Source organism: Arvicanthis niloticus, chromosome 3 (genome assembly GCF_011762505.2).
Source record: "Arvicanthis niloticus isolate mArvNil1 chromosome 3, mArvNil1.pat.X, whole genome shotgun sequence".
Taxonomy (NCBI): Eukaryota; Metazoa; Chordata; class Mammalia; order Rodentia; family Muridae; genus Arvicanthis; species Arvicanthis niloticus.
Window position 1 is genome coordinate 44,533,825 of NC_047660.1, and position 60,948 is coordinate 44,594,772.

General features: G+C 44.7%; 1 protein-coding gene across 3 annotated transcripts; it reads left to right on the top strand.

Annotated features, from left to right (window-relative positions):
• The first annotated feature begins 26,702 nt into the window (after positions 1 to 26,702).
• On the top strand, positions 26,703 to 37,461 carry Cby2 (chibby family member 2). Of its 3 annotated transcripts, XM_034498826.2 has the most exons (3): positions 26,728 to 26,880; positions 27,182 to 27,262; positions 34,176 to 37,461. In XM_034498826.2, exons 1-3 carry the CDS (start codon positions 26,806 to 26,808, stop codon positions 35,361 to 35,363), a joined length of 1,344 nt encoding a protein of 447 aa, XP_034354717.1. In that variant the 5' UTR covers positions 26,728 to 26,805; the 3' UTR covers positions 35,364 to 37,461. The 3 variants fall into 3 exon arrangements, with proteins under 3 accessions (XP_034354718.1, XP_034354717.1, XP_034354719.1); XM_034498827.2 differs by lacking the exon at positions 27,182 to 27,262 and having other exon boundaries at positions 26,703 to 26,880; positions 34,176 to 35,518; XM_034498828.2 differs by lacking the exons at positions 26,728 to 26,880; positions 27,182 to 27,262 and adding an exon at positions 27,919 to 27,999 and having other exon boundaries at positions 34,176 to 35,523.
• The last annotated feature ends 23,487 nt before the right edge of the window (positions 37,462 to 60,948 follow it).

The following is a 60,948-nucleotide window of genomic DNA, read 5'->3' on the forward strand; positions in this document are numbered from 1 at the left end:
AGGAGAAGGAGGAGGAGGAAGAAAAGGAGGAGGAAGAAGAGGCACTTGCTAGCACTCATTCCCGGTGAGGACCATTTTTCCCCACTGTGTTTCTGGCCTTTCTTTGGTTGAGCAGGCTGACTGATGATTCATGGTGACACTGCCATGCTGCCATGCTGCCATGGGGCCGGGAACTGAGCAAGGCACAAACTGCTACACTCGGTCTCCCTGGCAGGGCAGTTCCCACTCCTCCTGCCTCTTTGGAGAAAAATGCAAAGCTGCCTTTCTCTAGCCTTGTCATTTTCCGTCTAGGCAAGTCTCTTATTTATTGCCAGAACAAGCTTTTTGGGGCAACTGATCTTGTATTTAACATCAGCCAGAGACATATTGACACTTAGCAAGTTCCGACAAATCTTGTAGATAAATACCCAGCTCTTGTAGCCCCATCAGGGCATTTGAGCAACACAGCACTCTTCCAGGTATTAAATTAGCACCAGCTTTTAGGAATCGAAGGGAGACATATACAGGAGATTACCAGGCCATCAGTCTAATTTCCCTACCTGGTAAATGGCTAAAACAATCAATAGCACCGACAGTCTGGAAGCCACCTTGGGAAGATGTATGTGCTGAGGTCCTAAGTCCGAGGGTACGGGCAAATGGAGGCCCTTCTCAAGGGGGACATTGGGGGCTGCCATGGTAACCATAGCAATATACCTCTCCACCCCCACCTCATCCACATCCCTGTCTCTAGCCAGCATGTTTGGAATGTATTGGTCTGGTTGGAACCAGCGAAGGGCAGTATTCATAGAGGGGTTGTATAAGGTTTCTCTGTGGTGGATCACATGATCACAAATGCATATGTGTTCAGGCACATGAATTTTTCAATGATAACAGTGGCCAGTTGACAGAGTCTCTGCTGGGCAAACAAGCATTACACTTGATTCAAGAATGAATCGGGTTCACTAATTACCTTATTCTCAGTTCCTCTCTGATCACTCATTTTTTTCTTTGTCCCAAGTTTATAACATGCTGTTAGTATTGTTAACCATGAAAGGCTCACGTTTATGTAATTAATTACACTGCACTTGTTTTACACTACACGATCCGTAACGGCTGGCACGGCACCTGGCAGTGGTCAGTTATACTAGGATAGTGGTGGGCAGATGGTCATACCCCATGGCCTATGCATCCATGTAGATCAAACATTTGGAGAGATCTTTCCTTCTCCTGCCCTTTAAAAGTTCTCAGAATCCCATGTAGGTTGCCCTTTATGGGCAGGTGGGCTGCACATGGTCACATTCATATCCTGTGTCAAATGCCTGTGGTTAAGGATGACAGCTGAACGACAGTTGGAGATTCCTTTGGGCGCGTTGTCCAGAAGGATCTGTGGAATAATGTCACCATCACTGCTGCCCAAGCCAACTCAACTTCTGAGTCTGTTTGACCTTGGATAAATCACATCTCTTTGATTCCAATTTCTTAGTCTGCTGAGTAGAGATGATACTTCCTTTCATTGTGTGGGGCTGGAGCTGTATCTCAGTCGGTAGAGTTCCTGCCCAGCATTCTCAGGGCCCTGGATTTGGTCATCTGCATTGAAAATAAAAGATTTTGTCATATGAAGGATGTTGGCATGTTATAGGAGCTCAATAGATACCAAGTGTTTTGGTTTAAATTTCATCTTTTGAGCATGTGTTCCCTATCTAGGTAATGTTATTTTAGGGGACGCTGGGACCTGTAAGAAGCGGGACCAACTGGTGGAAGTAGGGTGTGAACCTCTAAAGATTCTCCTCAGCCCTTGCTTTCTGCCTCCCTCCCTGCTTCCTGATCTGCTACGGTGTGAGCCACCACCACCCCACACTCCTGCAACCATCAGTTGAGCAGCTCCATCATGCCTTGATGATGGACTGAGATCCCCTCAAGTTATGAGCCCAAATGAATTTTTCCTCCCTTAGTTGTTTCTGTCAGGTATTGTGGCGAGGCTAAGGCAAAAGTAACAAATCCATGCCATCTGGTTTCCAGGGGGACCTACTGCAGGCTGAGGCCAGGGAGGCAGCTGCACCAAGTCTTCAAAGTGTGCGATGCTCAAGGATTCATGGGAGGGAGAGGTGTAGGTCCTGTCTCAAGTGGACTGCAGGGTTCCTCTGCTGAGAGGAGCACTATTGTCAGTGCTTCATTTCTCTCTGTAGAGGTGACGCTGGGGTGGCATGTGCCATCTCTATGGACATGTGTTGGCTGGAACTCAGTCTCATGGCCTCAGCCTAGTTCACATACACTGGAGAATGTAGTCCTTGGCCAGTCAGTTACTACCCGGCAGTGTACTCAAGCTACGGAGGAACAATAATGCATATTCATGCTGATGGCCTTTGTTCGCTAGTCTTATGTCAACTCGACACAAGCTGCAGTTATCTGAAAGTAGGAAACTTCAATTGAGAAAACGACTCCATAAGGTCCAGCTGAAAGGTATTTTCTTAATTAGTGATAAAGGGGGAGGGCCCCACCCATTGTGGGTGGGACAACTTCAGGGCTGATGGTCTTGGATTCTACAAGAAAGCAGGCTGAGCAAGCCATGTGGTATAAGATAGTAAGCAACACTCTTCCCTGGCCTCTGCATCAGCTCTGGCCTCCAGGTTCTTACCCTGATTGTGTTCCTGTCCTGACTTCCTTCAATAGTGGACTGTTACCTGGAAGTGTAAGCCAAATAAACCCTTTCCTCCCAAGGCTGCTTTGGTCATGGTGTTTCATCACAGCAATAGTTATACTAATTGGGACAATACCTTTGACATAGAGGCAAATGCAGAAGACCCTGGCAGAAGAAAAGGGCCATGGACAGATAATAGAAATTAAGGGAAAAGAATGGTTAACAGACCCAATTTTCTTGTTATTAATACAAAAAGGAGAACTGTCCTTCAGCACCTGACCCCTTAGCCCCTGGTGTGTGAGTGCTTTTAAAGTCCACTCTCTGGAAGAAACTTAAGTGCCTCTTGACAGCCACTTGATTTCTCATTTGTTGTAGGCGACATTCCATCACAAGAAGGACACAAATATTGGCTACCGTGGGGTATATCAATAGAAGGGAGTTTTTGCTGATAGGATTTGTAAGGTAGGCATATTTTCATTTCCATTCATCATGCTAAGAAATTGATAAGAGACATTTAAAAGCTCTGGCTCAAGGCCACAGGGAAGATTAATAGTCTAGCAGTGAACAGGACCCAGGAGTTCAGCTACACCAATTTACCGTATAGATCAGCACACGCTTCTCAGTTTCAGTGTCTGCAGTCAAATGCAGTCTTTCTGGTACCCTGCCCACATTTATCAGTTGGCTTTTCTGTTGCTATGATAAAGCAGTGACCAAAAGCAACTTGAGAAAGAAAAGTCTTATTTCAGCTTACAGCTCACACTCTGACGCTAAGGGAAGCTGAGGGCAAGAACTCAGGCAGGAATCTGGAGGCAGAAGCAGAAGCAGAAGCAGAAGCAGAAGCAGAAGCAGAAGCAGAAGCAGAAGCAGAAGCAGAAGCAGAAGCAGAGACCATGGAGGAATGCTGGGTACTGGGTTGCTCAGCCTCTTCTACTCCTTAGGCCCACTTGCCTAGAGATGGCACTGCCCATGGTGGGCTGGGTCCTCCTACATGAATCAGCAACAAGAAAATGTACCACAGACATGCCCACAGAGCAGGCTGATGGAGGCAATTCTCAGTTAAGGTTCTCCCTTCCAAGGTGACTAGTTTTTGTCATTAACAAAAATCTAACCAGCTCACTGTACAAGCAAATAAGGAAATACCTACTATATCACCACCTACTCTCTTTCAAAAATTGTGTGTGTGTGTGTTTGAGAGAGAGAGAGAGAGAGAGAGAGAGAGAGAGAGAGAGAGAGAGAGAGAGAGAACACATGTGCACATGCACGTGGAGGCCAGTGTACAACCTTGGGTGTCACTCTCCAGGAATGCTCTTCACCTTATTTTGAAACAGGTTCTCTCCTTGGCCTGGAATTCCTCCCAGAAGCCCACCCAGTATCTATCTCCCCAACAGTGGGGTTCTAAGTGCAAACCATCACGCCCTGCTTTTTCATATGGGTTCTGGGAATCAGATTAAGATCCTTGTGCCTACAAAGCAAGTACTTTGCTGACTGAGCCATCTTCTCATTCACTTCCTCTCAAAGTTTTTGTTAGCCCTGAGTGCATTAACTATGAAAGTACTTTTTGCAGAAAGCATTGTGGCTTTTAGACGTGTGGTGTAATTGGACATTGTGAGATCTTCCTATTTTATTACTTAAGAAATTCCACAGCTGCTAGACCCAGAGCCTGCAGTCATAGGTAAATGTCAGGCGTGGACTGCACATTTCTTGTGCTGCTTCTTGGTGTCCCAGTGTGTGTAAAAATATGCATCTCTAGACCCAATGCTTCTCTTCCTGTCCTCTCTGTGGCAAGCTGAGTTAAAAATGAAATTTTCCTTAATGATGTAGGTGAAAGTAGTTTCACGGAATCAATTTCAATTTTAAGAGTACTTCGAGGATTCCTGGAAGTTTGTGAGTTTTACTATATTGGATTAATAGCATGTCTGATACTACAATTCTGGAGCACAGACTGTCAGGGGTATCCCCCCTTCTCGGTTTCACTTCAAGGGTCACAATGGGAAGAATGATCTTTAAATGAAGCCTCCAAATGACATGATTACCTCTGAACATTCCTCTTGCTAATAGAGTCTGGCTTGGCCACTGGAGCTGTGACAGGGCACGGGTTGAGAGTCTGGCTGTGTGTGAAGGGTTTTCAAGGAATTAGGCCTTTCTCTAGGAGTGATTATTGCATTTTTGCAAGGACAATAATGATCAATGTTTAAATCTTGTTCTGAGGCTCAGCTGTCCTCAGGATTAATCCTCAAGAACACAGTTCTTTCTTTGATAAATGTCTTCTCAGTGAGGATACTGTAATTGTCCCAAATGCAATCACTTTATACAGGACTCTTAAGTGATTGGGTCTCATTGGGCTTGATTCTGTGCCGAGAATGATTCTGTGACCTCCTTTGAAGTCTTCAAGGTCATCTGTAAGTCTTATAAAATTGAGTGATCCTGTATTTGTTGTTCACGGGAAGTATTTAAGGTAATTTTTTTTTTAAAAATCTTTTTAGTTTTAGCTTTTTATTGACTCTTTCTGGGTTTTAAATCATGCAGCTCAGACCCAGTCATCTTCCTGTCCCCTCATATCCTCCCCTCACTCTTGAAACCTCCCCCCAAAGTAAGACACACAAACAAACAACAACAACAAAACACAAAGCATAGAAAACATTTCATCGTGGATGCTGTAGTGTGTCAGTGTGTCCCACAGTAGATCCCTCTGTCCACACATCTTCACTTACAGTTCATTGCAATGAGTCTGGTTCAAGATCTCTGGCTTCTGTGACACCATCAATAATGGATCCTCATCGGGCCTTCTCCCAGTTATCCCATTGTTGCCCTGTATCATAGAGATCCTGCAGCTTTGAAACAGTAGGACTGGCCCTTCCACAGATTTTGGGATAGGCCAATTCAGAGCCCTGGATCTGGGTCTGGGTGGTAGCTGAGCTGGTCAGCCATAGGTTCTCTCTTATCTGCACCACCAGGACAAGTTCTCAAGCACTGCTCTGGCTCAGCTACCCAATGCCACTATCTGTAGGAGGCAGGATCAGCCCTCTTGCTCTCATGCCCTCAGGGCTGGCTCACCCTCATCCATACCTCCAGAGCCAGCTCCACTGTGCTGCCCAGTCAAGGTTTGGGCCCACTTTCCCGAATGCTGCAGCCTATGAGAGACTGGGACAGCTCTCCTGCTTCCACACCCTTGGGGCTGGTTCATCTGTGCCTTTCCCATCAGCCACAGTTCTACTGAGCTGTCCAGGCAAGGTGCTGGGTCCTCTCTCCCAAGTGCTACAGCCAGTAAATTGACAGGACCAGCTTACCTGCTCTCATGACCTTAGGGCCAATTCTTCCAAATGCCACTGGTGGTGAGGGCGGGGTGGGGGGGGCATCACCCCACACCCAAGCTGCTTCACTGCAGACATGGGCCAGCTCTCACCCTTGGAGCTGGCTCATCTGCAACCCCTTGACCAGGGCCAGTCAGTCTTACTGTGCTGCCCAGGTGAGGTTCAGGGCCAGCTCTCTGGAGTGCTGCAACCAGGAAGCAGAAGGACCAGCTCTCCTGCTTTTATGACCCCAGGGCCAGCTCTTATGACTGCCTCGGGCCCAATTATGCATAGCCCCTGAATATCCACATGGTCATCAGTGGCTCCTCTGAGCAGGGACATCCCCTTGTTCTCTAGTGGAACCATGAACATTAACACTAGCCCCTGCCGCTGCATAGTCATGGACTCAGACATGGCTCTCGGTAGCAGTTCAGCCTGGTATCTCACCATGGCCCCAGGTGGCCAGGGTGGTCACTCACAGCAGGCTACTCCTCTCCACCCTGCAGTCTCCAGTTCCATCTCTCTTCATGGTGCTCAAGCTGCTCCACTTCTCTTTCCCTCCCATCTGTCCACCATGAATTATGGTGGCTCCCACTGTAGGCTGGTCACGAAGCTGTTGGGGCCCTGGGTGACATCTTCCATCCATGCTGTGAAGCGTGGTGGCAAGTGGGTGTCTATGACCCACCTGTATCATGTGCACTTGAGGGCAGGTCTGCGGGTGACATGGTGTCCACAGGTCACTGTCTTTCTCCTCCTGTGCTGCAACTGCCTGGATTTGGTTTTTTTTGAATCCTAGGCATAAGACCACTTTGGCCACTAGGCCAGGAATCAAGCTAGGATGAACAAAGGCTCTTTCCTAGGGTATGGAAGAGAGTCTCCTTTTCTCTGCCATCAGATCAAGATGTATGTCTGCTTGGGTGCTGGCATGCTTCCTCTGTGATAATAGTGGACTGAACCTCTGAAACTGTAAGCCAGCCCAAATTAAATTGCTTCTACTTGCTTGCTCTTTGGTTTCTTGAGTTTGATCAGAGGGAATCATGGACAGGCAATCAGAGAGCAAGAAGAGAGTGCAGATAGACATACTGTTGCCTCCTTCCCTGCTGTGGCTTCTCTGCAGGCTGGCTGTGCCTCAGAGATGGCAGTCTTTCTTACTCTCTTCCTCCAGGTTCTAAGAACCATTTCTTTCTTCCATTTTTGGCCTGTTAATAACTGAGCAGGGCTGCTCCATACTTTCCCTGCACGCTTCCTACTCTTTTGTCAGGATTTACTAATTCTAAACTTATATTAAATTGGGGGTAGCCATTCGTTTTTGTCTCAGACTCTCAAAAGATCTAGGAAATATGAAAAAAATTTGACCTTCTAAGTCAGCCTTAGGGCTTTACTTCCTGCTTCTATAAAGTCATGTCACAGGGTCCAGATGACTGACTGCAGCATCCTCTTGGGATCATCAGGAAGTATTTCACAGACCTGAAATAGGTTCTGTGAGGAGGGTACACACCATGCGACTTTCCAAAACAGTGGCTGTAGAAACCCAAAGCCAGCACAGCCACCTAGAGCATATGGCACCATGATGCTTGCCCCTTAGAATCAGGAAGGAGGCAGCTACTGAAGCCAGGAGAAGAGTTTGATAGTCATCTACCCGTCTACCTCTAGAGGAGAAGCAACCAAACGAAGACACTTCCAGGTCAAAGTGACCCCACGGGGAGAAAGCAAAGAAGTTGTAGCCTTGCTTTACTCTGTGTCCCGCCCTTCTTGACTCTTTCCAAGGCTTCCATTGGATGAACTGATTCGGAAGCTACCTCTAGTCAGGCAGCCTACTGTGTACAGTCAGTTCTGTGGCACAGGGAGTGGTGGAGAGCTGATCTGGTTGTACTAGTGAAAGAGATATGGTCCAGAGTCAAAAGCCATCTTAGTTTCCTTTTGGAATGTATGCAAAATCCACAGCTAAGGGGCTAGACAGCTGGCTCAGTGGTTAAGAGCACTGACTGCTCTTGTTTCAGATCCAGACTTGAGTCCTAGCACCCACATGGTGTTTCACAAACATAACTCTAGTTTTAGGGGAGCTGACACTCTTCTGGCCTCCATGGGCACCCAATACCATATAGTATACATGCAGGTGAAACACCCATATACATTAAATGAACACACACTGTCTTAGGGTTTTACTGCTGTGAAGAGACACCATGACCAAGACAACTCTTATAAGGACAGCATTTAATTGGGGTTGGCTTACAGTTTCAGAGGTTTAGTTCAATATCATCATGGCAGGAAGCATGGAAGCATCCAGGCAGACATGCATCTTGATCTGACAGCAGTGAAAAGGAGACTCTCTTTCACACTCCTGAGCATAGGACCTCAAAGTCCACCCCACAGTGACAACCTTTCTCCAACAAGGCCACACTTCCTAATAGTGCTACATTCCATGGGCCAAGCATATTCAAACCACCACACCACCACCACCACCACCACCACCACCACCACCACCACCACCACCATCACCACCACCACCACCACCACCACCACCACCACCACCACCATCACCACCATCACCACCACCACCACCCCACCACCACCACCACCACCACCACCACCACCACCATCACCACCACCACCACCACCACCACCACCACCACCACCACCACCACCATTACCACCACCACCACCACCACCACCACCACCACCACCACCACCCACACACCAGATTAGGGTTGAATGGTCTCTCATTCTCTTCAAGGTGACTTACCAAGTCTGCTGAGTCTTCCAGTTCTCCCAGGCCCAAATGACAGGATCAGGAAGATCTTTTAAGAAGGTGATCAATGTCATACAATGGGTTCTGGATGTTTCCCTCTCCCCTCAGGGAGACCTCTGTGTGAATTATATCTTTGATACTTGGAAAATATGCAGATTATATCTTTTTCTTTTTACATCACATTTTCAAGCCCTTTACATTTCACATGTAGGCTTATTGCAAGTTGCCCCATAATTCCATGGAGGCTTGAGAAAACAAACAAACAAACAAACAAAAAAAAACAAACAAACAAACAAAAAAACAAAAACAGCCTTGGCATGATTAGCAGTTGTCCCTAAGCCATTTAATGCAGTGTTGTTAATATGAGTCCAAAAGTCCCATTTCACAGGAAAACATCACCCAGATACAAAGGACTAGAGTTAATTTTATTTGAGTTGAGTTGTTGGGCAATGTGTTTCAAGAAATTGTGTGTTGGCTGCTCCATTCAAGGGGTCATCAAGTGTGTATGTATGTGAACACATAGTTGATATTGAGAGTCTTCCATGATTGCTTTACACCTATATTGAGAGAGGGTCTCTCTGCCTAACCCAGAGATTATTCTCTAGGTTGTGGTTCTTCTAGGTAGCCAGCTCACCCTGGGATTCTCTGTCTCCTAAGTGCTGGGGTTACAGGGCCCAACAAGCCGACTCAGCTTTTATGTGGGTTTGGGGATTTGAACTCTGGACCTTGCATGGCAAGCATTTTATCCACTGAACCAGCTTCCAAGTCCTTGGTCAACATAAAAACTTCCCACAAAACTCAATACCAATTGCTTTAGAGAAGAAAATCAGCATAGTGTTAATTTTTAAATAGCCTCCAGGCAAGTCTTCATTTGTAACAACTTTGGCTTTTGAATGTTTCATCTTTAAGCTTAGGATGCTGAATCGATCTTTCCTTGTTCTGTATGTCTCTGTGTATGTGGGAACTGAGGTGTTGGAGGGCATTATGTTGGTTCAGGAGCTGGGACCCATTCCTATTCTGCCCTATGGCAACCGTATAGATTGCTTCCTTTAGCAGTGAAAGGGGCTCCATCAAAGCAATTTTTAAGCAGAGTCTCTCGGAGAATGTGTAAAACACCCCACTGAGTGTGGGAAAAGAACAGCATAGAAAATTCCTACTGATAACTTTGGTTTTTTTATTTTTAAAAATGTGTATGGGTATTCTGTCCACATGTATGTCTGTGTACCATGTATGAACCTAGTGCCATCCAAAGCCAGAAGAAGGCATCAGATCCTCTGGAACGGAAGTTGCAGATGGTTGTGAGCCATCATCTGGGTGCTGGGAACCAAACTCAGGTCCTCTGAAAAAGTAGCCAGTGCTCTTATGCAGTGAGGCCTCTCTCCAGTCCTATTTCCCATGGTTTAAAAAAAAATTAGAATGAAACTCAGCTGTGTGAACCCTAAACTCAAGGACAGACACTGGCATCTTTGATTGGTCTGAGGGGTGTTCCTGTTTGAAGCAGAGTGTCCTCATGAAAAGTAGATTCTGCAAGGATCGAGCAGGATTTCTTTCCCTTTGCATGTGTCGTGTTGATGGGTGGCAGTTTATCTCTCCTAGATACAGTAGATTTAGGAATGATGCTATCTGGTCATAACTAAACTACTTATTCCAAAATGGACACGTGGTTTAAGATCTCTGAGAGGCAATGGGTGGGTAGGAGAGAAGGCCACATAGGCAGTGTCTCTTCTAGAACATTCTCCTTTACAATGAAGTTATTAGGAATTGTACAAAAACAGATTTATCCTCACATTTTCATCACATAATGGTGCTGTCTTAGGATACTGGCTAATAACAATTTGAACACATCATAATTTTGAAAGATACTATAAAGATGTAGACTATACTCTTCAACCATCTAAATTATGTCCAATGCTGTATTTTAAATGTTAATAGGTGTGATGGGAAGTGGTGTGTAAATGTCTCTTTTGAGTTTCTTACTTAGCAAGGTGGAAGAGTGACATTTGTCCAGAAAAATATCTGCTCTTGCCAAGATAATAAATACATGTGAAATGATGAATGGAAAAAAAAATCTAGTGGCAAGGCTTCTAATCCATTTATACACTAACAAGTCCTAAATTGATATTTCTATTCCATACACATTTCTGTAATTCCAGACTCTTACAAGGGACTTTTCTCTGGGCCCTTTTTCTTACTCCTATCTACAGTCTTTTGATGTCCAAACTGAATTCTGCATCTTCGTCCCTGGCCCACTTTCAACTCCCTCCCTGCCCTCACGCCACTCCGAGAATGTGACCTTTCTCAAGTGCTTACATTAGAGCTGTGTGGCATCCCTTCTCTCATCTATCCTACCCTATAGCTAAACTCCCAGTAAGTCCCATTGGTTCTGCATCAAAATGTATCTAGTCTGATTATCAGGTCCTTTTACCTTCACTATGTGCATCCATCTCTGGTCTAGACTATTGACATCAGTCCTTTGCTCTTGCCTTACCATTTGGCTGTCTATTCTCCCTGGGGCCAGAGAAATCTTTTCCTGTCTATGTTAAGTCATGCATGTCTAATGCACATCTTCTAAGGACTTCCCATTGTCACTCAGAATAAAAGCCACATCCTCAAAGTCCTCTGTCATCTCCCTAGACTGCCTTTTACCTTCTGTCCTCTGCCCTCTGTCCTCTGCCCTCTTACTTTTCCACATCCCTAGCCCTCCCTCAGGTATGCTAGCTTCTGTGGTCTAGTCAATTCTTTAAGGCTTCTATTTCAGAACCTTAGCCCTGCTGCCCTTTCTGCTGGCATTCTCTTCTCAAAGGTCCAGACGGTCTTACCCACATCCTCACAGGGGCCTCTTCACTGCCTATAACAGCTGGCCCATCACTACCTCAGCAAACAGCTGAATCTGCCTGTGAGTATTCATTCCTGGCATATACAAGTTGGTTGCCCATTTATACTGAATTGATATTTGTAGATTCAAGAGAGATACAGAGCAAAATATTTGGAAAAATTTGAGTCAGTGCTGAACTTGTACAGAACATTTTTTTTGTCATCCCTTAAACAATATAATCTAATCACTATTTTTCTTGTTTGGGAGATATTATAAACAACTCAAAGATGATTAAACCATAAAAGATGTGGGTAGGTTAACGCAAACACTGTGTCGTTTTGTGTTCTTTTTTTTTTATTTCATAAGCTCCTATTTTATATGAAAGACTTGATTAAGCATGCAGGTATTTGTATCCTGGAAGCGATCCCCAGTAGATTTGGCAGGATAATTTGTATTTGAATTCTAAAACTTGTTTATCATTGGCCTTTCCTTATAGGAGTGTAGCTTTATAAAATTTTAATTTTGTTCATTACTTCCTCAGGCAGTGAGCGGTTGGCTCATTCACAGTACTCAATAAGTCGTTCCTGAATGATTAAATGAAGTGAATTCTTATCCTTAGCTGCAAAGGTTGCTGATGGATGCCAAGAAACCTTGGAAGAAACACGTGATAAAGATGAGCCAGGAAGTGGTTGGTGTACAGCTGTTTGAAATGCAGATATAGCTTCCGCTTTGATGCTGAAACCTGCAAAGCGCTGCTCTTTTGAGAATGAGCCGCAGAAAGCTTGCCAGGAGAGATATGTTCTCAACTAAAAACCGCCTCTCCTGGAGATGATCTTCGGAGGGAGCAGCAGTTGAAGATAACGTTTGATTGAGTGGCTGCTTTGGCTGCAATGAAAACAGGATGTTGGAGGTCTATTGTCTTAGGGTTTTGCTGCTGTGAACAGACACCGTGACCAAGGCAACTCGTATGAGGACATCTAATTGGGGCTGGCTTACAGGTTCAGAGATTCAGTCCATTATCATCAAGGTGGGAATGTGGCAGCATCCAGGCAGGCATGGTGCAGGGGAAGCTGAGAGGTCTACATCTCCATCCAAAGGCAGACAGAAGACTGGCTTAAAGCCCATGCCCACAGTGACACACTTCCTCCAACAAGGCCACGCCTAGTCTAACAAGGCCATACCTCCTAATATTGCCACTCCCTAAGCCAAGAATATTCAAACCACTACACCTACAGGGTAGTGTCACTTGGGAAGTTTATTTGTTTAATTCAAAGTCATAGAGATTTATCTCTGGCCAAACTGTTGCCACAGAGCAGTTGAGGCAGAAATGTGAACATGCCATAGCATCGTGGTGTGAATGGACCTGACCTGCTTTTAAAAAGTGACAGGATTGCATGAAATTTTAATATCTCTTTTGTATCATTACAGAATATGATCTGGAAGTCTCTGGTGCCAATGAAGGTTTTGTAGCCTTCTCTTTTTGCTACAGACCAAGCATCAAATTGTCTGGCCTTTGTGGTGACAAGTAGTTATGTATAAGATATTATCCTGGAGCCATTTGTAAAGAAAGAAAATGCAGTGTGTCTCCCCACCCCCCACCCCCCACCCCCCACACCTGCTTTTTGGTAAATATGTCAGTTCAACAATGAGTAGTGAGCTAAGAGTTTTTGTTTTGTTTTTCTTTTTTTTGTTTTTTAAATGTGTTTTTGAAAGAAACATATCCAATGAAGAGGGCAATCTGAGATTGTACTGAAATATATCTCCATCAATCTATGCATTCATTGCACTAGATAAATATGGAACAGCTATGTCTGGCAGGGAAGAACATGTCATGACACTCTGTCTAAAAAAATTTTTTAGAACAGTGTTAGATGGGTTTTGATTTGGGTCAAAAAACCTTCTAATGAACATTTTTTAAATTGAGATTTTTTTTAATATGTAAGCTTCCTCCTTTAAAATCATATAACAGTACTTTTTACATTCATAGAGTTGCAATCCACTACCATTATTTAATTTCAGCAGTTTTACCTTTATAACTGGTAAAAATAACCAACCTACAAAATGAGAAGTAGAAATTCCATGGGGGAAAGTTTGCTAGAATTTTTGCATCCTTTAAGCATACGATTGAATATTGAATATTACAATTTAGAAGTTGCAATCAATAATATGCTTTTCCATTTAGATATCCTTTTCAGAAATGGCAGATACTTAACTCAAAATACCAACTAAACTGAACTTAGAATCTGATGCTTGACTCATTAAGAATAACAAGAAGCACATTTAACTACACTGTGGTCCCAAATGATAAATCTCTATGGGTAATTTACCTTTTTAATGAAAACATAAGATTCTTTGGCATTATTGATGATTAAGATAAAATGGTATTATTTAAAATTGTATTTTACATTTATGCATTTATTTGTTTGGAGTGGGTTTATGTCATGACATATTAAATGTATATGTGTGTGGAGGTCAGAGGACAGCTTACAGGAGTCCTGTTTCTCTCTCATTCCACCATGTGGTTAAACTTAGGAACCCAGACTTGGCTGCACAGCAGGCACCTTTACCCACTGAACTGTCTTAATCACCCAAAATCATATTACTTTAAATACAGTTATTTCAGGGATGGGTGTGATGACATATGCCTGTGGTCTTAGTACTTCAGAGGCTGAGACAAGATGACAGTAACTTCAAGGCTGGCTGGAGTTACATACGGAAATAAGATCATAGTGAAACCCTATTTCCAAAATATTTTTCAAAAACTGAAGGAAAACATCTCCAAAAAACCCCATTCTTCCTCTAGTCTAGTTAATGCCGTTCTTGTTTATGTAATGGGCCATCAAGACCTTGGCATAACTGATGCCATGTTAGAGGCACCATTCTGACCTTAAAACACAACTCATAGGCCCTGACACCTGCCAAAACAGAAACAAAAAAGCAATCTAACAAAGACCTGGTTAATATTTCCAGGATTCAGGAAAGTCCCTGTGGTGGTTTGAATAAGAATTGCTCTCATAGGCTCATATATTTGAATGCATAGTCACTAGGGAGTGGGACTATTTGAATGGATTAGAAGGATTAAGAGATGTGACCTTGTTGGAAAAAGTGTGTTACTGGGGATGGGCATTTCAAAGCCTAGTGTCTCTCTCTTGGTCTGTGGATCAACAATAGAACACTGACTAGAACAGTCCCTAAATGTGTTAACTTTGTGGTTTTGTCTTTTGTAATTTTGATTTTTGTTGTTTTTGTTACTGGAAGTATATCAACTACTGCTCCATCACCATGTCTGCCATGCCTTCAGCCATGATGATAATGGACTAAACTTCTGAAACTGAAAGAAGATCCCAATTAATTGCTTCCTTTTATGAGTTGCTTTGGTCATGGTGTCTTTTCTTTTTTTTTTTCTTTTTTTTATTAGATATTTTATTTACACTTCAGATGCCATCCCCCTTTCCCCATTCCCCCCCCCTTAGAAAACCCCTATCCCATGCCCCCTTTTCCTTTTTGCATTTATACATTTTTTAAAAATAATGTTAATCATAAGCGTTATAAGTTTGGAATTATTCAATCAGAGGTGTAACCCACTGACCGACCTAGATATAACAACTATCTTTGACTGGTGGAGATACATGAATATCTGCCTCCCTGTCTCCCCCCTCTTTCTCTCTTTCATCACCTAGCTTCTCCTATCCTTCTTCTCCTCCTCTTCTTACTCCTTTTCTTCCTCTCAGTACTCCTCCTACCTTAGCTCCTCCTACACATCACCCTTCCTGTTAAAATGAAACTTTTCTCTCAAAATACAATTAGAGCATAATTATGCCAATTTGTACCAGTGAGGTACAAGATAGTCCTAATACCCAGTCCATCATTTTGTTGACTAACCAGCACCTTTGTCATCTATCCTAACTAAAACATTTAGTTCTGAACCTGGCTTTAGGATGAATGTCAGCTGATGACCATCCACTCAAATCTTTTCTCTTATGGTAAATAGCTATAAGTTTTCAACCCCGTCAGAAATCCAGAATGACTGAGTTAACTATAATTGTGGGAAGCACAAAGCATAGCTTCTAAAACTTAGCCAATTTATAGAGACCTCTGAACACCTGAAAAGCCCCTATACTACCGAACGTTGGAGCATCAAATCTTCAGCCTTCTGGCCCAGAATCATCTGACAAACCTTGGTGATGCAGGATTATTAAGGACTGATTACTCTGTCTAGGCAGATATAATCAGTCGACTATTCTGCATGTGTGTCCTTTTCTGGACAGTAATTTGTCTGTAGATGGAGAGAGGCAATTCTTGCCTAGTGGCTGTTACCACACAACTGGAGTAACTCCAAGGATGCTCATTTCTTCTTAGAATCCACGACAGGAAGCTGTCAGGAGCAGACAGGTCTCTAATCAATATGAACATTAATATATAAATATTTGTAGCATCAGTTCTATGGACTTCTGATGTTTTGAAAACCAACTATCCATGTAAGGTAACCTGGACTGTTTTCTGTTAACTCCTCTCAGCTATTTCTAAGTAAAATATGGAAAGCACCCTAACAATAAACTCAAAAATATGAATTTGCTATAGTCCCTTAACTCATAGGTTAACCGTCCCAAATCAGTTAAAAAAAAGTTAAAAAAGGGCTGGGTCTAGGCATTGTATTCCTAAATGTGTTATACAGGCACAATGCCCATGAGTGTATCAATATTCATCTCATTTTTATATTAATAAGAGGCTCGTACCAATGAAAACCTTAAATTTGAGATCAAAGTAAATTTTGTACCATTTAAGAATTTATAACTTCATCTTGATAATAATTATACAGATTTCTACCAGTAGGTTATGGCTATGCAGTAAGTCCTAGCTAATCCCCCCTGTTCCAACAAAACCACTACTTGTCCCTAGAAAGACAGACCATTATTAACCACATTAGTCCCCAAGCTCAGGGAATAGGGGCGCTGACTCTTCTTTAACTTCTTCAAGCTGATTAAGGGCGTTGAGATTTTAGAAGAGGGGTGGGGGGGAGAGTAAGTTGATAAGCCTCTGATGCTGTGTCTTCACTGAATCCAGATGGAATTCCAGGACATCAGAGGTTTGGGCAGGTCTGCTCAGTATGCTTGATGAGTAGATACACCAAGGCTGTGTATTCTGCAATATACAATTCTCAGAACAAGTTTTAGTATCAAGAAAAAAAAAATTCCCACCCCCAGGGGGCTGACATTTTTTTTTTTTAAGATGTTGGTTCTGGAGACTTTTTTCCCCCCCGCTTCTTAAAATTGGTTGTAGTATTTACGTTTCAGATTTTATCCCCTTAGCCTACTTCCTCCCACCACCCAGAAACCTATCCCATCCCCCTCCTCATGCTTCTATGAGGCAGTGACCACACCTACCCCCCTCACTATCCCCTCCCCGCCCTCACATCCCCCCCCCCGTGTGTTCATTCATTCATTTTTCATTAATTTTTTTTATGGGACCAAGAAACTCCTCTCCCACCTATGTCTGACAGGGCCATCCTCCCCTACATATACCTCTGGAGTCTTGGGTCCCTCCCTATGTGTTCCCAGGCTGGTGGTTTAGACCCTGGGGGGCTCTGGTTGTTTGGTATTGTTGCTTTCCACCTGGGGTCAATAACCCTTTCTGCTCCTTCAGTCCTCTCACTAAGTTCTCCATTGGGAAACCCCTGATCATATCAGTGGTTAATTGTGAACTTTTTCCTCTGAGTGTTTTAGTCTTTGGCTGACCTCTAAGGAGACAGCTATATCATGTTCCTCACATTATGCACTTCCAGCCATCCACAACAGTGTTTAGATTAGGTGGCTGTACATGGGGTGAATACCCAGGTGGAAAGGTCTCCTGATGGCCCCTCCTTCAGCTTCTGTTCCATGTTTTGTTTCCCTATTTGCTCCCTTGAGCATTTTTATTTCTCGTTCTAAGTAGAACTGAGGCATCCCCTCTTGGTCTTCCTTCTTCATGAGCTTCATGTGGTCTGTGGGTTGAGTCTTCGCTAATCCAAGCTTTTGGGCTAACATCCGTGGAGATATGTTTGTGTAACTATCTTCTTTTGGGGTTTTTGGAAGATTACTTTCTTGCTTTTTCTAGGTTGTAGTTTCCCTCCTTGTGTTGGAGTTTTCCACCAATTATTCTTTGAAGTGCTGGATTTGTGTTGAGATACTGTGTAAATTTGGATTTGTCATGGAATATTTTGGTTTCTCCATCAATAATGATTGACAGTTTTGCTGGGTATAGTACTCTGGGCTGGCATTTGTGTTCTCTTAGGGTCTGTATGATATCGGTCCAGGATCTTCTGGCTTTTATGGTCTCTGGTGAGAAGTCTGGTGTAATTCTTATAGGTCTGCCTTTATACGTTACTTTGCCTTTTTCCCTTACTGCTTTTAGTATTTTTTCTTTGTTTTGTACATTTGATGTTTTGACTATTATATGGCGGGAAGTATTTCTTTTCTGGTCTAAACTATTTGGAGTTCTGTAAGCTTCTTGTATATTTATGGACATCTCTTTCTTTAGGTTAGGGAAGTTTTCCTCTATAATTTTGTTGAGGATATTTACTGGTCCTTTTAGTTGGGAGTCTTCCCCCTCATCTATACCTATTATCCTTAGGTTTGGCCTTCTCATTGTGTCTTGGATTTCTTGTATATTTTGGGTTAGTAGCTTTTTGTATTTTGCATTTTCTTTGACAGTTGTGTCAATGTTTTCCATGGTATCTTCTGCACATGAGATTCTCTCTTCCATCTCTTGTATTCTGTTGGTGATACTTGTGTCTATGACTCCTGATCTTTTTTTTTAGGTTTTCTATCTCCAGGGTATTGTCCCTTTGTGATTTCTTTATTGTTTCTACTTCCATTTTTAGATCCTGCATGGTTCTGTTTAATTCCTTTTCCCGTTTGGTTGCATTTTCTTGCAATTCCTTAAGGGATTTTTGTGTTTCCTCTTTAAGGGTTTCTATCTGTCTACCAGTGCTCTCCTTAAGTTCTTTGAGAGTGTTATTTATGTCTTTCTTAAAGCCCTCTATCATCATCATGAGAAGTGATTTTAATTCTGAATCCTGCTTTTCTGGTGTGATGGGGTGTTCAGGGCTTGCTCTGATGGGGGAACTGGGTTCTGATGATGCCATGTAACTTTGGTTTCTGTTGCTTACATTCTTGCTCTTGCCTTTTGCCATCTGGTTAACTCTAGTGCTGCCTGTACTTGCTGTCTCTGACTGAAGCCTGTCTTTCTAGTTATCTAGCTTGTGTCTGATCTCCTAGGGGTCCAGATGTCTCTGTGATCTTTTCCAGCTGCACTGATTACAGTGGTACCTCTAGGATGCCTCAGGATATGGTGCCTCCAAGGTAGTAGTCCAGCTAGGTGTCTGCTGTTCTGGGTGCAGTGTCTCCTCTAGAATATCTCAGGATATGTTGTCTGAAGCTCTGAGTTCATTTGTTCCTCTGTGGATCTGGATTGAGTGGACCTTCCAGTATGTCTCAGGTGGAATCCGGGGTCCACACAACAGCAGACCTGGCAGAGATCTGATCTAGGCCTCAGATCTGAGAACTAGTTTCTAAGACACTGTCCAAGTTAGAGCGCTTGGGATCCCTGCTTCCTCTGGGTTCTTGGAGGTTGGGGACAGAGCTGCCACCCAAGATCTGCTCAGTGCTCTGGCCCAGACCGGAAAGAACCAATGTTCCGGGCCAGGAGTAACTTCCTGGGTCCTTTTGGTTCCCAGTTACTCCCTGTTTAGGGCGGGCCCTGCTGTCTGCTTACCTAGGATACTGCCTGAGTTCGAGTGCCTGGGATCCCTGCTTCCTCTGGGTTCTTGGATGTTGGGGGCAGAGCTGCCACCCAAGATCTGCTCAGTGTTCTGGCCCAGACCTGAAGGAACCAGTGTTCCGGGCCGGGAGTGACTTCCTGGGTCCTTTTGGTTCCCAGTTACTCCCTGTTTAGGGCAGGCCCTGCTGTCTGCTTACCTAAGATACTGCCTGAGTTCGAGCACCTGGGATCCCTGCTTCCTCTGGGTTCTTGGATGTTGGGGGCAGAGCTGCCACCCAAGATCTGCTCAGTGTTCTGGCCTCATGGTGTCTTTTCACAACTATAGAATACTGACTAGAACAGTCCCTAAATGCATTAACTTTGTGGTTTTGGCTTTTGTAATTTTGTGTTTTGTTGTTTTTGTTACCTGAAGTATATCAACCAGAATGTATTTTTGTGCAGAAATGATCACAAACAAAACAAAATAACAACAACAACAACACCCCCCTGAGGATTTGGGCTGCATGATTTGGAGTTCTCTGTGCAGTTGCTAGCCATCAATAAAGGCTTTCTTTTTTGGCGTTAAGAGTGTCAGTGTGTGTTCTCTGATAGACTAAACTTGTAATATTCTAGAGGCACCAGTAGATTCCCAAAGACTGAGACACCAGTGTTCATGAACTAACTCTGGGGCAAAGACAGTTTTTAGTGGGCATGCACCCTGAGATGTTCCAGGGCTACCTCAGAGGCTCCTGACACCTTTGCCCTGAATAGAAGATGACAGAAAGTCACCTGCATATGTTTCTTCTGGAAGTGAGTGTTTATGGCACCTTCTAGGTAGGACACTTAGAAAAGGCTGGGTGCAGCCCAGATCTTGGTGTCTAGGATTCAGTTGAAATATCACCAGATCCTCTGGTTTAAGTCTGTGTGATGGCCAACCCTGGTTGTCTTTATTGTTGCCTGTCTCTGTGTCTCTCTGTCTGTTTTTGTCAGTTTTTTATTTTTTGGCTGAGGAAAAGAGGGCCTATGATGGAACAGGAATGGATAGTTCTAAGACACCACTACGTGTATGTATGGAACTGGAGTCAGAGATAATTTTGAGCTGCCATATGCATTGTTAGAAATCAATCCTGGATCCTTTGAAAGAGCAGCCCATGTGTTTAACCACTGGAGCCATCTCTCTATCCCCACCTTTTGGATCCTCCGTCTTGGATCGGTGAAGAGATTAACCAGTTTTAGGAAAGAGTTGGAGCTTCTGGCATCTTGGGGAAATTTATGTGACATCATCAAGTTTGGATGTCACATGTGGTAATAACTTCTGGGATGTAAGAGTGCCCCTTACTTCACAGTGCTCCCTATTTCTCTCCCTTTGGGACCTCAGTTTCCTACCAGCCTTGGCTGTACCACTTTGGACAGGAGCATGGAGGATCAGTCAAAGAGAGTGTCAAAGGCCTGCAGGAGGAGCAGAAAGGGAGCATAAGCCAAAAAGAAGAGAAAGAGGAAGGGGAGGAAGAGGAGGAAGAACTAGGAGCAGGAGGGAGGAGCTGGTGAGAATGAAGGAAGGGGATGGAATGGGTAAAGAAAAAGAAGAAAGAAGAGGAGGCTTGGGTGGCGTCCTGCCTTGAGGAAAGCTGCTGAAGATAAGGGCAAAGGAGGCCTCAAGTGGTAAAAGGCAGAAAATGGAGCACTGAGATGAGCCACCTCTAACCAATGGGCTGCAGGCGGGAGGACTGTGGAAGCATTTGAAACTTTGGGCTGGAATTGCTCAGAGTTTAATGTGCTGTTGTGGAAACTTGGGAGATGAGAATATTGAAGGGAATGCAGATGATGGAGGCCTGGCCTGTGAAGTTTCAGAGGGAAGTAAAGACTCTATCTGGACTACTTATGTGATATTTTGGATTAAAAACTTATGGAAGTGAACCCTTTGCTTTACTGGGATTATTGATGCTGGTTGACTGGGACTGATGAATCATCTGTCATAACGAAGAGGTCAGGATCATTAAGATAAGACCTTTTGGGTTGTATTTCCTCAGGGCAGCACACAGCATCTGTAGAGCTGCTGCTGCTGGGGCACACCTCTGTCTGGCAACCAAACCTGCTAATATCCAATTGCCTCCCACATGGGCACACCTCTAACTGGCAACCAAACTTGGTAATATCCAGTTGCCTCCCACATGGTACTAGTTTTAGCTGCATGGACACCATAGGGTGTGAATGGGTCATGGAGAGGAGCTGGGGCTTGGCATGTGTGACAGAGTTGCAGTCCCCAAAGAGGCCACTGGTGAAGGTGTGACTTCACCCCTTCTCTGCAGGAGAAGTCCCAGAGTATTACGGATGCCAAGATCACGGGGTAACCACCAAGGACAGTGACACAGGTGATATCTTGAGCCTGTGTGACAAGTTACCTGTGCTGCAGATGGCAGAGCACAGATGACAGAGAGGTGGGGCTACCTAAGCCTTTTCGATCTTAAATGACAATAGGTCCTAGACATTGGATAGTGAGTCATTTACTCTGTTGGGTTTTGGTTACCTTTTTATTTTTACTTGATTGTAGATGTGCCCTTGTTCTTCCCTCATGGAATTAAAAAAGAAATGATAATAACTTGTTTTTTTTTTTTTTATTTTATAGGAGCCCACAGTTAAGATATCAGCTATTTTAAAGAAATAGTGAATTTCTAAGTGATGTGGTAATATTTTCCTGCTACATTGTATTTGCAGTGGAGTTCATGATTGGGCAGTAGAAGAGATAGGCAGAGTGAGGAGTTGGTAGAAAAAGGAGGGGGAGGAGAAAAGAGGAGAGAGAGAGAGGAAGCAACAAGGAGGAAGAACCATGGATCTCTAGCAGTCCTGGGTAGCAATTTCTATCAAAAGGTTAGATATTGGGTAACAATTCTAATGGTGTGGGCATCTTGTGTATTGAGCATTTCCAAATATATAAATCCATTGGGTGATCTTTAAGCATTAAGTCTTCATTCTACCGGGTATCATGAGTATGGTGGATATTGTCTGGGGCTTAGCAGAGAACCATGAGGGTGATGGGGTTGGCCCAAGATCCATACTTTGGGGCATGGTCACTATGGAGCTGACTAGCAGAGACAGCAGCCACGCTAATAACTCATGGAGCCAGGGCCAGTGCTCCCAGGCTGGTGCCTCTACTATCATTAGTATAGGAACATAGAGTGGGGAACATGGCAGCTTCCTGGGAATAAGCTGGACTGACCTTTAAGGACTCTCCACTTTATGTATTTTTTTGTAAGACTGTGAGATTTTAAATGTTAAACCATGTTTTATATTGTGATAATAACATGAGATTTTGGGGGATAAACAATAAAGGAAATGTTTAAAATGTTGTGGTTTAATCGTGATGCCCATTTGTGTCTGGTTAGCAAAGGTTACCTGTTCTAGTACTGTGAAGAGACACCATGACCAAGGCAACTCTTATAAAAGAAAGCATTTAATTGGGGCTTGCTTACAGTTAAGAGGTTTAGTCCATTATTATCATGATGGGGAGCAGGTAGGCATGGCACTGGAACAGTAGATAAGAACCTTATAACCTGATTCACAGGTAGTAGGTGTGCACGTGCTCGAGCACACAGACAAAGGGGGCGGTCTAGTATGGGCTTTTGAAACTGTAAGGCCCATCCCCAGCAACACACCTCTTCCAACTAGGCCACACCTCCTAATCCTTCCAAATAATTCATCAGCTGTGGATGCAAATATATAAGCCTATGGACGAAGGGGGACATCCAAACCACCATAGGGGCCAATTGTGCTCCTTCCTTCCCCCCTCCCTCCCTCCCTCCTTTCGTTCCTTCCCTTCCTCCCGTCTTCCCTTCCTTCCCTCCTTCCCTCCCTCCAGTCTTTCCTTCCTTCCTTCCTTCCTTCCTTCCTTCCTTCCTTCCTTCCTTCCTTCCTTTTTTTTTTATGTCATCAACTCCATACAAAGTATAATCACTGGGGAAGAGGGAACATTAAGCCATGGTCCTTATCAGATTGTTCTGTGTGCTTGTCTGGGGGGTATTTTCTTGACTGGTAAGGGAGAGCCCAGGCCACTGTGGGAGATGCCACTCCTAGGTGGGTAATACCGGGTTGTATAAGGAAACAAGCTAAGAAAAGCCAGGGGACGTGAGCAAGCCAGTGAGCAACACTCCTCTACAATCCCTGACTCTGTTTCTGCCTGAGTTACACTCCTTGACTTCCTTAAACAATTCATTGTGATCAGGATGTGTATAACAAATAAACCCTTTCCTTCCAAGTCGCTTTTGATCATAGTGTTTATCACTTAAACAGTAAACCAGGACCATGACATGCCCACTGTGTAAGTAAGTTACTATACCTACCATGTTTCTTATGCCTTTCTCCATAGGGGGAAGACAAGAGAGGGCAAAGCATAAACCTGATGCCACCTCTGGCTACTGGGTCAAAAGCCTCAGTTTGTGTGACTTTCTGGAGGAAGAGTAGGAGTCTGGGCTCTCTGACAGCCTTCTTCCTGTTGGACTGCCCCCGTATCAGACAGGTTGTCAGTCAGCCACAGGCCTTAAGACCCTGGGGAGTCTCAGGTGCGTGATTGCCTTTTGCCTCTATTCAGCTTGTTTAGATCAGAAACCCACAAGGCTGTGCTCTGTGTAGTGCCCACCCACCAGGATGCTTGTGGAAGATGGGTGATTGATGGTTGTGTTAATCACCGTAATAACAGGCATTTGGCACACAATCCCAGGTAATGGGCAACTGCAAATGCAATGACTGGGATGGCCCAGCTTAGATGTTTCTTTAAAAATAAAAGTGAAAATCAATCCATCAAGTGAGCATACAAAGAGACCCTTGCACAGCCTGTTGGAACAACACTTTGTTGACAGTTCACAACAGAGGCACCAATTGTATGTCAGCTGGTAACATTTCAGCCAAAGGGATAGAAGCACATTTTGTATAAGGGGGCCCCTTCCAGGCTTAGTTCACTGGTGACATTAATTCTTCCTGGTGTTGAAACAGTGTTCACATCCAGTGGTGTGGGAACCATGCAAAACAGTGAGGAGATAACCCCTCCCCCACAAATTAAAAATGGAATTACCTTGTCACTGAGCAATTCTACTTCTGGACATATATCCAAAATAATTCAGAGCAGCATCTCAGAGAGATGTTTGCACACTCAAGTTTCTGGTAGCATTATTTCCAGTAGCCAAGAGACCAACGCTACCCAATAGAGATCTGCTTATAATGAAAACGTGATCCAGCTTTTTAAAAGAAGGAAATCTTGACATTTGTTTCAAGTTGGGTAAACCTACTCTGTAATGCCACTCATATAAGATATCTAATTGTGCTGGGTAAATTTATTGAGGTTTTTGTTTGTTTGTTTTTCTAGTTGACACAAGCTAATTATATAAGAAGTTGGAAACACAATTGAGGAAGTGTCTCCATAAGACAGGACTGTGGGAGAGCTGTGTGGGCTGAGTGGTTATTGGTGGGTGAGAGTCCAGCTCACTGAGGATGGGGCCATTCCTGGTTTGGTGGTCTTGGATGCTAGAAGAAACTAGTCTGAGAATACCATGAAAGCAAGCCAGTAAGCAGCACTCCTCCATGGCTCCTGCCTTCTTGTCCTGGCTTTCCTCAATGATAAAGAATTTACCTGGAAGAGTAAGGTGGAGTAAACCCTTTCCTCCCCAAGTTGCTTTTGGTCACAGTCTTTTATTGCAGCAATAGAAGCCACAACTAAGACATTAATGTAGTTTAAGTCATAGAATCAGAAAATGAGGATGTGGTTACTAAGCACTGGAAGGAGGGGGAGGGAGAATTAGAGGTTAATAGAAGTCATAGTTCCTCAGATGAAATAATTCTAGAGTGTTCTTATACAACAATGTGAATATACTCAAAACTATCAGACTATACACTTTAAAATGGCACAGTGGCAAATCCAGCAGTGTGCATTCATAACCACAACTTTAAAATTACATAAGCAAGCCTAGTAGCTCAGTGTGTCTGCAACTGTGAGGAGCTGAATTTGATCTCCCAACCCAGGTAAAAAAGAATGCTAAAAATCCTGACGTGACCCCCCTCTTGTCGGTGAGACCCCCCTCCCTTGTTGGGCAGTGCTGACAAGGTGGACACAGGAGGATCACTGGGGCTCGATGGCAATCTGTCTGATTGTCAAGTTCCAGGCCGATGTCTTAAAATACAAGATGTATGACAGCTGAGCAATGACACTCAAGGTGGTCTTCTGGCCTCCACATGCACTAGCACACACACACACACACACACACACACACACACACACACACACACACACGCATACAGAGAGAGAGAGAGAGAGAGAGAGAGAGAGAGAGAGAGAGAGAGAGAGAGAGAGAGAGAGTTAAAAATGTCCTTGAAGTTCCTTTGTGGGCACAAAATCTTTGGCAATGGACCTGGCCACTGTTTTTTCTCTGGGTGTATCTTATGCTTTTGTATATTTGAATTTTCTTATACCAAGATTTACTTGTAATTTGGGTATTGGGGATTCAAGTGGCCAGTTTCAGGATCTCTGGATCTTCTGACCTTGGGTCACCATTCTCTCCCTACCCCAAGGGGCAAAAATCACACAGAACCAAGATACACACGGGAGCTCTGGAGATGATGGACTTGACAGAACTAAAGACAGAGGGACTGGGCGTTCTGGCCTTGATGCAACTTCTACGTGTGATATAATTGTAAAATTGTCTCTTTTTACTAGAATAGTGCTTCTAAAACCCTTCAATTTCCTGACAGGATCTCCTTTGGAACACACAGCAGCTTACGCTACCTAGTGGAATGACTCTAGGAGGGTAGGGGATGGTTTCCAGAGGAAACAATCAGGGGGTTAGAAAGTTGTAATTTTCAGATAACTTCTACCTCAGAGGAATTAGGAAGGACTTGGCACTTAGTTAAATGATCAAAGGCCAATGGTTTCATTGAATTTGCCCACATAATGATATTCCACAAATTCCTGTAAATAGCAGGAGTTAGACATTGGCGCTGAAGATGCTGGGAGGCAGAGAAGGCCTGACACTTACTGCGCTACCCCTCCAAGCTCTCATCCTCTGTTGCTACCTAAGGCCCCTACTGAGCTGCTTGCTTCATAGGAAAGTTGTGATCCTAAGTGAAAGCATTCTCCTGAGTTCTGGGAGACAAGTATTCATGGCTGATCTTTGCAAAGTATAGGTGGCCTTGATCTGAGATTGGCCTTAGGTGAAGATCAGCTTGTAGGACCTAACCCTAACCTCTGGTAGCGAGTATCCATGTAGCTAGTATCAGAGTGGAACTGAAGGGCCCCTCAGTGGAGCCAAAACCTCCCCAGGTCTGAACAGTTACTGTTTTTCCCTTCTCAAGTAGTGAAGCTAAAGAAGAGGACACCTCTGGAGGAAGGGGGAGGGGGTGGGGGGAGGTTTCAAACCTGCCTGGCTGTGAGGTGTGAGCAGCAGCCAGAGGTGACCAAACAAGTGTGAATGTTGGGGCCATTGTGTGTCACACTGACCCTGGCTAGCCACTCGGGCACAGCCAGCAACAACCCTTCCTGCTTACAGAAGCCCACTTCCCAACCGAGCTGCTTAGAGAAAACCATGAGCTCTGAAAGACACCATATTGTTCTGTGATGTCACCTCTGGAATGTTCTGAGTGTTTTGGTGACCAGCTTATGCATAGGACCTATACCTGGCACCTCACATTGGTATGGCTACTTTCTTGACATAGAAATAATAGTTTAAAGCCAGGAAGAACTGCAAACATCTCTGCTTCAGAGACTTTCAACGGGGTTTTATGTTAATTCCTGTATTGATTTCTGTTCTGTGATCAGTAAGACTTCTTTCTGATCAGGGACCATCTACACATATCTTTACATCGAGATTATTATAAGGTATATAATTAATTTGTAAGAAGGGTGTAAGTGTAGTAGTTATGTATTTCAAGTGAGCCACTAAGGCCCGGAGGAGGGGTTGAGAAGGAGAAATCTAATTTTTTCTTTTTCACAGCATTCGAGGCCAAATTTTACAAGAAAGAGAGATACCAGATCTGAGAGCCTAGAAATTCCAATCAATGTGATTCTACCTCAGGTAGGGACAGTCACAGAAGGATGCAACTTACCAGTTCTAGCTACAATAACCTTGTCTCCCGACCTTATAGAATGAACAAGGAAGTCAGCAGCTCTGATTCTTGTCATGCTGGATTTTCCCTGGTTGTGTGTCTGGAAGGAGGACACATGGTCTCTCTGAACCTTGGGATCATCTGGCTTTGAATGAGGAAGTTGGGTTGGATGGTCAAGTTCCCCTAACCCCTCAGTGCTAGTCTTTCAAGGTTTGATGATACTGTAAGAAAAAAAATCTAACTTTACCAAAGGAGACCCTTCATTTCACAGTGGTGTATAACTCTTCTGGATATCTGTGGAGATCTAGAATTGAGCTTAAACTAGAATTGAAGTCTTATGCATGAGGATGAACCCAGGCGCTGACACCCCAGCATGTGGCCCATTTGCAGCTGCCAAAAGAATTAAGCCTTGCTGTGGACCAAACATGGGTACTAAGGGATGGACATTCAGTTTTTTTTTTTTTTTTTTTTTTTTTTTTTTTTTTTTTGCCAGTGAATGGTTAAACCCCTTGCAGCTTGTGGTTCTTAGGTCTCCTGCATACAACAGCTTCCTTAGTGGGTTACCTTTGACTTGACTGTTTGTTCTGCTGCTATGTCACAAAGGGGTGGCCTTGCTTTCTCCAGAATCCCCCCAAGAGCTCATTGGAAGACCAGGGCCATGCAGCCAGAGGGGGTGAAATGTAGGATGGAGGGACCCAAGGCACAGGTAACTTCTCTAAAATTTGGTCCAGGGAGGTATGTACAAAAGAGGATGGTTCTCTAATTGGTGTTCTGTATGCCTGTAACTGTAACAAGCTCAGCAAACAGAGCCAGGCAAGGAAACAGCCTGGATACTTGTTTTCCTTACAGGGTTGTAGTGAGAAGCCACTTTTATATCTTGTTCATCTCATGGAAGCTGAGCCAGAATATTAGGGAACTATGTTCTGATCATCCTCTAGAAGGACAAAGAACCTTACTAGGTCTGATTCTTAATAAACGCGCATCTGTCTGCTACTGTATGTGAGGATGGGTATGGTTCCTTTGGTTCCTTACCAGCCCGAATATTAGGGACAAACTGGAGATGCCAGCCTAGATGTGAGAGTGGGAAAGGGGTTGGGAACAGGATTTGAAAGTAGTTGTATTCTCACTGTTGTGACCCAGCAAGAAGCAAGTTAAGAGAGGGAATGTTTATTTTGCTTCTTGGTTCAGGGGATGAGTCCACGGTGAAGGGGAAGCTGTGGCGGTGGGGCCAGTGCCTCAAATCATGGCAGATCAACCTGTTTTATTCAGTCCAGGGTCTGCCCCACCCCTTTCTAATAAAGTCCACACGAGGGTATGTGTCTTGCTAATGCTCTAGGTGTTTCTTAATCCAATAAAGCTGACACAAAGCCCTCATTATGGTCATGTTGTAGAAAGATCAGAAAGCTCTGTCCATCAACCCCTGGCACCGCTTTCCGTCCTCCGCTCCCAGAATCAGTTTAGCAGTCGAGGAGAAAGGTGATTTGAGAAGTCTTAGGTTGGTTCTGGTCCCCTGAAACCTCCAGTCCCACTTCCTGGGCTTTAGGATCTGGTGCAGCTACTTGGATTTTGGAGGGCAAAGGAATATGGAATGAGGCGATCACTGCTGACTGGAGATTTGTTTCTCATGGACAGATGTGGCCTTGAGTGCCAGCCAGGCTAGGCCAACTGTCTTCAATAAGTCAACTAAGCAATCAACTGATGTTGAAAAGCAGGATGAGGAGATTTATTCAATGCTGCGACACTTGAAGAGGGAGGAACAAGGAGGTCCAGTGATTCCCCAGGTCCATCTTGGACATGAAGTTTGGGTGTCAATAGAGGGCCAGAGGTACTCATCACTAAGCAGCCCTGGTTGAGGTGTGGTCCAGCCCAGCATCATTGTCTCAGCCTCAGGCTCTCCTGCAGGGTAGTCTGACAAGTTATAAGGGCTGTGTGAAATCCCTTTCTGAGAGAGAATCTTCCTCTCTCTTGATGGCACCAGCCTTCAGCCTTTACCTTCTGCAAACATAAGATTACTGGAGAAATTTCTTGAGGTCTATTGTTTCAATAATCTGATAGCTAGAAGGAAGGACGTAAGTATCATTTTTGGAATATATTCATGACCACCAGGATGGTTACAGGCCCACCTGCCATGGGGGCACAAGCCAGGCAACCTGCCAGGATATTCTCAACTAGTCCTCTCAGGTGGGAAGTAGTCTTGGATAACTAGATGGTGTAAACTGACCTACCTCCCAGGCCTGTGAGGAAGATTTATATGCTCATTGTATCTCCCCAAACAAGATAGTCGGAGGAAGGATCCCTATGAGCAACAAGGTGAGGAAGGATATCGATGAAGTGCTGCTGGCATCCTGTGTTGGCCACAGGGCCACACAAGTGCATGGCAGAGATTTCACAGCTGTGTGAATTGGGAGGTTTGGTAGCAAGGACAGAACTTGGATTTAACCCAGGTCAGTGCCCAGCCTCTCACCCTGTTTACTGGGGCCAGATGATGTCCTACCTCTAATCGTTCTCTTGCTTCTAGAAGACAGTGCCTGCCCTCCCCTCCCTTGGATTGCTAACCCCCAAGCTTCCTGCATCTTTGTGCCCCATTGGCTCCATTCTGAGTTGAGCTCATTCTATTTGGAAGGGAATTGTAATAGTACCTCTGGCTTCCAGCTCCCAGCCCTGGTGGGTGGCTGGAGTTCTCAATTACACTGTAAATGCTATGATTCACTAGTTGTAACCCTTGGGTTTTCTTGGGTCTTATTGATTTTCCATTTTTTTTCCCTTCTCACACTGAATGAGTGTTTTCACATCTATTTTCCTCTAGCACACTGGCTGGCAAACTGTAGTGTCACTTCCTGTCTGAGCCACTGATCTCCCGACTCCTCCTATATAGAGACTTGCTTTCCCAGGTGGTCATCTCCAGTGAGCACTCTGAGTCTCATTAAGACATTGTTATTGCTAGATCGTCAATGAAAGATCTACATCTTGATTGGATTGACCTCTGATAGCACTTCCCAGTGCCCACTCTATTTTCCCTTGCCTTTTTCTCCTTCTTTTTTGGCAACGCCAACTGGAATAGTGTAAGAGCAAGATTTTAGGAGGTTAGTTGACTTCATCTGACATTCTTATTCTCTTTGTTATTAGTGTTAACATTCTCTCAAAGCCAATCACATTTACCTTGTGAATTATCTTTTTATCTGTTCGTGTTTATTAAAACAAACATTGCACTTAAGCATACCACTAGAGAGATATTTATTTATTAATTTTTTAATTGCCAGTGGAACTCAGCTGTGAAGTTAGCACCTTGGTTTCTCCTTCTAGGACCCTGGTGCCCTTCAGTTTCACATGCATTACAAGTATTTCAGCTGATTGAGCATTCCCTACCAGTTAGCCCTCAATAGTGTTGGCAAAGCAGGTGCTTTAAAAGCTTGGTCAACCAGCTTGGACTTTCTGGGAGCATGGGCACATCCCTTCTGGTAGTAGCTACGTCTTACAAGTAGGGGAGAGAAGTTCAGTACTGTTTCCTCAGTTTTCTGTTACTATAACAAAATGCCCAAGACCAGGCAGTTTACAAAGCATGGAGGCTGGGCATTCAAGAGCACCTGGTCATCTTCTGGCAGGAGCATCCTTGTATCAGAACACGGTGGAGAGCATTTCTGGTGAGATACAGCAAGCAAAGCACAGAGTCACTTTATAACATGCTCCCGAAACATCCCCTTGACCCAGGAATGTATTGACTGATCATGATTCTCTCATGATCCAATCAGCCTCAGAAAGGTCTCACTTCTCAAACACCATTACCATGTGACTTTGGGGATTAAGTTCCCAGCATATGAAATTTTAGAGGACACATTCACACCACAGCAGTGTCAGCTGAGTTTGGCTTCTCATTGCTCAGGCCCATCCCCAAGGTAGAAGGCTACCCCACCCCCAATAACACCATCTGGGCAGATTTCACCCCAAGAGTTTCACTCTTTAGAAATATAGCAGCAGTAAGAGTCTGGTGGTGTCTTTTCCAATTGCCTTCTGTTCCATTTCTTTTTTTCAGTTGGCTGCTCTGCTGCTTCTCAGGATCCCTGGGAAGAGTATGCTACATACTTATTGGTGATTTAAAGCATCTTCATTAGATAGGAAATACCAGGAGGGTCTCAGGAAGGATTCCAATTCATAGGCAGGGTTTCAGGCATCTGCAAGGGTTCCTTGTTTGTACCCAGGGCTCTTCCTGGGTCCCCAGCACCAACACATTGTTAGGTCAAAGCTATGAGCACATTATTTGTTTTTTGCTCCTGAAGACAGTCACTCGGTCACCTCTCACACACTTAATGGAGGAGATGTTGCGCCTCAGAGCCACATGCTCTTCCCCTCCTACAATCTGGCTCCCCATTCTGCCATGAAGGAGCCAACTTTGTCCTTTTTCACCTGTTGGTCTCTATCACTACGTGAGAACATGTCCCAAAGAGTAAGAAGAGACTTCCCTTTATTGGTTTAAACTCTTAGACTCGGTAGACCCCCCTCCACAATGTGCCAACCTTGTCAGGACCCAGGTCATCAGATTAGTTCAGCCAATGGAAGAAATCTGAAAATATCACTCACCAGACTTAACTCCCCTACTGTGAAAGACAGGAGGTCTGTGAAGACTGGGTATGGGAGCCCAGGGTCTTGAATCTATGTGTCCTTGCTCAGCTTAGTTGGTCACATTTTGGCAGAGCTTGTTGTAAAGATATATATTCAGTATTTCATGGTGGTTTAGAACAGGAACTGTTAAATAGCACCAGCAGGACTCTCTGGTCTTTGTGATGGCTTGTCTACTGCTTGTCCTCTTACGAACCCAGGAAGCAGGCACAGCAGCCATGTTTAGGCTTCGTTTAGAGGTGATAGAGAAACAAGAACTTGTCTGTAGGACTCAATCACAGGAGTTTTGAGATCAAAGCTCTTGGGGCTAGGGACCTCTGCTTTGGGTTCTAGGTTCAAGATGATGACGTGGCTGCTGTCCTGGTTTTATTTCTGTTGCTGTGATAAAATGCCCCAATACAAACAGCTTAGGGGAGAAAGGGTTCATCTGATTTACAATTACAGGTCACAGCTTGTCACTGTAAGGACGTTAAGGCATGAATGCAAGACACCTAGCCATATCCAGAATCAGGAGCAAAGAAAGACTAATTGCATACATACTTGTAATATTTAGCTTGCTTTCTCTCCACTCTTATACAGTACAGGACCCAAACTCAGGGTACAGAACTACCTACGGCGGACTGGGTCTTTCTACATCAGTTAACCCAATTAAGAAAATCCCTCACAGGTGTGCCATGGGTCAACTCAACCCAGCTAATTCTTCATTGAGGTCCCCAGGTGATTCTAGGTTGTGTCAAGTCGATTAAATCTGCCCATTGTGGATGCTTAGTATGCTGTATGCTGGAGGCACCCTTTAAAGGGGTAGGTTTGTTTCTTTTTTATTTTAGAGAGAGGAAAGGAGGCTTCTCAGGGAATAGAACCCATGCACAAACAACTCCATATCTATCTATCTATCTATCTATCTATCTATCTATCTATCTATCATCTATTCATCTATATAATCTGTCTACCTATCTACCTGTTTATCTATATATATCATATACAGCTCATAATAATTTTATATACTACTTTATGTACCTGAGTCATTGCATGAAGGCAAGTGTGGCATTTCTCGCTTTTGGCACTACGTGGATGCTCAGAAAACTTCAGATTTTGGAGCACTTTGGAACTGAAAAATTTCTGATTAGGGATGTCCAAGCTGAAGTAGTATTTCATTTACCAGCTTTGTGGGGATTAAGTGAATTATACAGGTAAAGTGCAGTCACATGACCAGCAGTCACATGACCAGCTGGACATTCTGCAAATGCCTTGCAACATCAGCTCTGAGGAATCTGACACTCTCTTCAAGGTGGTGTAGTCATCCCAAGTTACAATTGTAGAAACTGGGATTCACACAACTTGCCCAGATTCATATAACTGATAAGTAGCAGGGCCAGAGGTTAAGAAAAAAAAAAAAAAAAAAAGGTTGATTCTAAAATAAGTACCTTTCGTTTCTACCGTATGCTTAGATCTTATCTGTGGCTTTTTGTTTTTTGAGTCAGGGTCTTGTTTTATGTAGTCCTGATTGGTTGGAACTTACTATGTAGAGCATCTAGCTTTGAAGTTCTGGTTATGTTCCTACCTGCACTGCCTCTCAATAGCTGGGGTTACAGGCCTGCGCAGTGCATAGTTAACTATTTGTAGATTTTTGTAGTTATGAATATATAGACCTTTGACTATACCAGCCTTAGTGCTCATAGAATATTTGTGGTCTTTCTTGGATCTACAGAGAAGTTTGTATGTGGGTGTGCGGCCAAGAACTGGGCGTCAGGTGCCCCTTGTTTGAACGCTCATCCTGGAAAAAAAGTGTCTTGTTTTCAGTTTATATACCAGCATGGTTTTGAAACTTTTGTACTTCTTGTTGGTTTCACTGCTTAAAGTGACATCTACACACACGGCTAAAGACTCTTCCTAATTCCCATGGGTCTGTGCTGTGCCCCACCGAGCAAGCTTATTAGATAAGCTCTGCTCATGGGATAAGATGCACCCACTGTCAGTCTGCATATCCATGAGGGTGTCTCTATAAACAGAAGTACAGTGTTCTATTTGATCAGTCGACAGAAATTTTATGACCAGAGTCTTATAGGAACCTGGCCCCGTTTCCCCCCTAGGAACCATGGGTTTAGTATTCATTAATTCAGAAGAATGCTACCCAGAATTACAAAGGCTTGTTATACTTCCTTGTTAACATCCCCGGAGGTCACCTGAAGGCGTCTCCGGGCCTCTTAGTCCACCAGCAGTCCTTTAAACAGTTACTCCGTTAACAGCATCCCTGCTTTTCTTCCACAGAGGGGCACTGAGCCTTTCCTGAGGCTCCACAGCCTGAACAGCACTCCTCGCTGCTCCAGGCAGGCTGCCTTACCTCGGATGAGCCGCAGGGTAGCCAGCCAGCACTCCTACCCTCTCAATCGCTTCTCTTCTATGCCCTTTGACCCCATGGAGCGCCCCACCTCCCAGGCAGACCTGGAACTAGACTACAACCCTCCCCGCGTGCAGCTCAGCGACGAGATGTTTGTCTTCCAGGATGGGCGCTGGGTGAACGAGAACTGCCGCTTGCAGTCACCTTACTTCTCTCCGTCCACCTCCTTCCACCATAAACTGCACCACAAGAGGCTGGCCAAGGAGTACCTGCTGCAGGAAGAGAACAAGTCTCTTCGGGATGAGAACAGGGCCCTAAGGGATGAGAACAAGGCCCTCCGCAAGGAGAACAAGATCCTACAGGTCTTTTGGGAAGAGCACAAGGTGACTTTGGGCCAAGAGGAGAGTCAGACCTCCTCGTCATTGCTGCGCAAGGACACAACCTCCCAGGAAGTGGTGAAGAAAGACAACACCACTTTGCCTGCCCAGCGTAGCAAAGAGAACACCCTACAGCTCATTCGAGAGGAAAACCGGGCCCTCCAGCAGTTGCTGGAGCAGAGGCAGGCCTACTGGGCCCAGGCAGAAGAGAGCACAACCTCCACTGAGGAGGGGAAGTCCACCTCCGCACCCAAGGAGGAGCCCCATAACTCAGGGCTTCTGCCAGATCAGAGCCCAAACCACTCCTCCCACTTTGAGGAGCCCAAAGGCACCCCCACAACACCGGAGGACTCGAAGACACTGCGCGCCCTGAGGGAGATGGTTAATAACTTGTCTGGGCCATCTGGGGAAGAAGATGGCAAGGTAGGCCCTAACCTAACTGACAGCGCTCAGCCCCTGCAGCTGCTGAGAGAGATGAACCAGGCGCTACAGGCCCTGCGGGAGGAGAACCGGCTCCTGCAGGAGGAGAACAGGGCTCTGCACGTCCTGCGTGAGGAACATCGAGTCTTCCAGGAGGAGAACAAGGCCCTGTGGGAGAACAACAAATTGAAGCTGCAGCAGCGACTGGTCATTGACACGGTGACTGAGGTCACAGCCCGTATGGAAATGCTTATTGAGGAGCTGTATGCCTTCATGCCAGCCAAGAACAGCAAAGATCCCAAAAAGCCCAGCAGGATCTGAGGCCTTGGCAGTAGACACGGACACCAAGACCAGGCCAGAGAGAATCCTCAACCTTCCTTTGTCTTCCTTAAGTTGGCCCAGCAGCACGTGCCTGTGGAACAGCGGAGAAAGGGCCATCCTACACACAATAAAGGCAGAGGAAGCTGGGGCCAGCTAACACCAGTGTGGAGTTATGACTTCTCCTCCTTTCTTCTTACTCTTTTAACTGCTTACCACGTTCCCTTCTCTTCCTCTGCCTCTCCTCTCTCGTCTTTATCAACCATCTCATCCAGTCCCGCTTCCTCATCTTTCAACCCCTGTTCTCTCCCCTTAGCTGGGTATAATGGTGCATTTCTGTGCTTTTTTTAGGACTCAGGAGGCAGAGGCAGGAGGATTGTGAAGGCAGGAGGAAGGCTTACCTAGGCTACATAGTAAAAAAAAAAAGGGGGGGGTGTTTATAAAAAGCAAGAGGTTGAGAGATGGGGCACAGGACACAGCATGTGGACAGACTTTTTAGAGTAAAATTGAGCTGAAAGTCAGAGTTTCTGCCATACTCATCAATATCCCCTATCAAAATCTATAAAAACTGATGGATCCATATGGACTCGTCATAGCACCAAAAGTCCCTAGTTAGGATCCTCTGGCTACATTCCTTAGACACTGAGCCGAGAACCACAACCCACTCCTCTAATGGCAGTCTTTGTATGATGGTTGCGACACTTAGGATCCTTAGAACTCTGTGTGACGGGCACTGTCACCTCCAACAGACTTGGGAACAGGAATGCCAAGGCATTTACTGATTGACAGGTAGAAAAAGCCAGATGGAGACTTCATGGACAGTCCAATGAGGCCAGGCTCTTTCCAAGAGACTCACTGCCAGTTCCCTGGTCTCTAAAAAATAAGTTGTTTTGGTGTCTGTTTTCAAGATTTAAGAACTTGACAAGGTTTACCCCAAAAGCAGCATCAGAAATCCCATAGGAGGGGGAGTGACGTGTCTACTCTGCACACAGGGTAGACAGTGACAGATGTACAGAAGAAGGCTGGTAATTTATTTTACTTATGTCACCAGAATCTGAAAAATGGAAACTGGTTGTTGATGGGCCTATGGGCCTTAGTAGTTTTTCCTCCTCTATTTGTTAAATTAATTTATCATTTGGGATATCATAAAACATCATACCTGTTTAAGTCAGTGTAATAACCCCAGGGTGTAGGGGGTTTATTTTTGTCTTTTGAGAAAACCAAATTTATTCTAGTCAACAGGAAGACAAAAGACACACTCTTTTAAGGTTTGTGTCTCCAGGATTTGGCTTGGATTAATCTATATAACAGCAGTTGGCTGTTGTCTCATGAGCTGAGCGTGCTCAGAGAACTTAATACTACGTAGCCATGTCAACTTTCTCTGTGGGTCAGAATCTAAATGGATGAAAACATGACTCAGAGAAGCTGTAAGCTGCCATTTTTATGGAGTGGGGGAGATTTATTTTAGATCACTGCTTCATCGTACAGTGCAGTGCAATCTGTCAGCGATTGCCAGCGCTCTAGTGGAATCTAAATTCTGGTGGAACAGTGTAAGTGCTCTCTCTTATCGGAAGGTTTCCCCTAGACATCCCAGTTCCAGATCTGCCTCTAGTCCAACGTTAGGCCCTTATCAAATAGCAGAAGCTTTCTCTTTGCAAGGTAGATCTTAAAATTGAGTCCCAAAGGTTTACATTTACAGATGTAAACATTCCACCTTTCCTGTTGTTGCCCTCCTAATTAAGGTCGGAGTCTACCATTGTCCAGATAGCCTTCTGGAGCTCAGTGCAATATGGTGGATTCCCTTCATTAGCAAAGCTTCACCTTCTCTGACCCTGTCTAGGGAGTTTAAAACCCTCCAGACATCTCTACCTGGAGAATGTCATATAGCCTTAGTTAAATTACAGCTTCAACTTCCTGCCTCCTGGTAAGAACCAGTTCAGCTGGCACCCGAGATTCCTGAAATGCTTCTTCATGCCAACGAGGCATCAGTACTGTAAGCCTTCAGCCGATGACCTTTCCCCATCCTGGATATTCTGACCCCCCTCTCCCAAATTATGTAAGCCTTGAATCGCCCCAAGTAAAGTTGATCTGCCTTCCTGAAGCTGGTCCCAGTTTTGTCATTTATCATATCTACTCATAGGGCTTCCTCCCCCATCCTACCCCCATTTGCCATCTCTGCTCTCTCTTCCCTCGTGGACTGATGTTGGCTGATGATCCCTGGGGGCAGAGAGTGTCACGTCTGTCTTCTATCACTTGGCCATCGGTTTCCCTGGCTTTCTTGGTTGCTACAGTTAACTACTACTCTTTGCCTTGGCTGGATCCCGTCCAAAAGATTAGCTAGCTAAAAGTTGAAGGTCAGGGACAATAGAGAACACCGTCTGAAATAGCTAGCTAAGTAACAGAAACTACAGCCCCAGACTTCATGGGGGAGAGGGGAAGGATATATTTCTGGGCATACAATTTAAGGTCACAGTTCAAGCAGGAAATATGGAACTTATATCTGTACATTCTCAGTTCCAGGTTATAGAGGACATGTGCGCAAATTAAAATGATGGATACATACTGAGTTTGTGACATAGAACGTGACAGATAGGAATGCTTTTGGGCGTGCTCAGTTTTCTCCAAAAATTTTTTTTTAAAGATTTATTTATTTTATGTATGTGAGTACACTGTTGCTATCTTCAGACACACCAGAAGAGGGCATCAGATCTCATTACAGATGGTTATGAGCCACCATGTGGTTGCTGGGTATTGAACTTAGGACTTCTAGAAGAGCAGACGGTGCTCCTAACCACTGAGCCATCTCTCCAGTTCCCAAAATGTTTTTAACCTAAAGCAAAAGGAAGTGATCCTTTGGAAATGCTTAAACACAGGAATTGGCCCTTATATGTTCTTGCCAAGCTTAGTGCTTAACAGTCCTACTTCTTAAAGGTTCCACAGCCCCTTAATGTTGCCACTCTGGACATCAAAGTGCCCCTTGGATAAAACACTCAAGCTACAACTAAACCATAATAAGTCAGCCTGAACTTTGCAGAGTCCACAAGAGAATTGGTATCAATAAATTCTGTTCTTGAACTCTTCTTTTTGCTCTGAAATTCCCATAAAATGATTTCGATCATCACAGAGTCAATGCTTGCCCAGTGTTATACAGGGAAGTATGGAAATCAGTGGAGAGAAGAGACTGACGGGATAAATGTCTGATGGAGGAAGTTGGGTGACGTCTTCAGGGTTGAGTATCTGACTCATCAGTTGGGAAAGGACTTACTATGAAGCAAGGGCATTTCATCAGTGTTGGGAGTTGCTGCTGGAAATGGATTTTCTACCCATTCACAATTTGGAGCCTCTCAATCTGATGCTATGTTTTACCGAGAACTGAAAATTTGTACTTGTATCTTACTGACTCTTCATTCACATGCAGGTCTTCTCCAGCCTGGACTCTTATCAATTCCTTTCCCATTTGTTCACTTAAATGGAGTCCTTTGCAACCAGGAACAAAGTTAGGGGCAGGTGACATTATTCTTTGTGCTGTCAAGACAAGTGGTGGTTTAATTTCTGCTGCTTTCCCTGTAAGCCTGTCTTTATCTGCAGACAGCTCAATCCATTTGGAAATTCTTCCCTTAGAAACATGACGTTCAAATCGTTTGTTAAGAAATGGGTCCTTTGCTACTCAAGGAATGTCTCCTTTGCTACAGGAGAGCTCCTTGGTGAGCAGTTACTTTCTGTGGGTTTGTTTGGATGGCTCTCATCTCCTCTCCTCATCCATACAGTTACCCGATAATCATCTCCTAAGTATTTCTAGAAAGCCTTAGAATCCATCCGTTTATCTATTTACACTGGTCAAATCCAGTTCTGGCCAATGCGGTATGCTGGGTAACAGCTGTTGCTGAACCCAAATAACTCTACTTAAATCATCCTGGTGGAGGCGCTGGCTTCCAAGGAACCAGACCTGCAGTCCTCCTGAGTTGAGTTCCCTAGCACTTACATGATGGCACATCACAAGTGTGGTGGCTTCTCCTTTCCTACTTACTTCCAGTAAGGAATTGGGCCAAAGCTACAGGAAAGATTAGAATCCCGTGTCCCGTGGATTGGGACCTTTTAGGTTATTAATATAGTGAGAACGTGCTCTATCTCAGCTTGGCTTCAGTGGCAGTAGTGTTTTCTTTCTTTCTTTTCTTTTTTCTTTTCTTTTCTTTTCTTTTTTTTTTCGAGACAGGGTTTCTCTGTGTAGTCCTGGCTGTCCTGGAACTCTGTAGACCAGGCTGGCCTCAAACTCAGAAATCCACCTGCCTCTGCTGGGATTAAAGGCGTGCACCACCACTGCCTGGTGGCAGTAGTGTTTTCCATTTTCCATTTCCATTTTCTTCTCTGACAACTGGCTTCTCTCCTAATCCCCGGAACTACTTTCTCATCTGCAAAGTGAAGTTAATGATAGTGCCCTCCCATATCAGTTACTCATTATACCATAACCCATTCTGCACTGGGCATCTTGCAATACCCATCCATTTAGCTCTCAGGTCTGCAGTTTGGCAAGTCAGACTGAGTTTACCCTGCCAGCTGTAGTCTTAGCTGGGCTCCCCAATGTCCTAAATCAGCAGGTAGGCCACCGGCTGGCTCATTCTAGAAACTGGCTGACTGTTGGGGATGCCTGGTTGTTTCTCATATGTTCTCTCTCTCCCTCCAGCAACTTACCCCAGGCATAGGCATAGGTCCAAAAGAGACAAGGCAACAGCTTGTAAGCACCCCAAAACCTAGGCTTTAAAATGGGTCACTTCCAATGACCATGTTCTACAGGCGACAAGAAGCCAGCTGAAGTGTAAGAATATATCTATAGTCTACGTCTCAAGGGCAGGAGCTGCAGAGTGCACACAGTGCATTCACAGCTCACAGTAGAGTGCACACAGTGGAACCGTTGACTTGGACCATCAATGTGGGGCTCCAACATGCTATCTTTCAGGTTGTCCAGAACCTCAATTTCATATTTCATTGTCACACAGAAAACTAAATTAGTTGCTTCCTCCCCTCTCCTTTCTTCCTCTCAGTGTGCCTCTGCGATCCGATCGCAGGCTCTGTCATTTATAGGACTTTAAGGAAGAAAAAGAAAGAAATATTTCAAATGCCCTCAGAGAGCTTTCTTTGATTGTCTGGATTAGGAAGTCTTTAAAATGTTTTTTAGTTCAATGGTCTGATGAATGGGGAAAGATTTTAATCTTTAGACAGGATAGATTTCTGTCTTTGTTCAATATGAGACAGAACCCAGGCAATTACCCTACACTCTTTCTTCCTTTATTTCCTATGACCATGAAATCATCAAATCTGGCCAGTTCTGCTTCCTCTATATCTTTTGTGTCTCTAAGAGACAGGGTCTCCTGTGTGCCCCAGCAAAACATCATTTGGCATAACTGACTTTCCAAAGAAACCAGAAGTTTCCACTTCACCACGGGGAGCAGACAAGTAAGCAACATTCCTTTACTTCTCCTCCGGTTCCTGCACTGACTTTTCCTTAGTGAGAGAGTGTTGCCTGAAAGGACCAGACAAAATAAACCTATTCCTCCCCAAGTTGCTTTTGGTCATGGTGTTTATCATAGCAATAAAAAAAAGACTCTAGGCAAGCACTCTACATACTCCCCTCCCCTCCCCTCCCCTCCCCTCCCCTCCCCTCCCCTCCCCTCCCCTCCCCTCCCCTCCCTCCCTCCTTCCTGAATGTGACCTTTTCTCTTTCTCTGTCAGATCACTGACCCAGTTAGGGCCTCATCCACTCCTGCCTGTATGGTGATGGTCAAATCCTGTTAATCTTTATTTTTTCTTAACCCTGTTCTAGGTGAGCAATTTAAAATGCAGTCCTGGCTATGCCACACCCTTTCTTTAGTGCCTTTAATAGCTCGTTATTTCTTTTAGTGAGCTTTCTCACTAGTACATTGGGTTCAGTTACAGCTGTGTAGGCATATTGATTTCTTGAGCTTAAAGAGTGGCCATGCTGTGAGCAGCCTCACTGACTCATTCCTGGCCCCCAACCCCCCATTTCATGTGGGCGTCATTTATTTCAGGCACCAGGATGTGGGGAAGATGTATAGAAAAGAATCCAAGATGCTCGGACCACTCTCTTCTTGCCAGGTCCATCATCTGCTATCTTGCCTTGTGCAGCACTAATACAGCTCTGGGTACCACTCTCACCCTTGTTATTCTCTGCATCTAAAATGTTCTTTGGGTTTATTTATCTCTTTGGATGCTTAATTATCTTTCAAGACTCAATTGGGAATAGTTTATTTCAGGAAACTAGCCTAGAAGCTTAAGGTCAGGCTAAGGATGACTGGTTTGTTCTTTCCCCTCTTCTCCTCTGGGAGTAGAGCAAGAGATTAGGAGTATGGCTAGGAGTTAGAGGTCATTGTTAAGGTTAGAGGTCATTGTTAAGGTTAGAGGTTAGGGGTTAGATTTAGAGTTAGGTCCTATGTCACCTTGGCCCTCACTATATAACTAAGACACACTTTTCTGTGTGTCTGCCTTTTCTTCAAGCCTAAGAGTTCATTGAAGACAAACCTAGTTATCTTCTACCCAGCCCCAGGCCAAGCACATGTTAGATATTCATTAAATTAAAAACTCAAGGGAACAGTTGGAGGTCGGGGACGATGTTCACTTGTGGGCTGGCGGAGCTAAAAACTCGAGGCTCAATCCTACCGTCGGATTTAAATTTCATCCGCATAACTTGCTAAGATTTTAAGTTCTATGCATCAAAATGCTGAAGTATCATGAAGAATAGAGACTGCAAACATTTGCTGCTTCGTAGCCACGTTCAGTGTTTTGAACAGCAGCGGATGTGACGAGGGATGCCTCCCCTCCTCCCAGACAGACAGGCAAGTGAGGATTGCTGGGGTAGACTGGGTGCTACCTGATTCTGGGGTGCCACTCTCTCTCCCCTCATACCCTTGAGAACATTGTTTTAGCTGTTAGAGTCTGTAGACTTGCATGGCAAGTACTCTGTCAACTAAGCTGTCCTTCAGCTCCTGGCTCCCTAATACTTACTATCACACTGGTATTGGAGTCCAGTACATAAATTGCGGGGGGGGGGGAGGGGGGATGTACATGAACTGGGGCTACCACTGCCACTGCACAGTTCTGTGGTTGTTTTCTTCAGTATTGATCTATGTGACAAGAGAAAGAGATGGCAAAGCACTCCATCCTCCCATGGTCTCAGCTTTCCGTAGTTCTCCCTCTCGTCCACTGGGAAAGAAAGGACGACTAGAGAGAGATAGAGTGGGATGTGGTATCTTTCTTCTTTTAGGTAATCTAGTCTTTGCTAAAACTCTCAGTGGGCTATGGTTTAATCAAACCATTTCTTAAGAAGAACAATAGAACAAGCTGGATGTGATGGCCGTCACCTGTAATCCTAGCACTAAGGATGCTAAGCAGGACATTCATGAGTTTGAGGGCATCATGAGCTACATAGTGAGTTATGGACCAGCCTGGGCTATATTGTAAGACACCCCCCCACACCCCATTAAAAAACCAACAAAGTAGCAACACCACCTACACCAACAAAATACTGTCATATTTCGAAATGGCCCAGTGCCAGGGGCTTTTCTCTGATTGTTTGTGTGTGTGTGTGTGTGTGTGTGTGTGTGTGTGTAAACCTGGGCAGGTTTTTGAAGATAAAACTCCAACAACATGAAGATGGGGTGTGCTTATGATTTCGCCCCTAGAGGGTTTTTTTTTTTTTCCTGTTTTAAAGATTGGTTTATTTTTTGTTCCGAGCCCCTCCGTGTCCCCTTCTTCCGAGCCCGCAAAAGAGACACGTGAGGCAGTGTTCGGGTGGTTACTACAAAAAAAAAAAGGCTTTATTCTTGTATAAGCAGAAGCGGAAAGACGGAAAGCCCGGAAAAGGCACTGCTTATATACACCCTAGAGTAACGTGTTCACTTCTGATTGGCTGTTCACTCATTACCCATAATACGCCCTGGGATGGGCAGTGACTTTGGTGCACTTTTTGCCTTTTGCACCTGCGCAGTCAGTTGTTTACTAGTGGGAGGACAGGATGCCCGCGCCATCTTGGAATGGCGAATGCCATCACGCTCACTCGGCTCCTAACAATTTTTAATTTTATATGATTATCTGCATGTCTGGTGCCTGTGGAAGTCCAATGAGAGCAGTGGATTCCCTGGAACTGGAGGTATAGACCATTGTGAGTTGTCATCTACGTGTTGGGAACAACACCCTGGTTCTTTGCAAGAGCAGCCAGTGCTCTCAGTAACTGAACCATCTCTCTAACCCTGTGTCCCTACTCACTCTCCAGAGATTCTCAAGTCTCAGAAGTGACTACTTTAAAGTTCCAGTGATGTATCAATTATGATCCAGATTTTTGTATGCAGCCTCAATTTCCAGAGGAAGCTTTGGTTCTGGTGCTTTGGGACTTCACTCTGTTTGTCTCCCTTTGGTTTCTGATGCAGAGGTTTTCTATGATTGGGTGACTTCGGTTTTATGAATCTAAAAGGAATAGTTAATTTTTAGTTTTAAAGCTTCCCTCCCATAAGGAGAGACATGATGGTTTCTGAGAACTTTATTTGTTGAATTTGAAAGCAGAAGTAGGATCCCTGTGGGCTCCCGTGTGACATCTGTCTGAGACTTAAATGGAGAGAAAAAGTTGTCATGTGAAGAGTATGAGAGACTTTTCCCAGCAGGAAAATACATTCAAAGGCCCTGGGGTAGCTAAGACTGAGTGTTAAGGAGAAGGTAAGAGGACATGGGTTGCAAACCAGGACAGACACATCTACAGGCTGGAGGTTGGAGGCCATCAGGGTCACAGGGGTGAACGGTCTTAACACTCTAAATGGGAACTACTTACTCATCTTGGGAATGTAAGTAGCAAAGACCCAGCGACATGCTCCTCTTCTGTCACAGAGAGAAACAGTATGGTAGTGAGTCCTGCGTTCTTTCTGTGTGTCTCCTATCTTCAATTCAGATGATATTGACAATGGGAGAGTGAAGCACATTAGTGTCTGCTGATAAGATTCATCCAGTAAATGGACTTTGCATAACCTCTCATTCTGGAGTGATGGTATCACTTGTAAACTTGACTGAATCTGGAATCGACTGGAGACTGGCCTCTGGCATGCCTGTGGGAGGTTTTCTCGATGCTGTTCATTTAGGAAAGAGGTCTCGCCCACTGTGGGTAAGCTAGGAGCCTGGGCTGTGTACGTGGAGAGACAAAGTCGAGAAGCAGCATGCACTCCTTGTTCTCTGTCCAGAGTGGGCTGTGCTGAGACAAGGTGTTTCATGCCTCTGCCGCCTTGACCTCCCTGTGATGGACTGTTGCTCCCTTGAACTGTGAGGCAGAGTAAGCCTTCCTCCCTTAAGCTTCTCTTCTCTGAGTAATCATAGCAACAGGAAAGGAAGCTAAGACACCAAAGAAGGCAAACTATGTGCTCTGGCACAACCATCTGTGATGATCTTGAACTGAGCCCCTGAAGGCCAGGCCACGAACCTCACCTGCTCACTATTTTATAGACGCCATGAGTAAGTACACTGTGGCCAGGGCCCCACCCAGCAGACACTGGTGGCTGTCAAGATAGATTTCCCTGCTCTCTGGGCGGCCCTGGTGGATGGAGAGAGATGAAATAAGACATGGAGATAGGATCAGCTGTGCAGCACGTCCACAACTCCATCTTCATGTGATCTCTAAGGCCCCCTAGGAGGACTCCTGGGTTCTGGAAGTCAGAGATTGATGGCTGCCAAAATTGTTTTTGGAGTAACTTGAATGCCCCACAGATAGAGTACATTGTGCTAACCCTGACTAGTACCCAGAGGAAAGCTGAGTGTGAAAGAAACAATTAGTGAGTTTTAGGAAAACCCACCCCCAATCAAGTGTGTGTGTGTGTGTGTGTGTGTGTGTGTGTGTGTGTGTGTATGTGTACCTAGCAGACAGTATATAGACACCTTCTGGCTCTACCTCTCCATGCTGTGTATGTACATCCTGTAGAAAAGTTCATTATTCATTATTCTCTACCAGGAACCACTTAATCACACGCACACGCGCGCGTGCGCACAGACACACACACACACACACACACATACACACACACACACACACCAGAATCTACTGGTTTTGCTTTCATTCTGATGAAAGCCTTAACAGCATGCAGGGATGGTGACCCACGTTGCTCCTGCCGACTGTTTCAACTGAACAGTTCTGAGTGACACGTCTTCTCTCGTCTACCTATGGACATCCTCCTGCAGTTGTCCCTTTGTTTCATTTCCATCCTGTGGTTTCTTTATCCCACCACTCCCTCACTGAGCCTCTTCTATCTTAGGAAACATTTGTTCTCTCTCAAGGAGGTCCTGGGGCTGTGCACTTCATTCCTCTGGGATTTCTTCCCAAAGCTGGAACCTCAAGAATTTTTTTTCTCTCTTCTTTCCCAACTCCTTCCTCACAGAGGCATTGAGGCTGGTAGGGAGGCAATCAACTCTTCTCTGTAACAAGACCAGGGACCAGGGCTTCAGATGTCCATGACAGTATGAATCCTTTCCTGAAAAGCCATGGCAAGGGCTCAGCTTGCTTCTCTATCTCGTTGTGAAGGCAAGAAGTCTCTGTGTGGTTACAGAAAGGCTGCTCACAAATGTACTTGCATTAGTGTCCCAGGGTCATGGTAACGGATTACCACAAGCGCAGCAACTTAAAAGCAATACAAGTTTGTTCTCACAGCTCTGGGGCCAGAAGCCTGAAATCAAGTTGCTCATAAGGTTGACTTCCTCTCTCAGGGTGTGTGCGTATGTGTGTGTGTTGTATGTGTATGCTTGTGTGTGCATATGTATGTGTACATGCATGTGTGTGGTGTGTGCACATGTGTATGCTTGTGTGTGCATATGTTTGTGTACATGCATGTGTGTGTGGTGTGTTCATGTGTGTATGCTTGTGTGTGCATATGTTTGTGTACATGCATGTGTGTGTGGTGTGTGCACATGTGTATGTGTGTGCTTGTGTATGTGTGCATACATGTGTGTGTGGTGTGTGCACGTGTGTATGTGTGTGCTTGTGTATGTGTGCATACATGTGTGTGCATGTGTGCCGGGCAGTGCTTCCTTATATTTCCCAGCATGGAACAGCTTGCAAGCATGCCTTGGATTATAGCTTCATTCCCCCAGACTCTTCTTCTTCTTTCCATAGTCTTTTGGGCTATCTCTCTCTTCAGTTTCTTACCATTGGGCTACGGCCCACCTGGTTAAATAAGGATGAGCTCATCCTGAGAGCCCAAGTTAGTTATGACTACATAGACCTGTTTTTCAAATAAGATGACTTCCACAGGCCCCGGGAGTTAAAGCACGGGCATATTCTTTTAGGAGTCACTCTTCTATCTGCTCGGATGGCCATCTCCCTCCCAGCTTTCTGCCTCGGAATGAAATTGTAATCAGTCAGAAACACATTGAAATTTATGTGCTAGATCTCTAGACAGTCATGATGAAAAAGTAAACCATCTCTGAGAAAGGCCACTTCCATGTTTAGTGCTCAGTAGCATAAGGCAGGGAGGAGGATCCTAGGGGAAGGGGAGAGAGGAGCCCAGTTTTAGCAAAGCTTCGAGAGGCAGTGTTGGTCTGGTGTGGTGCTCTAGAAGTAAATACGGCCAAGTATTAGTTAAAGACTGAGGACTTCCAGCCTCCATTGAAGGGGCCACAAATGAGATATAAGAAAGTCCCAAAGTGAGGTCAACTGGCCCTAATTTTGCCTCATAGAAATGTATACTCACCCTCCTGGACACATGGCACCTGGCTCATGTTGCAGACCGTGCTCCCCAGATGATGGTGCTATTTAGGAAGCTGTAGAACTAACCTGGAGGATGCCAGGGCCTGGTTGGTGGAAGCATGTCACAGGAAGTGGGTCATTTGGGGTCTATTGACTCTGTCTCCTTCCCTGTCCTGTTTTCTGCTTCCTGTCTGTCATTGTATCCGTTGCTTTTCTATTGCTGTGATAAAACACCAAGAGCAAGGCAACTTGCAGAATGGCGGGCTTGTGGTTGCGACAGGATACTGCCCTGTCGCAGTAGGGAGGCATGGTAGTAGGCAGGCATGGTGGCCAGAGCAGAAAGCTGGGAACTCACATCCGCAGGGCAAGTACTAAACAGAGAGAGTAAACTGGAAGTGGGTGAAGCTATGAGATCTCGAAGCCTGCTCACAGTGACATACTTCCTCTAGCAAGGCTGCCCTTTCTAAAATTCCTTAGACAGCTCCATCATTTGGAACTGAGTGTTCAAATGCACAAGCCTGTAGAGGATATTTCTCATGCAAGGTGCCACAGTGTGACCAGTTGTGTCATGTGCCTGCCAACACGAATCAGCTGTTCCCACCGCTGTGCCTTCCCATAAATGATGGGATGAACCACCCTGAAACCGTGAGCTAAAATACATCTTCCCTCCCAGTTGCTTCTGCCAGGTGCTCTGTCACAGGGATGAGTTAAGTAGTGAATCTATCCATCACACAGTCTTGTCCTTGAGTATTTGTGGATCCTGCCAGAGCAAGAGTGCATAGAGGAGTGAGGCTTTTAAGTACAAACAGGATGGAGCCTTTTAGACCATCAAGAAATGCCTATGAGGCAAGATCTCAGGCTCAGTGAATGGTAGCCTATAGATGACTGAGTCCCACTGGATACCCCCACTCTGTGTTATGGTCTTTAATGACCCCAGTGGAATTTAGGGACAGATTCCATGAATACAAAACACTGTTAGAATTGGTCTTATCTTGACAACCAGTTGTCACACAATCCCAGGTTTGTTGAGATCCAGTTGTACAGAGTTGGCTCTCAGGGGGAAGTGGATTTTGATTTCCCCATTGTGTTTTAACTGCAGCACACTTTGGAAGGAACCATTTGTGATGAATAAATGACAGGAGGAATAAATAATTCAGATCAGTTTTCCTTTTAAGGACTTGGAGTGTTTGTCTGATGCTCAAGGTTCGTAATTATAGCTCCAAGGGATGGAGATCTCATTTTAAACATTTTTCATCTCTATTAATAAGAGGGGCCTCACTGCTGACACTAAAGTGGCCTACAGTGTTCGCCACGTGAGGTTTCATGTGGCCCAGTGTGCAAGTGCTTTGTATTTTGGATCCAGACAGACCAAGTCTGAGTTTTGGCTATCTCATTTAATTAGGAGTTTGGGGGTGTCTTATCTTACTTCTCTAGGACTCAATTTTCTGGTTTGCAAAGGACAGGGGGGCAATCATAGCTTTCTTAGAGGTACAGGAAACTTGGGGTTGAAGCATACTTAGAGAACTTGAATTTTCAGCAAGTGTCCATTGTTAGGACTTTTCTCAGGAAATAATGCTAGCCTTCACAGAGTTGGTCATGGATTTAGAAAGATGAGTAGTATTGGGTCATTTAGCGCCCTCTGTGCTTTACAGGGGTGAGAAGGTAACAGTTTAACGTAAGTTGTTTATTAAGGATCCAGGCTTGACAATTCCGCTGACTCCTGGGGGATCTGTTCCTTCCAGCTCCCCAGGCTGGGGGCTTAGCTCATCTATGATCGCTCCTCCCTGAACCAGAATCACGTGCACAAGGTACTACAGTGAGATGCATCCTCCGGGTTCATGGAGCACACAGTGTGGCACATCAGTAAATATGAGTGTTGTGGGGAGCGGAAGGCGTTATAAATCCATTTTACAGAAGTGAGGGTGGGCGTGGAGACCGCCTGTGTGTCTAGCCCTTTCTCATTGCAAATTAAACATCTTTCCTTTGATCCCATATTGTGGCAAGAAACTAACATGAATCTTTGATCTCATGCCAGTACCCAGAGAAATTACGAGGTCTCCAGGATGGGATAATAGCACATCATCAAGACTTCTAGCTTTGGAAATTACTTAATCTCCATTCTCAACGGCTGCCGCTTTGAGACAGCTGTGACAGAAAGGTCCCAAGTGCTACTGAAAACGGCTCATCAGTTCAGAACAAAGCTGATTATGTAAATTGTGCATTAAGATGCAGCTCCAATTTAATTTTACTCTGTAAATAAATATCCCATTAGCATCCATCTGTTGCCGGTCAGGTGAGGCCTTCTCTAAGAGGATACAGCCAAGACCCCAGTGGCTTCTCTCTAAATGCTGATGGGGTGTGGGAGGGTGAGGATTAAGACACCCAAATTCTCTGTGTAGAACTTAATTCAGTTCTTTAGGTGGCAAGTCAGCTATGAGATCAATTGAGGGCAAGGGGAAGCTACGATTGGCCAGGAATAACAGGACACCGCATCTTTTTTTGGCCCTGCTCGTCGGGAACACACGCAAGCTTTCTCTGATTGTTGTCTCCAAGATCAATAATAATTATAGCTAGCCTATTCCCTCCAAAAATAAAAACATTTCAGCTGATGAGAAGCGAGCACTAAATTAGCGTCAGCTCTTCTGGCTGCAGGGCAATTTATCAGGCAGGGCCGTTCTCGTGAGCGTTGTCTTCGCTGAACCTGAGGATACAGAACAGTGAGTGTTGGACAATGCCACTGGCTGCCTGCCAGAACCAGAGGGAGGGCGGCAGTTAGAGAGCATGTTTCCTCCTGGGTTGTGCTGCCCAGGTTTCAGGAGGTTGAGTTCTAGACGCTTCTGCTGCTTCCACAGTGATCTATCAATGCAAGGAGCGGAAGCTTTGCCATTATTCACCCGGCGGAGGATTAAAACCTGTTGTGTGTTTGGGTAGTGCTGCTGCTGCTGCTGATGGCAGAGGGAAGGAATGAGGAGAAGGATCAGCAAGAGGCTGGGCACAGACCCAGGAGACCCATTGTGGTCTGTGCACTCTAACACTTATGGCAGTTTTTCCACACAGTTAGTGACTGCTGCAGCTGGCTGAGGACATCCGGGAGGAATACGAAGAGGATCTTCAACCAACCACACACAATGCCACCAGCATCAACAAAGGCTTTTGAACATGTCATTAAGAGAAGACAAAAGTAATTCCTTCCTCCAACCTAATGAGGCCTGAACCAAGGCCCATTCTTTTCTCCGTTGTAGGCCAAGTTTGAGGCCAGAGCATCTACCCCCGCAATCTTAATGCAGAGACATGACTGAGGTAGCCCCTCCCCCTTTCCTCTTCTTGTCTTGAAGTTGAATGTGATGTCTAGGTCATAAAAATTATTATCTTGAGGCAACACCTCAACCTGCTGTGAGAATCAGAAGGGAAGAGTTGGCCCTAACAGCAACGGTGAATCAGTAAATTGCTGTGCTAGTCTTGACCTGACTATGTCTGAACTGTTATGTGAGAAAGAAAAATAACAATTTTAAACAACTGTCAAGAGTCCATTACATTGAGCCACAATAGCCTCAATCAAAACAGGAAATGAGACTCACAGCACAGCCAAGATAGCGGCAGGGAGTGGGGTCTTTACCTTCCGCGGGCACAGCCCGGACCTATCACTGAACGTTAGGACCCTCTTTCTCAGCGTCCACCCTGCAGTGTGTCCTTTCAGAGTCTTCTCTGTCGTTTATTCCAAGGATGACTTCTTCATACTATTATCCCAAGTCCTGAAAGAATCAAAGATGCAGATTGAATGAAGTATCATGGGGCCTGTCGGCCCTAAAGCAAAGTATCAGAAACAGTTCCATGTACTGAAATGAGGGAAAGCGTGGCAGCCTGCACAGGAGACACACAGCCTTTCCAGAGCCCACCGGCTCCACATGCTGGCCCATACTTTACATGGGTGGTCTGAAGCACTACAGGAAGAAAGAAAGCATTTATGTCTCTCTCTCTCTCTCTCTCTCTCTCTCTCTCTCTCTCTCCCTGTCTCTCTCTTTCCCTCCCTCCTTTTCTCTCTCCTCTCTCCCTCCCTCCTCCTCTTCTTCCTCCTCCTCCTTCTTCTTCCTCTCTCTCTCTCTCTCTGTGTGTGTATGTATGTGTGTATGTGTCTAGGAATGACCATAAGGAAGATTATGATATAGATCTTGTGGGGACCACACAAGACTCAGCAGTTCTCTACTCAAATACATGCTCAGACCACAAGTGGCACACACACACACACACACACCCCACTGTACTTTATGGAATAGAACAGTTTGAGAGGGCTCATCCAACTACAGGGATCCACGAGGCATCATTTTCCCTTCTGTTTTCATCCCGAGTTGGGAAGAGCTGAAGAAAGCAGGTATGACCAGCAGGCTCTCCCTGCTCAGCCCATCCTTTCCCTGCTCTGATGGGAAAGTCTCCCAGCACAGCAATCTCTTTCGATGGAGTCCATCCTTGCTGGGTCAGGAACATGCTGCATCCCATTACCCCAAAGGGGTCAGTGCCTTATCTAGAAATCGAACAAACAAACACATGACTAATAAGGTGAATGCAGATATAGGAGATATCTGGGTGGGTGGAGGAAGGGGGAGGCAAGGGGGGAATTCATGGAGAGGAAGGCATTACACTCTTCAGTTGTGTTTGCTAATGTCCTTGTTTCCTTCTGACTGCGGTGCTGCTGGAGGCTCTGAGCCCCCCTCTCTCAACCCTCACGACCCCATAACTAGTGGTTACTCTATAATGACTGTTTCACTTCAGGGACCACAGGGTTGGGGAGTTACTGTCCCTAAGTGCTGGAATAATAGCAAATGCAAGATTTACCAAATTTCTGGAGAAATCTGCTATTTCTGGGAAGTACAAGAAACCTTCAAATTCATTAGAAATTCTTCCACTCACGTGACCTGAGGGTTGCATATGTATTAAAGGCCAGCCTTTTGAATGTTTCCTGATCGTGCTCCACACTGGCGGGGACATGGTACTCTACAGTGAGGACGACCAAGTCATCTGGATGGCTAACTTTGGGACTGGAAAAATAATAGTCGGAATCTATTTTTGCTTTCAAATGTTTTGATCATAAAAAAATTTTATATAATGTGCTCAGACTTACCAGTCTTATAATAAAAGAGTGATTTTTTTTCAATGATGGAAATAAACGTAGTTGGTGATAACACTGTTGAGTTGGATCCGAGGCTTTCTCCGAGGCCCTGGTGAAAGGACAAAGAAACTTAATTGTATTATTCTCGCCCAGGAGCAGACTTGGCTGGGTCCAGTCTGGAGCTTGGGCCGAGCATGGCCTCAAAAGAGTTAAGGTTTCAGTTCCTGAGAACCAGGCTTTTCTTCCTGAAGAGACTTGGAGTTATGTGTCCCAAGGCTGTTTTGTGTTCATCTGAGAAATCCAGGGTCCCCCTTTGCAACATTGCTTGATTTGCTTCCTGCTGACATTCTCTCATTGCAATAGCTTTCTGCTGACTCTGTCCCATTCCCCACCCCCAAATAGTACATAAGATGCTGCACTTAGAATTTTTGCTGAAGACATAGCTTGTGCAAAACCTTCCAACCTCAGTTTCTATCTTCTTTATCTTCTCATCTCCAAGCCCCTCACTGAAGACCGACCTGGTCCAGGTCAGCTAACAATAAGTTAGTATAAATAATTGCTCTTTTTATGATACTCAATGTGTAACAGGCATTGGTCCAAGCTCTTTCTCAGTTTGATTTGTTTGTTCTTTCAGTGTGTGTGTGTGTGTGTACGTGTGTATGTGTGTGTGTGTGCCTGTGCGTGGGCCTCTGTGTGTCTGTGTATCTGTGAATGTACATGTGGAGGCCATATGCTGGATATTTCAGGTGTATGCCAGAACTGTATATCTTATTTTTTGAGACAGTATCTCTCAGTGGGTCCTGAGGGTAACTGGTTAAGCTAGGCTGTCTGGCCAGAAAACCTCAGTTCTTGGATTAGAAGCATGGTCCACCATGCCTGGCTTTTTCCATGGGTGCTGGAGACCAACTTAGGTCCTCATGCTATGCAACAAGCACTTTTGTAGCTGAGCACATCTTCCCACTTCTTGCCTTCTTTGTTCTTTACCACTGTCCCACAGAGATAAGTAATAGTTTTGCTTTCTCACGGCCCCAAACCACTGACAATAAGTAACTTGCCCATGTCTTATTATGAAGCTAGTAAGTGATGGAGTTGGATTGCCCCCTGTCAGTGTGGCTCCTGAATGCACACGTATAAATCTCATGCTGGAGGAAGCGGGTACATGTGGAAGGGAAGGACACCCTCGAGCTACTCCTCAGTCTGCAGTGATGTCTATTGATTGTCTCTGCAGGGAGCTGTGGCATATCAGGCAAGAAAAGTCAAAGTCACCAGAGTCACAGGCAGCCCTTAAAGTCAAGTAGGTTTTAGCAGAACTTCTGGGTCTTCTGATGGCAGTTCTCTAGATCTGGATGTTCTCATGAACACCTGGAATCTTAGGTGTCTACTATTCTTCAGAATCACAGGCCACATCGGTGGAGGTGCCCTGTGGTCTCAGAATTGCTAATTCCTTGCTTGTTCCTCTCAGGTTTAAAAACATAGCTCATAAGTAAATTGGTTCAGGTATGAGTATGCTGTCAGGGAGATGGAATGGGTGTTTGCCCCCAAGTGTGAGGATCAGAGTTCAATCTCTAGGACCCACATGATGGAAGGAGACACATCCAGCAAGTGTCCTCTAGCCTCTGTGGTACACACATGCCCAAACATATACATACCCAGGCACACTAAATAAATACATACATAAATAAACCAATTAATTTATGAGCCCACACCAGTTATATGTACCTATTCCACTTAACCAGAGACCAGAAATAGCTGGCAGACCAGAAATAGCTGGCAGACAGCAGCGATGACCTCATATTTTTTAGTCTGAACAAGGATGGGGAAAGGGGTTTTAGAAAGCAGCCAATATACTAATTTTTTTTTTTAAACAAATAGTTTGTTTCTCGTTGAGGAGGCCCCAGGTGACAGAGCAGACAGAGAAACCAGACCCAAGCTGTAACTGTGGTTTCCAGGGGCAGTTGAGAGGCAGGCCAGTGCCCCACCCTGAGGTCTTTCGGAACAAGGATCAGTACCAGGCTTCACTGAATCTGACTTAAATGCATGAAATCAGGAAGCACTCAATTTAGCTTGTTTTCCTGATTTCAGTGATTCCTCCATCCATTCCCCACCCCCCCACCTCTGCATCTCTCCTTGTCTCATGGCACATCTTCCTGGACCTTGGGATTGTTCACAGTGAGGCTGTTTTGTTGGCAGCAGACCAATCATTGGGAAGCTTTTACTTCCTGTGATTTAAAAGGTTGAATGAATCCACTATGATGCAGGATGAGGAACAATGATGTGTTTGCAAACATTTTGTGTACATTTTCCGATGATGCTTTTATAAAAGGGAGCTTCCAGGGTGGGAGGTCCCTTTCCTACCTCTCTGCTATAGGGTCTTTAACCTTGGTCTGTCGTTGCTGGTATACGTGAGAGGTAACTCTTCCCCCAGAGACTTTCCATCAAATGTGACTCTAAAGTGACCAAGAGTAGCAGGAGAGATAAAGGGACCTGCCACTTCTTCTTAGTGTGACTGATTGTGGGGAAACGCTTGGGATGGCTAATGGTATTAACTTGATGGCATTTAGAATAAAACTCTGGCTGTGTCTCTGAGACAGTTTCTAGATCTACTCTCACTATGATCAGCATCCCAGAGGCTGAGATCCATGATGCAATATGTCCTCAAGATTCGGCCATTGTCTTTGTTCACCATGATGGACTATGTGCCCTGGGACTGTGAGTCAAGGCCAGCTTTCTTCCTTAAGTGGCTTTGTTGGGTATTGTGTCACAGCAGTGAGAAAAGTAATTAATACATTGCTGAATGAAAAGCGTGGGTGACCTTGGTTTGTTCTCTGTAAGAAAAAGAGAGGGGGGAACTGATTATAGAGTCTCATAGATGTTGGGTCAAATCCTATGATGTTTAGCAGAGCCTTTTCTCCTTCCTAAATAGGTGCTCAGGAACTTGGTCCCCTTAAGCATACATGAAGACAGAGTATTCCACAGCCTTGTCATTCCAGTGCCAGACAGTCACAACAGGTCTGTTTGAGACATGTGTTTACATGACAACTTCCCGCCCTTTAAGAAACCATAGTTACCATATTTCAACATATGGGATAAATTTAGGGCTCAATAAATACACACGATTCATCAGAACAAAGGGCTTTAAATGAAAGACAAGCCATAGTAGCCACAGTGGGCATCAATGTTGTAATAGTCTGATTATGTGAACTACAATTGCCAGGGCGGGGGAGACAGCTCAGTGGGTTTATATGATTTTTGCAAAGCCTCATAACCTGAGATTGATCACTGGGACCCACATAATAAGGAGTGAACCCAGTACTGAAAGTTGTTCTCTGACCTACACACTATGGTACATATACAGCCACACACCCACTTACACACCCACATACACACCCACATAGATAAATTACATGATTAAAAGAAAAGACTTTAAAAACTATGACATACGAATGCATTAAAATCTGGTAGGGAAGAGAATCCAGCCCAAGGCAAAATTTTCATTCTATTGTTGTCGAAGGGAAACACATAAAAGTGCAAGGTGAATATACCCTCTGGATTTTATAGAAAGAAGATTTAAGTCACAATTCTCGTTATCTCTTTAAATATTAGAGTGAAAGGTGTAATGGCGACATTCTGTTGAAGCAGACACAAGTTCTCAGTACACCATCAAATCTCAAGAATCAGATGGACAGAAAAGCAAAGCTTTGCTTTAAGCTCTGTCAGCTGAGCCCCCACTACAAAAAGCAAATCCTTAGCATCCCAGTGGTCCTTCTCTTTTTCGTTGTCTGTAGCTGTAGGTGGACACACACACACACACACACACACACACACACACACACATACACACACACAGGCACACACCTAGGGGTTTGCTTTCCATAGAGAACAAAGTCTTGCTTATTGAGCTTCTTCTTTATTTAATCAATTTTATTTATTTCTGGTCCTGGAAGTGATGGCTGGCCTACTTTATGGTCATGGTAGTGACACTGTCATGGTTAGATACTCCTATAATGTCCTAACTGAGAAAAATCACCCAGTGAACCAAAGTCCCTAGAGATGTGATTCAGGAGTCTCAATTTTTCTACAAGTTCTAAAAAGCACTAACGTTCAAAAAGTAACAACTTAGTGTTTGTGATTTCTGAAGGCCATTGCTAGCAAAGAGAAAGCTCACATCCCGGAAGGCTTGTGAGTCATGGGTGGGTTCACAGAGCTTCTGGGAACCTAAGTCGGTGTCCACCTCTTTCAGTTTCCCACTCAACTTCCCAAAAAACTTCACAAACCAGAACATTTGCAGAGGAATTTCCAACTTCTCTTTTTCTACCACTCTTCTAGTTTCTATGGATTAAGTTTTAAATATCATACCTTTTGACCTTGCTGTTTCAGCCACCATCGGACAGACTGTGTCAACTCCCCTGGGCTCTCACAAACCCTTGGCAGAGAGATCCATGGTTTGAGTCTCCTGATCCATGCCTCATGGCTCTGCTGCCAAAGGGGAGGGGTCTTGTGTCTCGTGCAAAGAGTTAGATGACCTTTCACATACTTCCTTGGTTAAAGGCTTCACATCTTTAGGGGGAGCTGCTTGGTCTACCAATCACCAGCAAACTCCCAGTGTTTTTCCAGGATGGCCAGCCTTAAGAGGCAGTGTCCATGCCATCTAACTGTTTAATAGACATATGCTCTTGGGAGATATTTCTAACTTAACGCGTCCCAACAGAATGCCTTGTCTTCTCCCATTTACTCCAGAATGGTCCAAAACTTTGGGGTACCCCTTAATGCTATTTTTTTTTCAAACACTCCATATCTAATCTACAGCAAGTTCTCATAGCCTATCTTTTTTTAATGAATAAGTTATCTTTTTTTATTCTTCTCTCATATATTACATACGACCTCAGTTTCCTCTCCACCCCCTCTCCACAGCCTTTCTCCCATATCCCACCCCCTACCACTCCCCTCAGAAAAGAGCAGGCCTCCCAGGGACATTAAACAAACAAAAGCAGGCATATAACCATCACATCAAGCCTGGAGAAGGCAGCCCAATAGGGGGGAAAGGGTCCCACAATAGGCAAAGGTGTCAGGGACAGCTCCGCTCCCATTGTTAGGATTTCCACAAGAATACCAAGCTCCTCCTACATATATAACATATATGTAGAGGACCTAGGTCAGACCCCACAGGTTCCCTGATTTCACAAGTTCCCATGAGTCCCGGTCAGTTGACTCTGTGGGCAGTGTTCTTGTGACATCTCTGACCCCTCTGGTCCTCCACTGTGTCTTCCTTCTCTTCAGCAGACTCCCTGAGCTTCTCCTTGTGTTTGGCTGTGCTGTTCTGCATCTGCTCCATCAGTGCACTCACCACCTATCTTTAAGGCCTACCTTATGGCTGACATTCCTGCATCTGTGTGAATGGTTCCCTGTCTTGGCCACCGTTTTCTCCCCAGCCTCTCCGCCATGGCCTCGTAAGTTGTCTCCTTCAGTCTTCTCTTCCCTCCCCTCTTGTCTGTTCCCAATAAAGCAAGCAAGGCCATTTTCTGAGAATCTGTTAGATTATGTCATTGTATCAGTTTCTGCCCCATAACTCTTAGTGCCTCGGTCATTCAGCCATAAAGCCAGGGACCTGTCCCAGGGTGCTGCTGTGCTCAGTCTGGCGCTCATCTTCTTCAAGGGTTCTGTGGAAAACTCTGTTCCTTTAACTCCTACTTACCTTTTTTTTTTTTTCTTTATCAAATTTCACACTTCAATATTCAATTTATAACTATACCATCACAATGGGGTTTGTAATCTTCTCCCCACTGTCTTATGGTTTTTTTTTTTGTTTGTTTGTTTGTTTTTTGTTTTACTCTTTCTTGTCTTTCCCAATTTCCTTTCCATGTTTTCCTATTGTGAATATGGCTCACTGTGCTGATTGTTGTTTCTGTTGGATAAAAATGTAAGTCAGGGATTTCTTGTCTCTTTTGTTTGAATGTCCCAACATGTTTGTATATGACAATGCCACATCAAGATGTCAAAAGTTGGGATACCTGTGAGTCAGATAAATGTTGGAGAGAAAAGAAAGGAAGGAAGAAAGAGAGGGGAGAACAGAGGAGAGGGAGGGGATGGGAGAAGTTTTAAAAATGAAAATCGAAGCTGTTGGGGTTGGAGAGATGGCTCAGCAATTAACAGCACAGACTTCAGTTTTTAGCACCACATGATGGCTTACAGTTGTCTGTGACTCCAGTCTTAGGGTATCCAACGCTCTCTCCTAGCCTCCCTTGGGCAACAGGCATGCATGCGGTGCACAGACATACATGCAGGGAACATATTTATGAATAAAAAGAAATACCTTTTTTTTTTTTTTTTTTTTAAAGTAGAAATTGCTAGACTGAAATCAACACAAAACCACTCCGAGAAGAGGGAAGAAGAGTAAATGTTTGAGAAGAGACACAAGAGGCATCTCAGTACACTGACGGCTCCTGAGTGAGCTCATGTGTGGCCTGCAGAGCCTGCTTACATTGATGAATGGTTCCCTGTCTGGTCCATCTTCCATCAGTTCCTATCTGTGTTCTCACCCAGAGGCCATATTGAATGGTGACTCAGGTAAAAGAGGCAGACACCTAAGTTCAGGCCAAGGCTGTATCTTTACTGGAAGCCAACTACCCACAGTGAAGGGGTGCTCTGGAAATCAAACTCTTAGTGCTTTTAGTTATTGAGCCAGAAAGCCAGGGACCTGTCCCTTCTCAGGGGCTCTGGGGTTTGTCTGAGCCTGATGTGAAAGTTATATTCCTTCATTCCTGATCTACGAGCAGCTACTCTCTATGGTATGAAGTTAGATCTAAGAGATACAGCGGTAAGAGCTGGCAGCATAGCCTACTGGTGGAGCACGTGCTTAGTGTGCATAACGCCCTCAGTTCAATCCCCAGTGCTGCAAGAACCAAAAGAAAAAAGATGCAGATTAGTTAAAACCAGTTTTTGCTTACTGTCAACAGCCCCTGCATGAGTATCCCGTAGTGGTCCGGGTGTTACTGGGAACATGTACCTAGTCCTCCTGCAAGGTGAATTAGAGGTGGACTTACTTGTTGATATCTTCCAGCCTCCCAGATAGACCCATGTTATACTGTTTGATACCCTTATTACCATGTCCTGGGCTGTGTAAAGATTTCTGGCTTTAAGAGCCCAGGGTTACAAATGAGGTTGACTCCCAGGTGGCAATGTTTGACACATATCTGATCATAAGATAGCTTTTATGTCTGGCCTTGAATCTGAGTGAGATGTGGGATTAGTGTAGTGATCCTGTGTGAGTCCAAAGGGTGGGATATTAGATGCCTTGCATCTTCCACTTCTTTTATGTGAAGACTCATTTTTTTGGCCTCTGAGTCATGTGCATTCTAAGACAGACCTAGTGGAACAAATTCATTTTTAAGTCTTCCCAACCTAGGTACAAGACTGGGAGCAGAAGCTCCTTTGGAAGCATCCCCTCCAGCCCCAGCTGTGATGACCCCACCCCTACCCAACTCTCTTACCCACCTTTGAATGTCCCCAGGATATCATGAATCAAGAAAGATCTCCACTGTGACATTTTTGAGCCTAAGAACATAAATAGTTGTTTTATGCTGCTAAGTTTCTCATCAGTGGTCCAGAACAGAAAAATGGGAAAAGACCCATTTAGTCATCAACTCAAATGTCAGTCACAGTTGGCTAGCTGTAGGACCATGTCTGATACTACTTCAAGGTAGCAACAGTATGTTTCAGGATGATGTAAGGAAGGAGATGACACATGTCCAAGCCAAAGTACAAAAGGAATTTGAAAAAAAAAAAGAAAAACATAGTGTCAACACTCATAGTTTTTGTCTTTTTTTTTTTTTCTCTTTCTCTCTACTTAAGGAAAAATCTACAATAATCTAGGGTTAGCTGCCTGAAATTTGGATGTGAGTCAAGTCTGGGGGTACTACATGTTTTTATGTAATCCTGGTCACCAAGGAGGCTGAGACAAGATCACAAGTTCAAAACCAGCCTAGGCAACCTAAGGAGATTCTGTCTCAAAAATGACACATTACATACATACATACATACATACATACATACATACATGTGAACATACACATGCGCACACACATTTAAAGAGCCAGAGAATGACACACACACACACACACACACACACACACACACATATATATATATTAATCAGTGGTAGAGCACTTGCCTAGCACACCTAAGACCAGAAATAAAGAAAAGGAAAATGGATGAAAGAGAAAAGGAGAGAGAGGGGAAGAGAGGAAAGACATTTAGGTAAAAGAGAGGGGTGAGGAAAGGGGAGGGGAGGGGAGAAGAGGGGAGAGAACCCAGTGTTAGTAAGAGTCCTGTGTGGGTCACACTGTGGTCGGGCTGTAGACTTACCTGCTCTTTCTGCTTCCCACCTTCTCAGGCCTATCAGAAGCTAGGCCTGCTCATTACAACCCCAAAGCTTAACCCAGAGCTAGCTGGGAGCAGCTACTTAACGGCATCTCCAAGAAAGGTGCCAAGGAAATGCCCAGAAGCATTGAGTTGAGCATATAAGACTTCATGGTGCCAGGGGTGAGTATGAGAAATTTAACTTTAAGAATTAGGCATGGTTTATTTTTTAGGTTAACTATCAAAGACATCCTGACTTTGGTACCCAACTGTTTGAGGACAAACTCTATCTCTGGCTATGAATATTAAGCAAGTTACCTGCTGTGTCTACTTTTCTCTAATTATAAAAGGGGGGAAAACCCCAACAGTTTGTTCCTTTGAGGTCTATTGTGACAAGTAAGAAC

Bases quoted from the DNA above. Each gene is read 5' to 3' on its own strand.
- Cby2 (XM_034498826.2), top strand. From the start codon at position 26,806: ATGTCACCTCTGGAATGTTCTGAGTGTTTTGGTGACCAGCTTATGCAT. The intron at 26,881-27,181 runs GTATGGCTACTT...TCTTTTTCACAG, and splicing joins ATACCTGGCACCTCACATTG to CATTCGAGGCCAAATTTTAC. The intron at 27,263-34,175 runs GTAGGGACAGTC...TTTCTTCCACAG, and splicing joins TCAATGTGATTCTACCTCAG to AGGGGCACTGAGCCTTTCCT.